At 46.6% G+C, this 71494-nt stretch overlaps 2 long non-coding RNA genes and 1 pseudogene across 2 annotated transcripts, besides 2 other annotated features; all 3 read left to right on the top strand.

Moving 5' to 3' along the window:
• Window positions 21014-21063: an enhancer, noted in NCBI's record as "active region_10377". NCBI's record gives its function as "activates an Ori minimal core promoter by ATAC-STARR-seq in GM12878 lymphoblastoid cells {active_cell/tissue: GM12878}" and the evidence as "EXISTENCE:reporter gene assay evidence [ECO:0000049][PMID:35858748]".
• On the top strand, window positions 27689-54578 carry LOC105371078 (uncharacterized). Its single transcript, XR_001752077.1, has 3 exons — window positions 27689-28018; window positions 52741-52923; window positions 54342-54578. It is a non-coding gene; the product is annotated as an uncharacterized LOC105371078 (long non-coding RNA).
• Window positions 53313-54360: an enhancer, noted in NCBI's record as "VISTA enhancer hs1242". NCBI's record gives its function as "enhancer in: neural tube[4/12] | hindbrain (rhombencephalon)[4/12]" and the evidence as "EXISTENCE:transgenic organism evidence [ECO:0001131][PMID:17130149]".
• Window positions 58259-58557, top strand: RN7SL493P (RNA, 7SL, cytoplasmic 493, pseudogene; annotated as a pseudogene).
• LOC107984900 (uncharacterized) lies at window positions 63172-65827 on the top strand. The gene is made up of 3 exons (XR_001752076.3): window positions 63172-63243; window positions 63877-63959; window positions 64154-65827. It is a non-coding gene; the product is annotated as an uncharacterized LOC107984900 (long non-coding RNA).
• Window positions 65828-71494: the final 5667 nt, after the last annotated feature.

Genomic DNA, 71494 nt, shown 5'->3' with positions numbered 1-71494 from the left:
CTGGCTCCTTTGTAGAGATCTCTGACATAATCATCTCCATTTCTGATTTGTTTTCATAGCAGCCACGCTCATATGTGCCAGGAATTGTGCGAGACACAATAAAGTGTAGAGCTCTCCCCACCCCCATTCCCACCTCCAACCCTCTCCAGGTTTCTCGGGTCTCCACCTGCAGAGCCAGTCATAGGAAATCTTTTCTAAGGCAACTCGAGGAGTAGAAAAGGAGGCGACACATTCAGCATAATGAAGCCCGGGTGTTGGGAGGTGCCCACATCTGGCCTCCTGAAAGGTCTCACTGTTGTTCAGATGCTTTCCCAGGAAATGGGATGGAGGCTTCTTTTCTTCACGGTCCGAGGGGTCCCAACTCCCCTCCACATCTATCCGGGTAGCCAGATGCCATGAAAGCAGTGAAAACTGGCCTAAGGCTGAGAACATATGGTCACAGGTAGGTCTGGGGAGCAGAGCGGGCAGAGGAAAGACTGCTGGATACACTGAGGTGGGTCATCCAGGACCAAGAAGCCAGGCCAGAGAGAGGGAGCCTCTGGGTCTAGATCTCAAGGTGAGTGAATGACAGAGGCTGGATTTGAATCCATTCACTGAGAGCGCAGAAAAAGGCAGAGAAGGGACTCTCGTCACCTTCCCTTGTCTGATTTGCACAGCACAACTGGGTCCTCTAGAAAAAAGTAGCTACTTTGCATTCTTTGAGACTTGAAAACACATTTTTTTTTTTTTTTTTTTTGTGATGGAGTCTCGCTCCAAAAGCAAGTACAAGTATTCCTCCCTATCTAACTTTATTTGCATAGCAGGTGTTTGGATAGAATGGGATACCAATTATCTGAAGTAAGACCAGCCTGAGTTCAAACTCTGGCCCTCCTACTTCTAGCTGGGTGATATCAGACAATGTATTCAACTTACCTGAGCCTTAGTTTCTTTATCTATAAAATGGGAATAAAACCTACCTCAATAAGATATTACAGTGAGAAAATGCATTTGAAGGGCCTGGGAAGTTTTCAGTAAATGTTAACTATGCTTACTGGGCTATAAGCTACTTAATATGACTACATGGGGCCAGCCTTAGAGTTCAAGCTGCAGTATAAGCTGCTGTCTGTTAGGAGACAGTTCTCCACGGGCCTCTTTTATGAAAAAGTACTGGCTTCCTTTTCAGAAGAGTTCTGAACTTTTTCTTTTATGAGAGAGGGTCTCACTCTGGCACCCAGGCCGAGTGCAGTGGTGTGATCACAGCTCACTGCAGTGTCAACCTCCTGGGCTCAAGCAATCCTCCCAATTCAGCCTTCTGAATAGCTAGGACTACGGGTGTGTGCCACCACACCTGGGTAACTGATAAATTTTTTGTAGAGATGGGGGTCTTGCTATGTTGCCCAGGCTGGTCTTGAACTCCTAGACTCAGTAATTCTCCCACTTTGGCCTCCCAGATTGCTGGGATTATAGGGATGAGTCCCTGCATCTGGCCAAGCTCTGAACTTTTCAAGGATGTTTGTGTAATGAATAACTTTGAAAAACAGAGACAGGGCCAGGCACAGTGGCTCACACCTGTAATCCCAACACTTTGGGAGGCTGAGGTGGGCAGATCATGAGGTCAGGAGATCGAGACCATCCTGACTAACACGGTGAAACCCCGTCTCTACTAAAAGTACAAAAAAGTAGCTGGGCGTGGTGGCGGGTGACTGTAGTCCCAGCTACTTGGGAGGCTGAGGCACTAGAATGGCATGAACCTGGGAGGTGGAGCTTGCAGTGAGCCGAGATCACGCCACTGCACTCCAGCCTGGGTGACAGAGCGAGACTCCATCTCAAAAAAAAAAAAAGAAAAAAAAGAAAGAAAAAGAAAAACAGAGACAGTATCTTCCTCCAGAGCAAAGTGTAGGCTTGCTTACTGCCTATTATAAAAGACTCAGGATCCCTAAGCCCAGGGTTCCTCTCCTATATTGCAACCTAGCATGTGTACAGCAATCACTGGACCCTTTTGGTGTTAGTCTTTGGAAACTGGGGCTTGGGGAACTGGCACAAAAAGTGCTGGCTACTGCTATTGCTGTGAGTAACAAACTGTCTTTTGTCTCTGACCCAGGAGGCTCATGTCTTTTTACCGACATCCATAGTCTACCCAGTAGGGCAGGCTAATTTGTTAACATGCAAGTAGGGCAAAATCTGAGATCCCTCACAGTCCTTGATGCTGTGTGAAAGGCAATGGAAGGGCACCGTGGATCAATAAGGCTGAGAGGCGAGACAAAGAGGGCAAAAATCTTCTTTATTGAGCTCTGGGGCGAGGTTCATTTGTCCGCAGGGGGAGGGCCAGGGAAGTTACGCTGTGCCAAAGGTGCAGCGTGACTTATATGGATGCTGGGTGAGGAGTGGGTGGGGTAGGGGTGGGGTCGGTTGAGTTTCGCGCTTCTGAGTGTGACACGCCCTAGTGGGCATGCGAGTTGGTCCGGGTGGCGGGAACAGGAAAGGTGAACCCAGAAATGCTGAGTCAGGGTATCGGAGGTGGCTGTTGGGATGGCGGGAATAAACGGCGGGAATAAGCGAAAATGCCAAGTCAGGGTGGCCAAGATGGCCGCTGGGATGGTGGGAACCGGCGAATCCGGGAATGCTGAGTCAGGGTAGCCAAGATGGTTACCGATGGCCATCTTGGAGCCTTCACCAGAGTCCAATCACTGTGATCATACTAGACAGAAGAAGAGGGGGAAGTAGGAGGGCAAATCTTCCTCTTCCTGTAATCTTTAGTCAATGCTATATTTCTCTTTCTAGAAGGCCCTGCTTTCTCTCCAGGGCCTGCAATTGTTCTGGAACAATTGGTGAGAGGGAGAATGAGAGATGTAGGACAATACATCAGGTTTTACCTTTGCATAGAAAAATGTTTCCTGGCTGGACAAGGTGGCTCATGCCTGTAATCCCAGCACTTTGGGAGGCCAAGGCGGGCAGATCACCTGAGGTCAGGAGTTCAAGACCAGCCTGGGTAACATGGCAAAACACTATCTCTATTAAAAATACAGCAATTAGCTGGGTATTGTGGCACACGCCTGTAATCCCAGCTATTTAGGAGGCTGAGGCAGGAGAACTGCTTGAACCCAGGAGGTGGATGTTGCAGTGAGCCGAGATTGCACCATTGCACTCCAGCCTGGGCAACAGAGTGAGCCTCCATCTCAAAAAAAAAAAAAAAAAGTTTCCCAAATGCCAGCCATTTGAGTACCACCTTGATTTTTATTTTTACCATATCTACCTATAATCTACATAATTACTTTCATAATGTTATTTTTAATGGACTTGCCCTTTTATTTATGTAGACAATTCTGAAATCTTTTTTGAGATAGGATCTCACTGTCTCAGGCTGGTCTCAAATTCCTGGGCTCAAGCGATCTTCCCACCTTAACCTCTTGAGTAGCTGAGATTACAGGCAAACGCCACTGCCTCCGGCCTAGATAATTCTTTTAGAAAGAAATCTCATATCACTGATAAATGGAAAACTTGCGATTACTCTGTAATTGGAAGACAACTTTGCAAACAAATGCCATGGAAATAAAAATGGTGCTACCAAATAATTGCCAGATATGGTTATCTGAAGACCTTGGTCCTATTCCTATTGTTACAAAGGGGCATTACCCAGGATTTGAGAAGTTTTGTAGATGGAATACCACCAACTTTCTCTTTGATGTAATGAGCAGCATTGGAAGATAAACGAAAAACTAGGACCTTCTTAATTATAAGGGGTCAGGGAAAACTTCCTCTTCACCCTCTGAAGGTTCATTGAAAATCAACTGATGAAAGGCAGATGAGGCTGGGCACGGTGGCTCACACCTGTAATCCCAGCACTTTGGGAGGCTGAGGCAGGCGGTTCATGAGGTCAGGAGATCGAGACCATCCTGGCTAACACGGTAAAACCCCGTCTCTACTAAAAATACAAAAAATTAGCTGGGTATGGTGGCGGGTGCCTGTAGTCCCAGCTACTCGGGAGGCTGAGGCAGGAGAATGGCATGAACCCAGGAGGCGAATCTTGCAGTGAGCTGAGATCGTGCCACTGCACTCGAGCCTGGGCAATAGGGTAAGCCTCCATCTCAAAAAAATAAAAAGGCAGATGAATAGGAGAAAAGGTGTATACATTTATTAATGTGCACAGGAGAGAATCACAGAGCAATGACCCTGCCATGCAGTGAGGTACAGGTGGTTATATACACTTCTTAGGGCAAAGGGAGATGGAGATGAGTGGATGATTTTAGGGGATAGTGGTAGTAAATGCATTCAAGGGGCTTGCAGAACATGCAATGGCCTGGGACAAAGTGTACTGGGCCTGCAGATCAGATGATGGGCTTGTGACAAAATTCTGTCCAGGAATGTTGATACACTTTATATACTTCAGTCTTTCTTCCTGTGATAAGAGTTCAGTTCATTAAAGCTCAGGGAGGGGACCAGAGGTCATTGTATCTTCTTTGGCAGGTCTGGACTTTAGGTAACTAAAGGAACTTCACTGAACGGCTTCATCCTGTGCTTTGGGAGGCACAGAGAAATGAGAGACAGGAAGTGGGAGGGAGGAAGTCAGAGGGCCCTCACAGCTGCTTCTTCTGTTCACCATGTCAGAGTGCCACATTTTGGGGTATCAGTTTTGTTTTGTGTTTTTTTTTTTTGAGATAGAGTTTCACTCTTGTTACCCAGGCTGGAGTGCAATGGCTCAGTGCAACCTCTGCCTCCTGGGTTCAAGCGATTCTCCTGCCACAGCCTCCCAAGTAGCTGGGCTTACAGGCATGTGCCACCACGCCCGGCTAATTTTGTATTTTTAGTAGAGATGGAGTTTTTTTTCCATGTCGGTCAGGCTGGTCTCCAACTCCCGATCTCAGGTGATCTGGCTGCCTTGGCCTCCCAAACTGCTGGGATTACAAGCATGAGCAACCACGCCTGGCCTGGTTTCCTTTTTTTGAGATGGAGTCTCGCTCTGTCTCCCAGGCTGGAGTGCAGTGATGCGATCTCAGCTCACTAGGTTCAAGCGATTCTCCCACCTCAGCCTCCCGAGTAGCTGGGATTACAGGCGCCTGCCACAACACCCGGCTAATTTTTGTATTTTTAGTAGAGCCAGGGTTTCACCATGTTGGCCAGGCTGGTCTCAAACTCTTGACCTCAAGTCATCTACCCGCCTCAGCCTCCCAAAATGCTAGGATTACAGGTGTGAGCCACCGCACCTGGCCTCACCCGGCTAATTTTAAATTTTTTTTAGAGATGGGATCTCTTTATGTTGCCCAGGCTGGTCTTGAACCCCAGCCTTAAGTGATCCTCCCACCTCAGCCTCGCCTTTCTTTGGAATTGTTCTAAGGGTAGCTGCAACCAGGCCCAGAGTACAAACCAACTCATCCAACCTTTACCCTTCAAGTCTTCAAAACTGCGTGCTGTAATATCCAGCAACTGAATTTGGCCAGAAAGCAATCCCCTGTTTGTTTATCCTGTGCAAAATGCTCTAATTGCTGGGAACTGAAAGACTACTAGCCTGAAAATAGAATGTTAATGACTGGAGGAGACACCACAGCAGAATAAACAACCCAGCAGACTGGAGGCCGCTTTCAGGCTGGGGAAAACAGTGATTTCCTCAGTGTTTGATTGAGTGCCCTTTGAGTCCTTTGGAGAGAGCAGCAGGGGCAGGTCCATAGTCTTTTAAGGATCAGGCAACCTACAGACTTCTGTTTTTTTGTTTGTTTGTTTGTTTGTTTGTTTGTTTGTTTGTTTTGAGACAGAATCTTGCTCTGTTGCCCAAGCTGGAGTACAGTGGGGCGATTTCATAGAGATGGGGGTTTCACCATGTTGGCCAGGCTGGTCTCGAACTCTTGACCTCAGGTGATCCACCTGCCTCGGCCTCCCAAAGTGCTGCCATTATGGGGATGAGCCACTGCGCCCAGTCACCTACTACTGGCTTCTTACATTGCGTGGTAAATATTTACAGAGCAACCACAGTGTGTGAGATGCTGTTGCTGGGGTAGAAATAATGGCTGGGCTGAAAGGAACCCTCCCTAGGTGACTTTCTCCTTCACCCGGAGGTTAAAAGTCCAGGATGTTTTCACAGCATGCTCTTATTCTGCTGTGTAACTAGTTCCTTATCCATTCCCCAAAGTTATCTGCACATTAAAACATTTCTTTTTAATTTTTTAATTTTTAATTTTTTTGTAGAGATGAAGTCTCTACAAGCAATCATCCTGTCTCAGTCTTCCAAAGTACTGGGATTAAAGATGTGAGCCACCGTGCCTGGCATATCTGCACATTTTTTTTTTTTTGAGGACAGCATTCGTACACCCTTGTATCATAACACCTTGTCAGATACATGGCAGATGCTCCATAAATCTTTCTTAGAGGCCAGGTGCGGTGGCTCACGCCTGTAATCCCAGTACTTTAGGAAGCTGAGATGGGTGGATCACTTGACGCTAGGAGTTCAAGACCAGCCTGGCCAACATGGTGAAACCCTATCTCTACTAAAAATACAAAAAGGCCAAGCGCGGTGGCTCATGCCTGCCATCCCAGCACTTTGGGAGGCTGAAGTGGGTGGATCACGAGGTCAGGAGTTCGAGACCAGCCTGGCCAACATCGTGAAACCCCATCTCTACTAAAAATACAAAAATTGGCCTGGCATGGTGGCATGTGCCTGTAGTCCCAGCTACTCTGGAGGCTGAGGCAGGAGAATCGCTTGAACCCAGGAGGCGGAGGTTGTGGTGAGCTGAGATTGTGCCTCTGCACTCCAGCCCGGGCAACAGTGAGACTCCATCCCCCCAAAAATAAAAAATAAATAAATAAAATTAGCCAGCTGCAGTGGCACGTACCTGTCATCCCAACCACTTAGGAGGCTGAGGTAGGAGAATTGCTTGACTCCACAGGGCGGAGGTTGCAGTGAGCCAAGATTGCACTACTGCACTCCAGCCTGGGTGACAGAGTGAGACTCTGTCTCAAAAAAAAAAAAAAAGTCTTTACTAGAGGAATGCCCGGAATTCTACCACTATTCGTTTATTCCATTTGGTTAAACATTGCATTCTTTCAAGAGGCCTCTTAAAATACAAACCACCTCAGTGACAGAACTATATTCAGGTCCTGGGTACTTAGATATTTAATTTTGTTAGTTTATTTAAAATAGGTGATTTATTTTCATGGTGCAAAGCTGTAAATGGATTTAGATAACCCAGCATCCTGATAATATTAGGTATCTATAAAAAAGGAGCCTGAAAGTAGAGAGAGACAAAACAGGGAAAGAGTTGGCTGGAGTACAAATGTATGTGCCTTTGTTATTTTGGTGTCTTTTGTTTTTTCTCCTACTCTCTGTCTCTGTCTATGTTATAGCATGTGGTTAAGTAAGTAAAAAACCAACAACACGTTTACTATCTTACCAAAAGTCATTGGTCTCACTACATGATTAGACATGGTAGGACACCTTTGTATTAGTCATATGTTTCTAAGTTGCAAGTAGCACAAATCCAATATTAAAAAGACACATAGGCCAGGCATGGCAGCTCATGCCTGTAGTCCCAGCTCTTTGGGAGGCCAAAACAGGAGGATAACTTGAGCCCAAAACAGGAGGATAACTTGAACCCAGAAGTTTGAGACCAGCCTGGGCAACATAGTGAGACCCGGTCTCTACCAAAAGAAAAAAAAATTTGCCAGGCACAGTGGCTCATGCCTGTAAGCCCAGCACTTTGGGAGGCAGAGGCAGATGGATCACTTGAGGTCGGGAGTTCAAGACCTGTTGGGAGCAAGCCCCCCAAAATCTGGCCATAAACTGGCCCCAAAACTGGCCATAAACAAAATCTGTGCAGCACTGTAACATGTTCATAAAGGCCCTAACGCCCAAGCTGGAAGGTTGTGGGTTTATGGAAATGAGGGCAAGGAACACCTGGCCTGCCCAGGGCAGAAAACTGCTTAAAGGCATTCTTAAGCCACAAGCAATAGCATCAGTGAGCTGTGTCTTAAGGGCGTGTTCCTGCTGCAGTTAACTAGCCCAACCTATTCCTTTAATTCAGCCCATCCCTTCGTTTCCGATAAGGGATACTTTTAGTTAATTTAGTATCTATAGAAACAATGCTAATGACTGGTTTGCTGTTAATAAATATGTGGGTAAATCTCTGCTCCGGGCTCTCAGCTCTGAAGGCTGTGAGACCCCTGATTTCCCACTTCACACCTCTATATTTCTGTGTATGTGTCTTTAATCCCTCTGGCACTGCTGGGTTAGGGTCTCCCCGACCAAGCTGGTCTCAGCAAAGACCAGCCTGGCCAACATGGTGAAACTGCATCTCTACTAAAAATACAAAAAATTAGCCAGGCAAGGTGGTGCATGCCTGTATTGCTAGCTAATTGGGAGGCTGAGACAGGAGAATCACTTGAACCTGGGAGGTGGAGGTTGCAGTGAGCTGAGACAGAGCCATTGCACTCCAGCCTGGGTGACAGAGGGAGACTCTAGCTCAAAAACAGAAAGAAAAAAAAATTATTTGGGCATGGTGGTTCATGCCTGTGGTCCCAGCCACTTGGGAGGCTGAGGTGGGAGAATTGCTTGAGCCTGGGAGGTAGGGGCTGCAGTGAGCTGTGATTGAGCCACTACACTCCAGCATGGGTACAGGCCCAATACACCTCCTCAATAAATAAATAAAAAAAAAAAGGCCTACATAAAAATAGCACTGACTGGCCGGGCGCAGTGGCTCATGCCTGTAATCCCAACACTTTGGGAGGCCGGGGCAGGTGGATCACGAGGTCAGGAGTTCAAGACCAGCCTGACAAACATGGTGAAACCCCATCTCTACTAAAAATACAAAAATTAGCAGGGCATGGTGGCGTGCATCTGTAATCCCAGCTACTCAGGAGGCTGAGGCAGGAGAATCACTTGAACCTGGGAGGTGGAGGTTGCAGTGAGCCGAGATCATGCCACTGTACTCCAGCCTGGGAGACAAAGCAAGACTCCATCTCAAAAAAATAAATAAATAAATAAAAAAGACTAGCACTGACTAACCTAACCAAAAAAAACTTTTTTTGAGATGGAGTCTCGCTCTGTCACCCAGGCTGGAGCACGGTAGCATGATTTCGGCTCACTGCAACCTCCGCCTCCTGGGTTCAAGTGATTATCATGCCTCAGCCTCCCAAGTACCTGGGATTACAGGCATGTGCCACCACGCCTGGCTAATTTTTGTATTTTTAGTAGAGACAGGGTTTCACCACATTGGCCAGACTGGTCTTGAACTCCTGACCTCAGGTGATCTGTTCACCTCAGCCTCCCAAAGTGCTGGGATTACAGGCGTGAGCCACTGCACCTGGCTTCTAACCAAAATGTTTATGAAGCTTCAGGCAAGGCTGGATCTCGGTGCTTAGGAAATGTAAAAATGTACTATCAGCCTTAGTCTTCGTGTTCCAGGCTGGGAAACCTAGAAAAACATATGTATTTCCCAATAATTTCATGAATAATTTCAAACCTGGGACTAATGTGAATTATTTCTGGTTGGCCAAGACTGGATCTTATGTTCATTCTTAGAGACAGAGCAAGGGGAAATCAGGATGCTGTTAGCAGAAGAAGGATGTGTTCTGGAAAGGCAAAACTACATCCTTCCATGACATCTTAACACTCATAAAACTCATCCAAGGCCTGGGTGAAAGCCTAACCATCCATTTGACTTTCAGTGTACTTTCTGAGCACTCATAGGTCAGACATGACTCAAAATTGCTGACACATCATTAGGAAAACTAAATTACAAATTCATAGTAGAGACAAGTATTGATTAAATAAGTTGATTAATTACCAGTAAGCCCAACTTCTCTTCAAATCAGAGCGTGGAAAGGAGGGTAGGGATATCCTGGTTGGATTCACTCCCAAACCATCATTCTACGGATGCCATTTTTACTGTAGATGTGTTGGTGTTTCTCACCTCCCTACTTTGTTTTCAGTCATTGCATCCCACTTTCCCTCTAGGGATCATACCCATAGTACACAGCCTTTTTGGCAGTTTCCTTGGCCATGTGTGGACATATGACTCACCCCAAGAGAAAATATTTTTTCTTTTTTTTTTTTTTTGAGACGGAGTTTCACTCTGATGCCCAGGCTGGAGTGCAGTGGCGCAATCTTGGCTCACTTGAACCTCCGCCACCCAGGTTAAAGCAATTCCCCAGGAGAAGATATTCTGACCCTTGTTAAAGAACAGTGCAAAAGTCTTTGTCCAAGAAACCACTGCAATGGGGTTTTGCAGTAGGAGAACGAGATTGGGATCACTTTCAAATACAACAAGGAAAAATGGGGGTTTATAGCCAAAGGGCAGGGTTGTGGTGGGAAGGATTAGTGGATGGAAAAGTACTATTAATTAGAGGATAGAGGAATTCTTGCTAAAAATGACCTAACAGGATTCTTGCTAAAGCCAAGCTAGGGTGGTCAGACATCACCTGGGGGTTGTGGGGAAGAAGACTTTGATTAAGTATTTGAGGATTGTCAGCTATAGCATGTGGGGATTCTGGCTAAATCAACATGACAGAAAATTTGCTAAAACTGGGAGATGCAAAGACAAACAAGGAAGTCCAAAGGTCAAGGCCAAGTTAGGAAGAGGGTTCAGAGGAGCCTGAGTAAAGTTTGGTCAAGGAGAGAATCTTTGTCAACAGCTCAGGGCAATACATTCTGAGGATGGTAATATAAAGTTTGAAATAAAAATAGGGCTGTAGAGCTGCTCTGATTTCTACTGTTTCGAGCCCAACTTCACAGCCTTTTTTTTTTTTTTTTTTTTTTTTTGAGACAGGATCTTGCGCTGTTACCTAGGCTGGAGTGCAGTGGTGTGATCACAGCTCACTGCAACCTCAACCTCCAAGGCTCAAGCCATCCTCCTACCTCAGCCCCTACCTCCCGCCTCTGTGCTGGGTAGCTGGGACTACAGGTATGTGCCACCATGCCCGGCTAACTTTTTTAATTTTTAGTAGAGACAATGTCTCACTATGTTGCCAAGATTGGGCTTGAACTCTGGGCTCAAGTGATCCTCCCGCCTTGACCTCCCAGGGTGCTGGGATTACAGGCATGAGCCACTGTGCCTAGCCACAGCCATTTTTTTTTGATTCTTCAAGTTACCTGATATCCTTGCCATTCATCCCTTTTCTTCACATGTTTGCTGGAACAAATTTCTGTTACTTGCACTCAAAGAACCTAACTAGTGTGATGCTGGCTTGCAATGTGATCTGAGCATGTTTTGTTAACTCTGTGTGTTGGCGTGTTGCTTTCTTACTCTATAAAATGAAACTATTAATTTCTACTTGAAGGGTTGGTGTAAGGATTCAAAACAAAATGGCTTAGTGCAATGACAGTATGTTTTCTATTAGTGAAAAATGTTTAAATTGGGGATCTGAGGGTGGGCTTCAGGTGTCAGTGAATCTACCAGAATTTATAGGCTGAATTATATTTATACGTGGGCATGTGCACGTATATGCATATGCAATTATTTAATTTTTTTTTTTTTTGAGAAGAAGCGCCATTAGAGTGTCCAAATGGTCCTTCATCCCACATTAGCTTAATCCTCCTAGCTCTGGGTGATTTGTCACCCAGACTCTTGTTTTTTTTTTATGAGACGGAGTTTTGCTCTCGTTGCCCAAACTGGAGTGCAGTGGCGCGATCTTGGCTCACTGCAACCTCTGCCTCCCTAGTTCAGGCAATTCTCCTGCCTCAGCCTCCCGAGTAGCTGGGATTACAGGGGTGCACCACCATGCCTAGCTTATTTTTTGTATTTGTAGTAGAAATGGGGTTTTAGCACATTTGCCAGGTTGATGTCGAACTCCTGACCTCACATGATCCACCCACCTCGGCCTCCCAAAGTGCTGGGATTACAGGCGTGAGCCACCGTGCCCGGCCGAGACTCTGTCTTAAAATAAATAAATAAATAAATAAATAGGAGAGCTGGCTGTTATCTCTGAAAGGCTTTCAAACTCCTGACCTCAAGTGATCCACCCGTGTTGGCCTCACAAAGTGCTGGGATTACAAGCATGAGCCACCATACCTGGCCTTCTTTCTTTCTTTTTTAAAAATATTGCTACGAGTTCTCGCTGTGTGGCCCAGGCTGGTCTCAAACTCCCGGCCTCAAGCGATCCTCCCCCTCAGTCTCCCAAAGTGCTGGGATTATAGGCATGAGCTACTGTGCCTAGACAGAAATGCCTTCATTTCTGACCTACAGTCCTGGGTATTGTATATCCCAGAAAAGGAAATTGGCATGCCTGAGAGAGCAAATGCCAGGGCTCCTGACCCCTACTCTGGTGTTCTTGCATCTATAGCACACAGAACTCTTCCACTTGGCCCTAAAGTCTTTCTTCCTTTTTTTTGAGACAGGGTCTCACTCTGTCACCCAGGTTGGAGTGCAGTGGTGTGATCCTTGCCCACTGTAACCTCTGCCTCCTGGATTCAAGGGATTCTCATGCCTCAGCCTCCCAAGTAGCTGGGACTACAGGCATGCGCCACCACACCTGGCTCTTTTTTTTTTTTTTTTTTTTTTTTTTAGACGGAGTCTTGCTCTGTTGCCCAGGCTGGAGTGCACTGGCACAATCTCCGCTCAGTGCAACCTCTGCCTCCCGGGTTCAAGCAATTCTCATGCCTCAGACTCTTGAGCAGCTGGAATTACAGGCACGCCCCATGACACCCAGCTAATTTTTGTATTTTTAGTACAGACGAGGTTTTACCATGTTGCCCAGGCTGGTCTCGAACTCCTGGCCTCAAGCGATCCACTCGCCTTGGTGTCCCAAAGTGCTGGGATTACAGGCCCGAGCCACTGCGCCCGGCCTATGTTTTGTATTTGTCGTAGAGACAGAGTTTACCATATTGGCCAGGCTGGTCTGGGACTCCTGACCTCAAATGATCCATCCTCCTCAGCTTCCCAAAGTGCTGGGATTACAGACATCAGCCACTGTGCCCAGCCTTCTTTTTTTTTTTTCTGAGACAGGGTCTTGTTGTCCAGGCTGGAGTGCAGTGGCACAATCACAGCCCACTGCAGCCTTGAACTCCTGGGCCCAAGCCATCTTCCCACCTCAGCCTCCCAAGTAGCTGGGACCACAGACATGCACCACTGAGCTGGGATAATTTTTTTTATTTTTATAGACATGGGGTCTTCAGCCTGTTGCCCAGGCTGAAGCTTCCACTCTTGTTGACAGTCTGGTTTCTCCAAAGTTGTTGCCAGGCATGATGAGATGGGTGATCAGCAGGTGCCTACAGATAAATCATTGGGAAGGCAGAGGTAGAGAAATGGCTGATAGACAGTTGATGCATTCTTCCAACCCCCTCCTAGCAAACGGCGTCCTAGTTTGGGGGGACTTGACTGATTGCTCTACCCCAGACTACGTAATTACCATTGCTACAGAAATGAGTGCTTTTATTTTCCACTGATCGTGGTGGTAAGGATGATACAGAGCCTAGCTTGGTGTCTGGTAGGTGTGAAGGCGGCACACTCATGCTCTGTGTGTATGATTGAAAGTGAAAATGTCTCTGAAGGGAGGATAGTTTGACAATATGAATCAGAATTTTAAGGATGAATACCTATTTTATTTTACTTTCAAATATTCAATTAATTTCAGAAAGATTTCTTTTACTTTCAAAATTTCAAGTAGTTCTCATTTGGGGGAAAATTTTTTAAAGAAAACTGTGTTGACACAAAGAATTGACATGTCAAATTAGATTTGTGAATCATGCATCTAATCTAACACTAAACCTAACCAATGATTAAAAATTACAAGCAAGGCTGGGCATTGTGGTTTATTCCTGTAACCCCAGAAGTTTGAGAGGCCGAGGTAGGAGAATCACTTGAGATCAGGAGTTCAAGACCACCCTGGGCAGCAGAGTGAGACCCCATCTCTGCAAATAATTAAAAAATTAGCTACGTGTGGCAGCATGCACATGTAGTCTCAGCTACTTGGGAGGCTAAGGCAGGAAGATCACTTGTGCCCAGGAGTTCAAGGCTGCAGTGAACCATGATCACACCAAAAAAATTAGCTGGGTGTGGTGGTGCACACCTGTAATCCCAGCTAGTTAGTAGGCTAAGGCACAAGAATTGCTTTAACCCGGGAGAGAGAGGTTGCAGTGAGCTGAGATTGCGCCACTGCACTTCAGCCTGGGTGATGAAATGAGACACTGTCTCAAACAAAATAAAGAGTTTTTTTATCCACTCACACATACTCTGAGCTCTTCAAACCATAGAGGTCAGGCTGTGTTAGGTTTTTGTCAACCTAAAATGATCAAAGGCTCAGGATCTAGTTGAAAGAGTTTATTCAAGTGCAAAGTGTGAGGGCACCATCGGGGACACAGACACCAAAGAACAGGGCTCCGTGTTCCAGGTGAAAAGTGAAAGATCTCTTACCCAGGCAAACACGAAAGTGCTGAACAGTTTAATGCAGAAAGATAAGGTAGGGTCTCTATCAGCTACACAGGGCCCATGCTCAAAAAGGCCCCTCACTTGGTTTAGTGTTCTGAGTTCACGATCTTGAGATTCTTTTTCTTTCTGTATTAAATAGAAACGAGATGTTGCTGTGGCTGTGTTGCTCAGGCTGGTCTTGGATTCCTGGGCTCAAGCGATCCTCCCGTCTCCACCTTCCAAAGTGCTGGGATTACAGGCATGGGCCACTGCACCCGGACCATCTTGAAATTCTTTTTTGTTTGTTTGTTTGTTTGTTTTGAGACAGGGTCTTGCTGTCACACAGGCTGGAGTGCAGTGGTGCAACCTTGGCTCACTGCAACCTCCACCTCCTGGGTTCAAGCAATTCCTGTGCCTCAGCATCGTGAGTAGATGGAATTGCAGGTACGCGTCACCACGCCTGGCTAAATTTTGTATTTTTGGTAGAGATGGGGTTTCACCATGTTGGCCAGGCTGGTCTTGAACTCCTGAGCCCAAGTGACCCGCTCGCTTCAGCCTCCCAAAGTGCTGGGATTACAGGTGTGAGCCACTGCACCTGGCCCATGTTGAAATTCTTAATAATTTTTGAACAAGAGGCCTCTTATTGTCCAGGCTGGAGTGCAATGGTGCAATCTTGGCTCACTGCAACCTCCGCCTCCTGGGTTCAAGTGATTCTCCTGCCTCAGTCTCCCAAGTAGCTGGAATTAGAGGCACCTGCCACCATGCCTGGCTAATTTTTGTATTTTTAGTAGAGATGGGGTTTGCCATGTTGGCCCAGCTGGTCTCCAACTCCTGACCTCAAGTGATCTGCCCACCTCAGCTTCCCAAAGTGCTGGGATTATAGGCATGAGCCACCGCGCCCGGACCCCTGCTTCATTTTCTTCATGCCATTTATCACTGTCTGAGAATCCTATTAGCTGCTATATTTGTTTCCTGAAGCTGCCGTAACACGGTACCAGGCACTGGGAGGTTTAAACAACAGAAATTTATTCCGTCACAGTTCTGGAGGCCAGAAGTCTGAGATCGAAGTTAGGAATGACTGCACTCTCCCGTGAGGCTCTAGGGGAGAATGTCTCCTTGCCTCTCCCAGCTTCTGGTGGCCCCAGCACTCCTCGGGGTTCCTCCATTTGTAGATGGGTCAGTCCCATCTGGGCCTCCGCCTGCACATGGGCTTCTCCTCCCATGTCTGTCTGTGTCCAAATTACCCTCACATATGTATATGGTTTTTTTTCATATTTATTTATTTATTTTTTCAGACAGGGTCTTGTTCTTTTGCCCAGGCTGGAGTGCAGGGGTGCTATCATGGCTCACTGCAGCCTCAACCTCACAGGCTCAAGCTATCCTCCCACCTCAGCCTCCCAAGTAGCTGGGACCACAGGTACATGCCACCACACCCAGCTAATTTTTTAATTTTTTGTAGAGACAGGGTTTTACCATGTTGCCCAGGCTGGCCTCGAACTGTTGGGCTCAAGTGGTCCTCCCACCTCAGCCTCCCAAAGTGCTGAGATTACAGGCATGAGCCACCGCACCCGGCCTCCTCCTTTTATAAAGGGATTCATCAGTCAGTGAATTTAAGGCCCACCGAATCCCGTATAACCTCATCTTACCTTGATTATATCTATAAAGACTTTATTTTCCAATAAGGTCACTGGGGGTTAGGACTTGAGCATATCTTTTTGGGGGACACAATTCTACCCATTCCAAATGTTAATTCGTTTATTTAATTTATCTTTTAAAAATCTTTTTTCCTGCCCCACTAGGATATAAGCTCCATGGAGGCCAACTTGGTCCTTTTTCCCTGGTCTAGCTCCAGTGTCAAGGGCAGTGTTTGAGACAAAAAAGTTGTTCAAAACCAGTTCATTGTGCCAGGCACAGTGGTTCACGCCTGTAATCCCAACACTTTGGGAGGCTGAGGCGGGTGGATCACGAGGTCAGGAGCTTGAGACCAGCCTGACCAACATGGTGAAACCCCATGTCTTCTAAAAATACAAAAATTAGCCTGGCGTGGTGGCGCACACCTGTAGTCCCAGCTACTCAGGAGGCTGAGGCAGGAGAATTGCTTGAACCCAGGAGGCAGAGGTTGCAGTAAGCTGAGATTGCGCCACTGCACTCTAGCCTGGGCGACGGAGCGAGACTCCGTGTCAGAAAAGAAAAAAACAAAAAAAGAATTTTAAACTCTGACTCAAATATCGAGATGAACGTTCTGGCATCGACACATGTCCAGCACTACTCTCACCTCCACAGTTTGGGACGAGTGCCCTAGAAAACAGCAGTGACCTTGTAAAAACCCTGGAAGAAAAGCTTCACCTAGGGAGTGTCACAAAGTTTCAGCCAGAACAAAAAATAGCTTGTAGCAGTCAATGCATTATTATTAGCCTTTCATGAGCAAGCATTGGTCACAGAGATTTTGTGTTTGAAAATGGCAAAATGTGCCTGTATCCAAAAGAAATGAAACCTGCAGAGAGGTTTTATGTCTGCACTTGATCAGTATTAATATGGAAAAAATAATAAACTTCTTTTTACATGTCACATTCTGGTTGACTGCAGGGATCCCAGAAACATTGCTATTAACACAATTCTTACAAGTGTTGGCCTCTCCACTGAGCCCCACCCATAGTGAAGTGCCATTATCTGCTCTTTTCTTCTCCTGAGATTCTTCACATTACGGCTCAAAGCGCTGATCTGCCAATCTCATCAACAGGCTGGATGCAGTTCAGAACAGAGGAAGTAGCTATTTAATTGGTCACAGTTCTCAACTAGCACCACTCAAGTTTAATAACATTTATACTATCTCCAGTTCTTTTTTTAAAATTAAAATGAATTTTTTTTTGAGACAGAGTCTTGCTGTGTTGTTCAGGCTGGAATGCAGTGGCACGATCTCAGCTCACTACAGCATCTGTCTCCTGGGCTCAAGCCGTCCTCCCATCTCAGCCTCCCAAATAGCTGGGACTACAGGCATGCACCACCATACCAAGGTAATTTTTGTATTTTTGGTAGAGACAGGGTTTCGGCATGTTGCCCATGCTGGTCTTGAACTCCTGAGATCAAGCAGTCCTCCTGCTTTGGCCTCCCGAAGTACTGGGATTACAAGAATGAGCCATGGCCTCCGGCCTCCAGTTCTTGTGAGGACATTGGAATATAACTGTTTTTTTGTTTGTTTTTCCTTCTGGGGCTTGGGGGATTTCTCTGGTGAAACCACCTTGAAATACAGAAGGCAGCAGAACCTGGAGATTTTGAAAACAGACGTGGTTCAGAACCCTCTTCATGTCCTTTACTAGGTGTGTGACCTTGGGCAAGACACTGAACCACTATGAACCTCAGTCTCCTCATTTGTAAAATGAGAACTAATATTTGCTTGTCAGTTTAAGCTAGGGATTAAATGAGATATTATAAGTGAAGTTCCTAGTCTAGTGTTTGTAAAGGGATCAAGCCATTTTTTATTTTTGATTTAGGGGTGGGCCTGGAGGAAGTGAGGGTGAGGATATTACTGCTTTGAATGTTGTTTGGAATCGATTCATTAGAATTATGCAAGTTGAGCTGGCATTGCAGTTTACTCTTTGTTTTAAACCTCTTCAGCAAATACAAGGAGCATGAAAAAAGGCAGTAAGAGGTATATTTGGAATAATACGGAATTGCAAAATGGTAGCTATTTCTTGCCTTTCATGTCGTTTAGTGTCCCAGGGTCTGGGACTTAAGTGCCTCAGGAAGGACTCTAATGTGTCTTGGGTGTAGATACTTTCTCCCTCCATACCTCCTATACTTCTACCAGATAATTCACTTTATGTTTTTACTTTTTATTTATTTATTTTTGAGACTGAGTCTCACTCTGTCGCCCAGGCTGGAGTGCAGTGGTGCGATCTCGGCTCACAGCAACTTCCACCTTTTTGGTTCAAGCAATTTTCCTACCTGAGCCTCTCAAGTAGCCAGGACTACAGGTGCATGCCACCATGCCTGGCTAATTTTTGTATTAACTACAGGCATGAGCCACCATGACTGGCCTCGTGATAATTAACTTTAGTATTAAAGTTATAAATGGATAACCAAAGTGCATATTAAAACTTCTTAAAAGTAGCATTGGTGATTACTGCAAATTATTGACGCTGTGGAGTGTAGCGTTAATGTGATACCCTACCTTGTTTTAGCCTGATTGACTGTCACTTAGCTGAGAGAGCCAGACAGACTCCGTTTTCGTTTCTTCACTTGCAGCCCCTTATCCTCCTCCCTTAAGGACATAACTGGTACAAGCTGACTCCAAGCACATCCAGGCATCCAGGAATGCACTTACTGATAAGATACTGAGGCAAGCTGTACCAGCAGCTCCTGGGAACTCGCTCGGTTGATGGTACCCAAAGCCCCTGCATTTATCTCTTTGTGATAGTTTAAGCCCCTGCACCTGGAACTGTTTATTTTTCTGTAACTGTTTCTGTAACCATTTATCTTTTAACTTTTTGCCTGTTCTGCTTCTGTGAAATTGCTTCAGCTAGGCTCCCCCTCCCCTTTTTAAACCAAGATATAAAAGGAAATCTAGCCCCTTCTTCGAGGCCGACAGAGTTTTTGAGCTCTAGCCGTCTCTCGGTCGCCGGCAGTAAAGGACTCCTGAATTAGTCTCAGAGTGTGGCGTTTCTCTATAACTCACTCGGTTACGACATTAAGACTATGATCCAATGCCAGCTCCCACCCTTACTGGCTGTGTGTCAAGGGTCCAGTCACTCTACCTCTCTGAGCTGCAATGTGCTCATCTGTAAGACAGGAATCATAATAAGATCCACCCCCTAATTAGATGAGTTTGCATGTGAGAAGTACCTAGAAGAGTATCTGACATGGAATGGGCACGTTGCAAATGTAAGCCCTCATTTTGGCTAAGGCTTTTCCCATTGCTATCGAAAAGTCTTTTGTGCCTCTTGAGTATGTTTTTCCACGATCACTTATTTTGCTTACTGTTCATCTGGATGGAAATTTTAGACGCAAACAAGGGGGGCAGTAGTCTAAACACATCCCTCAAAAATCAGAAACTGGAACTGAGTTTGCAATAGGCAATTTTCTTGACTTTTGCCATAAGCACCATCGGATAGAATCGTTACGGAATAGAATCATGACTTGAGAGAAATTTAATCTTTTGGGGTGTGGGAGCTACAACCTTAGACATTTCTTTGGATGTGAGGAGTGAGATTGATACCACGGTCAGGTCCCTGAGCCCAAGCTAAGCCATCGTATCCCCTGTGACCTGCACGTATATATCCAGATGGCCTGAAGCAACTGAAGAGCCACAAAAGAAGTGAAAATAGCCTTAACTGATGACATTCCACCATTGTGATTTGTTCCTGCCCCACCCTAACTGATACACATATTCTCCCCCGCCCTTAAGAAGGTACTTTGTAATATTCTCCCCGCCCTTAAGAATATACTTTGTACGCCTATCCTAAACCTAAAGAACTAGTTATAATCCCACCAGCCTTTGCTGACTCCATTTTGGACTCAGCCCACCTGCACCCAGGTGAAATAAACAGCCTTGTTGCTCACACAAAGCCTGTTTGATGGACTCTCTTCACACGGACGCGTGTGACAGTCACCTCTATGGAGGATGTTTGCTTCACCGCTTTACTGCACACAAAATGGCACCAGAGATTGCTATATTTCTTTTTAAAAAATAGAGTCTACTTGGTCAAGAATGCTTTTGCTTTTTCATCTCTTAGGGCTCATTTTGGAGCTGAATTAAATGTTTTAAATGAGGTCAGGCATGGTGGCTCACGCCTGCAATCCTAGCACTTTGGGAGGCTGAGGAGGGCAGATCACTTGAGGTCAGGAGTTCAAGACCAGCCTGGCCAACATGGTGAAACCTTGTCTCTACTAAAAATACAAAAATTAGCCAGGCGTGTTGGCATATGCCTGTAATCCCAGCTACCGGGAAGGCTGAGGCAAGAGAATTGCTTGAACCTGGGAGGCAGGGGTTGCAGTGGGCCAAGATCGAGCCACTGCACTCCACCCTGGGCAACAGAGCAAGACTCTGATTTAAAAAAAAAATGTTTTAAATTAATGAAGCCCCCGTGAAACTCAGATCCCAGAAATGTGTCCTGTCATCGTCCTTGCCTTCTGAGTCACTCACTTTTGCTTTACCATTCTGGGAAAGGGCTACATTTTCCAAAGTATATTTGTATATTTTTAAAATTTTTTTATTTTTTATTTTTGTCTCTTTACTTTTTTTCTAAAGCACATCTGTAGGGCTCTAGTCCTAGGGATCTGTGTAGTGCAGTGGTCCATAGAGCTTGGAAAACACTGGGTGAAACTCAGCTAAGCTGACTTCTGTAATTAACAAGTTTACTCATGTAAATATTCAGTTAATTTATTCATTTATTGTAGGGTCCAGTCCTACGGGGCTTATTGGGTGTTCTCCCCGTGTGTGGAGACGAGAGATGATAAGAAATAAAGACACCAGACAAAGAAGTAAAGAGAAAAACAGCTGGGCCTGGGGGACCACTACCACCAAGACGCAGAGACCAGTAGTGGCTCCAAATGGCTGGGCGGGCTGATATTTATTCTATATAAGACAAGGGGCAGGGTAAGGAGGGTGAGTTGTCCGAGTGATTGATAAGGTCAAGCAAGTCACATGATCATGGGACAGGGGGCCCTTCCCTTTTAGGTAGCTGAAGCAGAGAGAGAAGGCAGCATACATCTGCATTTTCTTCTATGCACTTATCAGAAAGATCAAAGACTTTAAGACTTTCACTGTTTCTTCTACTGCTATCTTCTAAGAACTTCAAAGAGGAACCAGGAGTACAGGAGGAACATGAAAGTGGACAGGGAGCATGACCACTGAAGCACAGCACCACAGGGAGGGGTTTAGGCCTCCAGATGACTGTGGGCAGGCCTGGATAATATCCAACCTCCCACAAGAAGGTGGTGGAGCAGAGTGTTCCCTGAGTCCTCCAAGTAAAGCGAGACTCCCTTTCATGGTCTGCTAAGTCACGGGTGCTTTCCCAGGCACTGGCATTACCGCTTGACCAAGGAGCCCTCAAGCGGCCCTTATGCAGGCGTGACAGAGGGCTCACCTCTTGCCTTCTTGGTCACTTCTCACAATGTCTCTTCAGCACCTGACCCTATCCCCGCTGGTTATTCCTTTGTTATATCAGTAATTAAACAAACAGTAATATTAAAGGCTAATGATTAATAATGGTTATACTAATGATTGATAATGTCCATGATCATCTCTATATCTAATTTCTATTATAACTATTCTAATTGTAACTATTTTCTTCATTATACTGAAACAGTTTGTGCCTTCAGTCTCTTGCCTCGGCACCTGGGTAATCCTCTGCCCACAATTTATCACGTTCTTATTGAGTGTTCCTCAGCATTATGCTAGGAAGGGGGATACTGTAGTGAGTTAGACTTCACTCCTCATTTCCCAGAGCTTCAAATCGAGTAATGATGACTGCAGGCCTTCTTGGAGTCTTAATTAACTGAGTATACCTAATTTGCTCAAAAAGGAATTGGGTGTCCTGCATTTTCTGGCCTGAAAACCTTTTTAAATAAAACTACTTTTTGAGTTCATTATTCCTTGGAACACATCTTCGGGGAATTCTTGAGTTAGGCTGTAGTTGCTAACACTGAGGTTACCATAACCATTACTATCCCTTGTGTCCTCAGAGGCCTGGTGTTCATTGAGTGTTTACCTTGTGGCCTTCGCATTTGTCATTGTATTTATTATTTATTTTTATATTTTGAGATGGAATCTTGCTCTGTCACCCAGGCTGGACTGTAGTAGCACGATTTCGGCTCACTGCAACATCCATCTCCTGGGTTCAAGCAATTCTTGTGCCTCAGCCTCCTGAGTAGCTAGGATTACAGGGACCCGCCACCATGCCCAGCTAATTTTTAAATTTTTAGTAGAGACAGGGTTTCAACACGTTGGCCAGGCTGGTCTCAAACTCCTGACCTCAGGTGATCCTCCCGCCTCAGCCTCTCAAAGTGCTGGGATTACAGGCATGAGCCACCGGGCCCAGCCTTGTATTTATTTTTATTATTTATTAATTTATTATTTCTATTTTTAGAGACAAGGGCTTCCTCTGTTGCCCGGGCTAGAGTGCAGTGAATGATCATAGCTCACTGTAACCTTGAGCTCCTGGCTCAGGCGATCCTCCCGCCTCAGTCTCCTGTGTAGCTGGGATTACAGGTGCACCACCACACTTGGCTAATTTTTTTTGTTGTTGTTTTCTGTAGAGATAGGGTCTTGCTATGTAGCTCAGGCTGGTCTAAAACTCCTGGGCTCACACAGTCCTCCTGCCTCAGCCTCCCAAAGGGCTGGGATTACAGGCGTGCATCACTGTGCCTGGCTGGATCACTGTGTTTCATTCTTACACTGATGCTGATGTCAATACTTTTTAAAAATCCCTTCTTGATACATGAGAAAATGGAGGCATAGAGGAGTGACGTAGTCTGCCCAAGATCACCTACTTGGGAAGTGGCAGAGCCCAGATTTGGATCCTGCTAGAGCCTGCAGAACCCCTTTAACCCAATGGTTTGCCACTGAGGGTGATTTTGCTCCCACGGGTCAGCTGGCAATGTCAGGAGACATTTTTGCTTGTCACTAGTTGAGATGGAGGTGCATTGGCATCTTGTGAGTAGAAACCAAGGACGCTGCTAAACACCCTAACATGCACAGAACAACCTCCCACAACACAGAATTACCAGCCCCAAATGTCAACAGTTCCAAGGTTGAGAAACCCTGCTTCAGCTAATCATTACACGGGTTTTAGTTCTATGAGTACCCCACAATTCATTAGGGAGACAGGACAAAGGCATACATGAATTCTAGTACAAGGAAGAGGCATGCTACAGAAAGGGTATAAATCATCCTTATGGCCCTCATTAGACCTTTTAATTTCCTTATAAGCCCTTTATTGCCACGGCTAATCCTTGCTAACCCTGCTCAGGGCTGTTTTCAGCAGAGGAAAGTTACCGAGCCCGTCCCCGCCCCCCGCCCCGCTTGACGTCTGGCGCCTCCTGGTGGCCTCAGGAGAAACTCCATCTTCCTCAGATACCCCACAAAGTCCTTCCCCTTCACCTGCCCCAACTCCAACCTCAGCCGCATCTCCCTGGGGCCCCTCGGCATCCTGATATAGTCACTGCCTCCCGTTGGTGGTCACCTACTGGCCGCAGCCCGGGACCTCTCACAGGAGCTGCCCTCTCTGCCTGTGAGTTTCTCCATTCTTTTTTTTTTTTCCCAGCTTTTGCACTGGGTACACTTTTTTTTTTTAAACTCTCCACTATGTTAATGAGGACCATTTTTCTTCTGCTTTGCAAACCCTGCTCACCCCTTCAGACGATGCTTAAAGACCCTCTCCTCCTGGACATCTTTCTGATTCTCCCAGAAAAAGTGAATGGCAGGGTCTTTTGTGCTTTCAGGCCTGGGATTTATGGTTAGGTTATAACTTACTAATTTATGTCTCTTTGTTCGTCCATCTGTGTGTCTGTCCCTCCACCTGTGGCTTCTAAGCCTGACTACAAAATGTCCTGGAGGGATTGCTAAAAACAAAGAAAGAAACAAGCAAGCAAACGATCTCCATCACTACAGGCATTTGCGTATATTTTTACATTCCCAGGGGGTTCTGAAGTACCCTAACATCTGAAAACAGCTCTGTATTGTTGCTCTTCCTTGTTCAGATCTGGCTGAAATGTCACCTCCTAAAAGAAGTGTTCCCTGACCTTTTGTAGTATTAATGACAAGGTTGGAAGAGGTGGCTCGAGGATTTATCACTGGAGGCTTTGAATGCCAGGTTAGGCAAGACAACGGGACATGGCTCTGTGGGCTTCTTAGGGTTTTTACCAGAGGGAGGGAGGTGATTCCTGGTGAGTGTTGGCAGTGTTAGTCCAGCAGGTTGGTGCAAGATGGGTGCAGGAGAGGTGAGGGCTAGATGTGGGGAGTTCCTACTAAGAGTTCTTGTAGCAACTTGGGAATGAGGAAACCGGGGCTTGGGCTGGCTTGAAGGCTGTGAGCATGGAGCTTCGGGGAGAGGAGAGAAGGGGACAATGTCAACACGTCTTAGACAGGTCCAGGCACTGATTAGCTATGGGGATGGCTGTGATGAATGAGTCAGACATGGCACTCAGAGTTCTAGCCTTGGCACCAGAAGGCTGGTGCTACTGCCAGAGGTAGAAAAGGCAGGGGAGAGCTCCTCTCCTGAGGGTAGATGATGGATCAACACTGGGACCCACTGAGTTTGAGATCCTAAGAGGATCATCTAAGAGTGGACTGAGAGGAAGGTCAAAAGAGGGGAAACTAGAGAGGAATCCCTGGAAACACACGATGCCTCATTTCCTGAGTTCAAGAAATAGCTCTTCCGGCATCTCCTACGTGCAGGCCCCCACGCCAAGTGTGCGGGTGAAGTGATGGATTAAACGGGTGTGATTCTTGCCCTCATGGAACTTCCCCTGTAGTGAGGGAGAGAGAGGAAAGAAATGTACCAAATATTTTCCAAAATTAATAATGGCTGGGCGCAGTGGCTCACACCTGTAATCCCAGCACTTTGGAAGGCGGAGGTGGGAGGATTACTTGAGGCCAGGAGTTTGAGACCAGCCTGGGCAACATAGACCTCGCTAACAATAAAAAATATTGGCCGGGCGTGGTGGCTCATGCCTGTAATCCTAGCACTTTGGGAGGGTGAGGCAGGCGGATTGCCTGAGCTCAGGAGTTCAAGACCAACCTGGGCAACATGGTGAAACCCCACCTCTACTAAAATACAAAAAATTAGCCGGGCTTGGCGGCGTGCGCCTGTAGTCCCAGCTACTTGGGAGGCTGAGGCAGGAGAATTGCTTGAACCCGGGAGGCGGAGGTTGCAGTGAGCTGAGATTGCATTGCTGTACTCTAGCCTGGGTGACAGAGCGAGACTCCGTCTCAAAAAAAAAAAAAAAAAAAAAGCCAGGCATGGTGGTCTGTGTCTGCAGGCTAAGGTGGGAGGATTGCTTGAATCCAGGAGGCAGAGGTTGCAGTGAGCCGAGATTGTGCCACTGCACTCCAGCCTGGGTAAGCGAGACTCTGTGTCAAAAATAAATAAATAAAATAAAATGTTAGCCAGGTGTGGTGTCATGCACCTGTAGTCATGAGTCTCCTGAGGTGGGAAAATCCCTTGAGCCCAGGGGTTCGAGGCTGCAGTGAGCCATGATTGTGCCACTGCACTCGAGCCTGGGTGACATAGCGAGATCCTATTTCTTTTTTGAGACAGAGTCTCAGTCTGTCACCTAGGCTGCAGTGCAGTGGCACGATCTTGGCTCACTGCAACCTCTGCCTCCTGGGTTTGAGAGATTCTCCTGCCCTAGCCTTCCGAGTAGCTGGGATCACAGGCACCTGCCATCATGCCTGGCTAATTTTTGTATTTTTAGTACAGATGGGGTTTCACCATGTTGGCCAGTCTGGTCTCAAACTCCTGACTTCAAGTGATCCTCCTACTTTGACCTCCCAAAGTGCTGGGATTACAGGAGTGAGCTGGGATTACAGGAGTGAGCCACCACACCTGGCAAGACCCTGTCTTAAAACAATAATAATAATAATAATAATAATAATTGCTCTGAAAGAAACCAAGATAAAGAAAAAAAATGTATCTTAAGTTCCGTTCCCTAGAGGCAGTCTGAGATGGCAACTGTTGTGCCAGTGATTTTTTGAGGGGCTGCTCTCAGTGAAAGGAAAGTCAGAGAAGCCAGGTAGTTAATCCTTTAGAGAAGGTTTCAGGTATGAGCCCTAAGTAGCTGATACCTACAGCAGTTGGGGGTGGGTCCACTGGCCTGGTGACAAGGATCTGAGTGGGACATTGACAGTATCTCCTCCCTTGTGGTAAGGGAAGGCCTGAGGAGGTGGCATTGAAGCTGAGACCTGAAGGATGGGAAGGAGAGAAAACCTGAGGCACGTGGTTGATGGACAGAAGGCAGTGCTCTGCATTCCAAGTGGAGGGGGTGGCACCGCACTAGTCCTGATGTGGAAGCAAGCTTGATGTATTCGATATTAAATTTTAAATGAAATTATTTAGGTATTAGACATTACATTTTAAAGGAAATTATTTAATTTAGGTATTAGACATTAAATTTTAAATGAAATTATTTAATTTAGTACATTAAATAATTTACTCTTTATATTTTAATTATTTAAAATGAAATTTAATATTAAAGAAAGCCAGGGTGGCTGGGATTTCTGAACCAAGGGAAGCGTAACCCAACATGAGATCAGAGCATCGCCAGGGACTTGTAAACATCGTGCAGAGCCTGGATTTTATGCTAAGGGCAACGAGAAACCTTTGAAGAGGTTTTAGGCGAGCAGCTGCCGAGATCTAATTTATGTTTCAAGATCATTCTGGCTGCTGTGCAGAAAATAGAGTAGGGTGAGGCAGTCATGCAAACCACAGTGCTAAACACTTCACAGGCATTCACGCAAATCCCACGGTGATCCTCGTTTTCCAAGGGGTAACTGAGACCCAGCGAGGGTAAGCTATCTGCCCAAAGACACACAGCTAACAAGGCAGCAGAACTAGGATTAAAAAAAAAAAAAATTCATTTTTAGAGACAGGATCTCACTCTGTCACCCAGGCTGAAGTGCAGTGGTGGGACCATAGCTCACTGCAGCCTTGAATTCCTGGGCTCAAACCATCCTTCCACCTCAGCCTCCTGAGAAGCCAGGACTACAGGCGAGGCCACCATGCCGTGCTAATTTCATTTACATTTTTTCATAGACACAGGGGTCTCGCTATGTTCCCAGGCTCGTATCAAACTCCTGGGCTCAAGTGATCCTCCTGCCTCAGCCTCCCAAGTAGTTAGGACCACGGCTGTCACCATGCCCGGCTAATTTCATTTTAATGTTTTGTAGAGATGGGGTCTCGCAGAGATAGTTAGGGTTAGGGTTAGGTTAGGGTTAGGGTCTCGCAGCAAGACCCATCTCAACGAAAAATTTAAATGAAATTAGCAGGGCCAATTGGCCTCCTGGATTGCTTAAGCCCAGGATTTTTTGTATTTAAAAGAAATTTAATTTAATGAAATTTAAAGGCAAACAATTTAAAGGTTGGTGTCGAACTCTTGGGCTCAAGCAATCCTGCCTCAACTTCCTAAAGTGCTGAGATTATAGGCTGAGCCACTGCACCTGGCCAGGAGCTGGGAACGGATTGCAGGCCACCGAAGCTGCAGTCTGAGCCCCCACTGTAGGAGCTCACCGCCTCCTTCAGGGTCCGCCTGCTCCCCTTCAAGGCCAGCAACGTTCTGCACAGGGCAAGAGCTCCATAAATGCTCTTTGGGCGGAAAGGTGTGGGAGTGAGAGAATCTGGACAGGAAGGGCCCACAATGGAGTGGGGAAGGCACCGAGGGGAGCAGGCAGGGTCCGAGGAGGAGGGAGTTAGCGGAGGGAGTGCTGGTGGGGTGGTGGTCATGAAAATCAGACGTTCCCAAGCGACACACCCGGACCAGACCGTAGAGAAGATGCTGGACTTGGTGCGTGGGAATCATCAGCGACCCCGGCTAGGGCAGCTTCGGGCAGCGTAGGGAGGAAGCCAGATTGCAACGGATTAAGGAGTGAGGGGGTGGCGAGATTTGCTGTCCTGATTCAGCCGCCGCGGCGGCAGCCCGGGCTGGCTCTCCTCCCACAGGTGCGGGCTCCACATGCGACGGGAACACGTGTGCCCACTCGTGCCACAGGCATGCAGGTGGGTGGAGGGGGCGGCTGGGGAGGACTGAGGCCCGGGAGTGCGGACAGCCGGGGTGCACAGCCTGAAACGGAGAGCAGAGGGCTGTGGGCTGCCGCGGGACCACGCGCACAAGACCCCACGCGTGGGCTCCGCCTGGGGGGAGTGAAACAGAGCGGAAGGGGTTTGCTTGGGTGCTGGGATGCTTCTCTGTGGAGGTGGCAGAGAGAAGGAGGGAGTGAAATGAGAGAGAAAATGGTGAGCTGGGCAAAGAGGCCAGCCCCGTGTGGTTTTTGGAAAGGACATAGTAGGCCTGGCATGGTGGTGCACGCCTGTGATCCCAGTGCTTTGGGAGGCGTAAGCGGGAGGATCGCTTGAGCTCTGGAGTTCGAGGCCAGCCTGGGCAACATTGTGAGACCTTGTCTCTACTAAAAATTAAAAAAAAAAAAAAAAATGAAAAGCTTGCAGTAGAAGTAGTAATGAACAACAGCTGCCATTTATTGAGGGCCTGCTCTGTGCCCAGCGCTGTGCAAAGTAGGCTTAATCGTCCTGAGACTCTCACTCTGATGAAGAACATGTTAATGGTATCATCATCATGTTGTGGATGAGGACACCGAGCCTCAGGTTAAGTGACTTGCCCAAGGAGTGCTAGAATGGAACTTGGGCTGGACAGACCCAAAGCTCCTGCCCCTAACCCCTTTTTGGTGCTTCTGTCTACACCTTCCTGGAAGGGGGTGACACGTGGGGTTTTGAGTTAGTCAGACCTGTGTACCAGCCACTGCCCTGTGACTTTGGGTCATTTCCACCCCAGAGGGTTCAGTTTCCTTTTTTGCAAAGCAGGGATACGGAGAAACTTTGGGAAGGCTGAGGTGAGAAGCATCTAGATAAGGGCAATTCATTCGTTCATCCGTTCATTTGTTCGTTTAGCCACAGGTGTATTGAGCACCTGCTGTGTGCCTGATGCTATGCTATGGGAATCGATAGTCATGAGCTAGATGGGGTCTGTGATTTCATGGAGCTTAAATCCAGGGGAGAGATATGGATAATAAATGAGTAAATAAATTTACTAGGTAATTCTGGATCATAGTAGATGTTACAAAGGAGAAAATGCAGTGTAATGAGAGAGAGCGAGCATGATGGCTGAGGGCCTCTGCAAACTTATCCGCACAGCAAATGGCAGTAGCCAGTATGATGCTCCAATTTCTGCTCCAAACAGAAGGTTCCAGAAACCTTAGCCAAAAGATGCCTGGAATCACTGGGGAACCCAATCAAAAGGTGGATACCTGCGTATTTGGAATAAGACTCCCTGCCTTTCTGTTGGTTGTGTTATCCTTGGTGTGAAGAAACAGAGGCTCAAAGAGGTTAAGCAACCTGCCTGAAGTCACAGAGCTAATAAATGACGGGACCGGGATTTGAACCTGAACAACTGGATTCAGGAACCTGTACACTTCATCAGTAGGCTGCTGGAGAGTGCAGACACTTTTTGTTAAAATGCAAACACCAACCCTGGGAAGAGTAACACACAGGCTCTTTGTTGCTGTTACATGGAATTTCCGTGTATGAGGGCCCTTAGAGATCATTTAGAGGAGCGAAGATCAGAGAGGTGATGTCCCTGCCCAAGGGCACACAGCCAGGCAGCCACAGAGCTGGGTTAGGAGCCTGAGGACAGATGTCTCTAGAGGGTATGGCACTGTCTGTCTCCAGCCCGAAGCTCGTTTCAGGTGGTGCTTGTCAGCTGATCACCCTGGCTCCATCAGCCATGCTGGCACTGCACAGCAGCCGGTCTTTATGGGCACGGACATTTTAATGTCCTTTATTCAGGCAAAACTCATTCCAGAATTTGAGTAACTTTGCATCTGGGGACATGTTTCACCGAGCCCCGAGTGGCTGAGTTGGCTCATGCTGGGTGACAATGACTCACTTTTATTGCCCCGTTGCTTTTGAGCCTGTGCCCGCCACAGATAACCTTGCAGGAGGCTGCAGCTGCCCTGGAGGTAGCAGCTCTCCAATGCTCCCCCTCGCCTAGTTAGCAGCGAAGGTGCTGTGCAGGCTTCCCCTCCTGCCCTTCTCAGCTTCCCCCCTACCCACCTCTCTCTTCTGGTTTCTGCAATCTATCCCCTTGGGGAAGGAAACCTGCCACCATTTGGGCCCAGGATGAGTAATTGGTACTTAGAAGGAAAATAAAGATGCCAAACAGGTCTACACGTTTGTCTGAGTGGCTCTGGTGTTCTTTCAGACCCTGATTCCACATGGCCCGGAGCACCCTGACTTGCTTTCTCAAGCCCCATTTTCCACATTCCTTCCTGGGTTGGAGATGGCCGGGACCGAGAGAGACAAAGCGGACCCCTTAGCATTGAGGCACGAGATGATGAAGCTAAGCCGACAGAAGAAAAGCTGACCCCACAGAAGGTGATGATGTAGCCCAGATATTTAAAGGCAGCTTTGATTTCAGCTGTCCTCTGGGCATCTCATGTGTCACAGCCTCATTTGTTGGGATCCTGGTTCAGACAGTGCAGTTATTACCTACAGTCATTTATTCATTCAACAAACAAGTAATGAGCACCCCAGCTCATTGTTGGAGATGCTGCAGTGGGCAGGACATGCAGGGGGCAGCTGGCATGGAATCTATGGTCCGTGGAGGGAGATAATCCTTGGATGATGATACCAATTGTTACTGAATTACAGTTGGGACAAGTGCTATGCAGAAGGGTGGGGTGTATGTAATCCCCGTCTCCCCCTCCTCCCCGTTGGGAGTCTTCAGGGAGTGCGCCTCCATCCCCACTCTTTTCTGGGCATCTCGTTGACCCTACTTCCTTTTTCTGAATTGGAGTCTCCCTCTGTCACCCAGGCTGGAGTGCAATGGCGTGATCTTGGCTCACTACAGCCTCCACCTCCTGGGCTCGATCGATTCTCCCATCTCAGCCTCTCGAGTAGCTGGGATTACAGGCATGTGCTACCACACCCAGCTAATTTTTGTATTTTTAGTAAAGACGGGGTTTCACTCTGTTGGCCAGCTGGTCTCGAACCCCTGACCTCAGGTGATCCACCTGCCTTGGCCTCCCAAAGTGCTGGGATTACAGGCGTGAGCCACCGCGGCTGGTCGACCTTACTTTCTTTAGACATGTAACAGAGACAAATGGAAATAAGACCACAGAGTGACTTAACCACAGAGCCACTCCCCAGCAGCTCTTATGCCTGGTAAGTAATCACATTTTTCTCCTGCAAGATTGTGTAACTCAGCCAGGTGCGGTGGCTCAGGCCTGTAATCCCAGCACTTTGGGAGTCTGAGGTGGGAGGGTCACCTGAGGTCAGGAGCTCGAGACCAGCCTGGCCTACATGGTGAAACCCCATCTCTACTAAAAATACAAAAATTAGCTGGGTGTGGTGGTGTGCGCCTGTAATCCCAGGTACTTGGGAGGCTGAGGCAGGAGAGTTGCTTGAACCCAGGAGGCAGAGGTTGTAGAGAGCCGAGATTGAGCCACTGCACTCCAGCCTGGGCGACAGAGTGAAACTCCATCTCAAAAACAAACAAACAAACAAACAAACAAACAAAAAAAACAACTGTGTAACTCTACTGGGGATGTGCTTGGTCCTCAAAGTAAAGTGTGAGATGGCTTGAGCTGGAAGTTTCTCTGTCCTTGTTGTAAACTGGTGACTGATGGCATTGGAGTTACCTGTGTTTCTGTCTATCAATCAATCAAATATCTATCTGTCATCTACCTATCTATCTATCCATCCTTCCATCCACCCATTCATCCCTATTTTATCTTTCTACCTCTCCCCTGCCACACACTTAAAAAAAAAATCAAACATTGGGCACATTGGCTCATGCCTGAAATCCCAACACTTTAGGAGGATGAGGCAGGAGAATCACTTGAGGCCAGGAGTTTGAACCAGCCTGAGCAACATAGCGAGGCCCCCATCTCTACGAAAAATTAAAAAAATAGCCAGGCATGGTGGCATGCATCTATAATCCCACCTACTTGGGAGGCTGGAGTGGGAGGATTGCTTGAGGCCAGGAGTTTGAGACCAACCTGGCCAACATGGCCCTGTGTCTACTAGAAAATACAAAAATTAGCTGGGCATGGCTGTGCATGCCTGTGATCCCAGCTACTTGTGTGGCTGAGGCAGAAGAATTGCTTGAACCCGGGAGGCGGAGGTTGCAGTAAGCTGAGATCACGCCAACGCACTCCAGCCTGGGTGACAGAGTGAGACTCTGTCTCAAAGAAAAAAAAAATGCTCTTGATGATAAGATGCACCAATAATTTAAACATGGCCTTTGGTGGTTATGAAAAAGGAAGGGGCTTATCATGGTGGCTCATGCCGGTAATCCTAGCACTTTGGGAGGCTGAGGTGGGAGGATTGCTTGAGCTCAGGAATTTGAAACCAGACTGGGCGATATAGTGAGAACCTGTCTCTACAAAAAATTTAAAAATTAGCTGGATATGGTGGTATGCACCTGTGGTCCCAGCTACTCGGGAACCTGACATGGGAATAATCACACCACTGCACTGCAGCCTGGGTGACAGGGTGAGACCATGTTTCTTAAAATAAAAAAAAAAAAAGAAAGGAAGTCAGATTATATGAAATGTATATACCTGAGGTAGGAAATTTCAGAAACAGGAAAATATGGTAAACTTTGATTTGGAGGTAAGGGGCTGAAATATATGCCTAGACCTGCAAAAATGCAACATGATTAGCAGCAGTATCCCCAAAAGTACAGTAGCTGGGACCTTGTGAAAGCAGGTGTATTGGTTTCCTAGGGCTATGGTAACAAGGTGTGATGAGCTTGGAGGCTTAAAACAACAGAAATGTATGGTCTCACAGTTCTGGAGGCCAGAAGATCAAGGTGTTTGCAGGGCCATGCCTCCTCTGAATCCTCCCTTGCCTCTTTCTAGCTTCCAGTGGTTTCTGCAGCAATCTTTGGTGTTCTTTGGCTTGCAGCTGCAGAACTCCAGTCTCAGCCTCAGGACGTTCTCCCTGTGTGTCTCCTCCTTCAAGTGGCTGCCCCTTATAATAACACTAGTCATACCAGATTAGGGATGCAACTTACGCCACTATGACCTCATATTAACTAATTATATTTGCAGTGACCATAGTTTCCAAATAAGGTCACATTCAGAGGTATTGGGGGTTAGGACTTCCATATATCTTTTTTAGAAAAATTAGATTAAATTAAAAATAAATAGCCAGGCATGGTGATGTGTGTCTATAGTTCTAGCTACTCAGGAGGCTGAGGTGGGAGGGTCTTGCTCTGTTGCCCAGGCTGTTCTTGAACTCCTGGCCTCCAGTGATCCTCCTGCCTTGGCCTCCCTAAGTTCTGGGATTATAGTCATGAGCCACCACATCCCACATGCCTTTCGAATGGAGGTGGGGCAGCGTACACAATTCAGTGCTCATAACAGAAGCTATCTGTTGTCTTCTGTTGTTCCTGTTTATATTTATATCTGTTTCTCTGTCTCTCCTTTCGCATTGCTTCTTTTTTCACATCTCCTCTTTTTGTTTTTTGAGACAGAGTCTAGCTCTGTCACACAGGCTGGAGTGCAGTGGTACAATCTTGCCTCACTGCAACCTCCACCTCCCGGGTTCAAGTGATTCTCCTACCTCAGCCTCCCGAGTAGCTGGGACTACAGGCACCCACCACCACGCCCAGCTAATTTTTCGTATTTTTAGTAGAGACAGGGTTTTACCATATTGGCCAGGCTGGTCTCAAACTCCTGACCTCAGGTGATCCACCCGCCTCGGCCTCCCAAAGTGCTGAGATTACGGGCGTGAGCCACTGTGGCTGGCCTACATCTCCTCTTGCATGAATGTAACACAGACCCAAAATATCTTTTTATTCGCTATTTTGTGAAGTACAGTTTTATCTTAGGCTAAGAAGCCCATTGCGTTATTTTCCTTTTGTTGCTGTGACAAATTAGCACAAACTTAGTGGCTTAAAACAGCACAAGTTCATTGGCCCACAGTTCTGGAGGCTGGAACTCCAAAGTGAGTCTGAAAGGTGTTAGGCAGCTGTGGTGTCCTGTCTTAAAAAAAAAAAAAAAAAGGAGAGAGGCTGATAATTCTGATTCCAAATAACTGAGTGACTTAGAGCAATTTTTATTTAATTTCTGGGAACTTCAGCTCATCTACGAAAGTGAATGGTAGAGATATGTTTTATATTCTTCATAGATATTTTCACCTCATCCTCTCTCTCTCTCTCTCTCTCTCTCTCCATTTCCATCTCCATCCATCCATCTGTCTATTATCATTTTTTTTTTTTTTGGGATGGTGTTTTGCTCTTGTCGCTCAGGCTGTAGTGCAATGGTGTGATCTCGGCTCACTGCAACCTTCACCTTCCGGGTTCAAGCAATTCTCCTGCCTCAGCTTCCTGAGTAGCTGGGACTACAGGCATGTGCCACCACACCCAGCTAATTTTTGTATTTTTAGTAGAGACGGGGTTTCACCATGTTGGCCAGGTTGGTCTCGAACTCCTGACCTCAGGTGATCCGCCCACTTCGGCCTCCCAAATTGCTGGGATTACAGGTGTGAGCCAATGCACCTGGCCCAATCCATCTATTATTGAGAGGTACAGGTGAACAAATTGTTTGGCAGGGAGCTGAGTATAGTGGAAGAATTCAGATGTCAGAGGGGCCTGGTTTTGAATCATGATTCTGCTATTTTATCTTGTGTGACCTTGGGGGGAAGTTACTGAACCTATCTGAGCCTCACTTTACTCATCCATAAAAATGGAGACACTAATAGTACCAGAAGAATTGAATGGAATTTTATGTATATGAAGCACAGAGCCAAGACAGAGTAGCTGCTTTAAAAATGATAGCAACTAGCATTGCTATTATTAAAAGCACTGGACAAGATAAAGTCCATTGCAGATACTTTTTTCCCTTTCAGAGACCTGTTCTCAGGCAGAGCAATGTGGTTTCCTTCCTACTATCCTAAACTCCTTCTCTCCATCAGTTCCCTATTCCTCAGCGCTTGTTCTGTTCCGGAAACTTGGCAGATAGTGTGTGCAGTTATTTTCAGAGGAATGAGTGGGTAAAATCGGCAGCATTTCCCCCGGAGTGTCTGTGCCCAGGGAGCATGAGTTTATGGTGCATCTGCTTTGTGTATAAAAGCCTTGTCCTCCCCCAGCACCACCCCCTTGCCTCAGAGGCAGAGCAAGCAGGGACCTGGCTACCGCCTGCACTCCTCGTTTCCTGCCGGTCAGTGGAGTCTTTGCCGACCAGCCGCATGGTTGGCGGGGTGGTAAACAGCAACAATGGCTTTCCTTCCAGGTGTCTGGCTGGGCAGGGGAAAGTGGTCACTGCTGGAGGGCCAGCAGCTTTGGAGGGACTTGAGAGCAGAGTTCAGAGGATCCTTCACCAGTCTGCAGCCCAGCCTGAGATGATGATGAAAATGATAATGACGGCTGGGCATGTTGGCTCGTGCCTGTAATCCCAGCACTTTGGGAGGCTGAGGCAGGAGGCTCGCTTGAGCCCAAGAGTTCGAGACCAGCCTGGGCAACATAGTGAGACCCTGTCTCTACAAAAAAGAAACAAAATTAGCCAGGTGCGGTGGCGGACATCTGTGGTCCCAGCTACATGGGAGGCTGAGGTGGGAGGATCACTTGAGCCTGGGAGGTCAAAGCTGCAGTGACCCATGATAGTGCCACTGCATTTCAGCCTGGGTGACAGACAGAGTGAGACCTTGTCTCAAAAAATAAAATAAATAAAATAAGAAAGAGATAATGACAACAGTGATAGCTAATAGAATAGTAGCATCTCCTTCTCTCACTGTCCTAGCTCAGGATGCCTGCGTAGGAACCCCTTTACCCCCCTATATAGGGGTGGGCATCTTCCTCACTGCCCTACTTGGTGTTCAGAGGTTGTCTTGGGTCTTATGGTTGTCTGGGGTGGGAGGCGTGTTGTTGTTGAGGGAGGTTATGTGCTCTTGGAGCATCCGTACAATGGTGGGAATGCAGACCTTGACCATGGGGTAGAGCCTCTTCCCTCAATTGAGAAGGAGTGGTTTTCACCAGGAGAGCCTTTGGTGTAGCAGAGACCCGGGGCATGCCAGGAGTTCCTGTCTGCGCTCTCTTGACCTCTCACCTGGCATTTCCTGGGCATTGGTCTCATTTGAGATCTACACTCGGCTCAAGGCGTCTGGTGTTGAATTTCCTCTGTCTCCTCTCCAGCCTCTCCTTTCCACCCTAGTTTTTTCTCCCTCTACACCCCAGTCTTGCTAATGTCTTGTCTCTCGTAGTAGCCTTTATGGCAGATCAAGAGGATCCTCACTGACCATTAACAACAGAGCTAACTAACATATTGTTAGCAATAGAAAGTTCTTTCCTCTTTTCTTTTTCTCTCTCTTTTTTTTTTTCTCGAAATGGAGTTTCGCTCTTGTTGCCCAGGCTGGAGTGCAATGGTGCAATCTCAGCTCACCACAACCTCCGCCTCCTGGGTTCAAGCGATCCTCCTACCTCAGCCTCCCGAATAGCTGGGATTATAGGCATGTGCCATCATGCCCGGCTAATTTTTGGTGTTTTTAGTGGAGATGGGGTTTCTCCATGTTGGTCAGGCTGGTCTCAAACTCCCGACTTCAGGTGACCCACCCACCTCGGCCTCCCAAAGTGATGGGATTCCAGGCATGAGCCACTGCGCCCGGCCAGTTCTTTCCTCTTTTCTTAAGGGCAGGGAGGATTCTATCTTCAGAAAACACAGAACATCTAACTTCTACTTCCTGAACTTTAGAGCTGAGTTTTTAACTAAAAAAAAAAAAATCAGGTTGAATCATTACTTTAACCTGTTTTTTAAAATTTTATTATTATTATTATTCTTAGTCAGGGTCTCATTCTGTCACAGGGGTGTGAACATGGCTCACTGCAGCCTCGACCTCCCAGGCTCAGGTGATCCTCCCACCTCAGCCTTCCAGGTGGCTGGGACTACAGGCAGGCACCACCACGCTTGGCTAATTTTTGTATTTTTTGTAGAGACGAGACCTCGCTGTATTTCCCAGGCTGGTCTCGAACTTTTGGGCTCAAGCGATCCTCCTGCCTCAGCCTCCCAAAGTGCTGGGATTACAGGTGTCAGCCACTGAGCCTGACCTAACCTGTATTTGAATCTACTTCTTCATTTTGCAGGAGAAAAAACTGAAAGCTCAGAAGGGGAAGGAACTTCCCCAAGTTGGCATGTGGTTACTAAACAGTCACATCAAAACTTGAACAGTGGCCACTGGCGCTGAAGCCTGTTGGTTTAGCCACTGGACTATCCCACCTCTTCTGTGATTTTGGGAAAATCCCCCTCTTGGAGCCTGCGTTTGCCCTACTATTCTACGAAGATAAACACTTCTCTTGCAGGATGGCAGTCATAGTGATAGTTGTAGTAATAACGGATGATGGTGGTGGCCAGTGCTTACGTATTCCTATTTATCCCCTATGAAACGTCTTTTATGTCTTGATGCGCAGGCCTCTGAATGGGCACACTGATGACAGGGATTGGAGAGGACGCATGGAATGCAATTATAACAGTGTGTGACACACAGTGGGCTACAAGTGCTGGGTCTTATTATTATTACTGTTATTAGTAGGGACATGAAGTGATTGATGGTGGTCTTGGGGGTCTGAGAGGCCTCATGAAAGCCCTGCCCTCATCAGCAGCAGCTCCCATGTTTTGGAAACTTTTCTAGCATGTTCTCTCCACTTTGGCATTGCATTCTCTTGGCACCTTCCAAAAGATAGGCAGTCCTAGAGAGTTAGGAGAGAGAAATTATTTTTCTCTTTAAAGAATTCTGTTCTTCCTTTGGCTTTCCTCCCGTGTTGGGTAACAGAGTCTCTGAGGGCAGCATGAATCCGGGGTGGGTCCAGTGGATGACTGGTTTCTGCAGTGAAGGACCCTGGTGCTTCTCAATGGAGGAACCAGGGGGAATGGCTCCCCAGGGAGAGAGGAAACAGCCTGTGTGGCCCAGCCGCCTGCTGCAGGTCATGTTCTTGCCTCTGGCTCCTAGCAGTGAGGCCCTGAGCAACACATGTCTTCCCCTGGGAACTGCTGCAGCTTCCCAAAGCATCGGCTGCCTTCTGTAAGGGAGAAATCTGGCATTGGGAAGGCAGCATCTCACTGGTTTCTGAGTGCCAGCTGGCTCCCTGGGACCAGCTACAAAACTGAGTTCTTGTTTCCTTAGGATCAGGTGGGAGGGAATCTGGGCCTCCAGCACCAAGGCAATGGGAATAATAATAGTTATGTGGATGATGACAACAATAACAGCAGCAGCTACCATTTAGTGAGTGTCAGACAATCTGTCGTGGGCTTTGTGTTCATTGTCAGATTTTACCTGTAACAGCCCTACAAGGTGGATGTCATCCCCCCATTTTACAGATAGGGAGACAGAAGCTTAGAGAGCTTCAGGACACTGTGCCCAAGATCACACAGTGCTATGGTTTGGCTGGGTCCCTACCCAAATCTCACCCTGAATTGTAATAATCCCCACGTGTCAAGGGCGAGGCCAGGTGGAGATAATTGAATTATGAGGGCAGTTTCCCCCATACCGTTCTCATGGTATTGAATAAGTCTCATGAGAGGTTTATAAAACTGACGGTTTTATAAATGGGAGTTCCCCGGCACACTCTCTCTTGCCCGCTGCCGTGGAAGAGGTCCCTTTGTTCTTCCCTCCTCTTCTGCCATGATTGTGAGGCCTCCCCAGCCACATGGAAGTGTGAGTCCATCAAAACCCCTTTCCTTTATAAATTACCCAGTCTCAGTATGTCTTTATTAGCAGTATAAAAACAGACTAATATCCATGGCCACTGAGAAACCAAGCGAGGGTTCCAACCCCAGGTCTATTGATGACAGAACCAGGGTTCTCACTGCTACACCACGTGGCTTTAAAGGGTGTGTTGGTCCCAATAGATGGTAGCCATTGAGAGCACGCCACCTGTGTGTGAATCAAGTCTCTGCCACTCTTCTTTTTTTTTTTTTGGAGACAGGGTCTCGCTCTGTTGTGCTGAGTCATCATGGCTCACTGCAGCCTCCACCTCCCTGGCTCAAGTGATCCTCCCACCTCAGCCTACTGGGTAGCGGAACTACTGGTGTATACCACCATACTCAGCTAATTTTTGTATCTTTTGTAAAAATAGGGTTTCATCATGTTGCTCAGGCTGGTCTCAAACTCCTGACCTCAAGCGTTCTTCCCTCCTCAGCTTCCCAAGATGCTGTGATTACAGTCATGAGCCACTGCACCTGGCCTGTCTGGTACTTTCTTGCTGTATGACCTTGGGCAGTTTGCATACCTGAGCTTTAGCATCCTCTTTTGGAAAACAGGGCAATGGTGGTAATAATAGTGCCTCACTCATAACATCAGTATGGAGATTAAATGAGATAACACAATGCTCAATGCCTTGGAATGCAACAGAGTTTCTCAGCCTTGACATTGACATTTTGGGTGACATAATGCCTTATCGTGGGGGCTGTCCTGGCCAGTGTGGGATGTTTAGCAGCAATCTGGCCTCTGGCTGCTAGATGACAGTAGCAGCCTGCCCCCTTCCCCCCAGTGTGATACACAAAAATGTGATAAACGTCCACAGGGCGTATGTGTGGGGGGATTGCCTCCCTTTGAGAATCAATGACACATAGTAAGTACCCAATCCAGGTTAGGCATTTTAGGATTATTATTCTGACAGGACCTTAAGCTGCCTCAAAACTGGTCTGATGATGGAAGTACTTTGCGGAAGTCTTTAACCATGCTCAAAGCTAGGAGGGCAGCCTCTTAAGGGAATCTGGAGTCGTTCCCTGGCTACGATTGTCTGAAGGGAAAACCATCCCAGACACAGACCTATACTTCCTCCTTGGTGATAATAAGCAGTTTTGTTCCCAGTTCCTTTAGCAGGGACCACTTAAAAGTGCCTGGGGCTTCTGCAGCACCATGACAAGTCATGAGGTCTTTTTAAAAACTAGTTCGAGTTTCCTATCATTTTATTAATCCAGGCAGCAATAACTGAGCACCTCTTGTATGCCAGATCTCGCAATATAAAGATCAACAGAGGCTGGGCGCGGTGGCTCACACCTGTAATCCCAGCACATTGGGAGGCCGAGGCAGGCGGATTACCTGAGGTCAGGAGTTTGAGACCAGCCTGGCCAACATGGCAAAACCCCGTCTCTACTAAAAATACAAAAATTATCCAGGCAAGGTGGTATGTGCCTGTAGTCCCAGCTTGGGAGGCTGAGGCAGGAGGATTGCTTGAACCTGGGAGGCAGAGGTTGTAGTGAGCCAAGACCATGCCATTGCACTCCAGCCTGGGTGACAGAGCAAGACTCTGTCTCAAAAAAAAAAAAAAAAAAAAAGATCAATATGATCAATAGCTAACACTTAGCAGGCCTTTAAAGGGTGCCGGGCTCTGTTCTAAGTTTCTAGCTGTGTCATCTCGGTTCAGCCTCTGTGATAGTTTTACATGTCGACTTGAGTGGATCAGGAGTGTCCAGATATGTGGTAGAACATTATTTCTGACTGAGAGTGTTTCCGGAAGAGATTAGCATTTGAATCAGTAGCCTGAGTGAAGAAGATCCGCCTTCCCCAGTGTGAGTGGGCAGCATCCGATCTGTTGAGAGCTCAAATAGAACCAAAGGTGGAGGGAGGAGGAATTTGCCCCTTCTCATTCCCATCTTCTCCTGCCTCCGGCTGGCATTCACTCTGCTCCTCTGGTTCTCAGGTCGTCCAGTTTGGACTGAATTACAGCACAGGCTTTTCTGAGCCTCCAGCCTGCGGATGGCCGGGAGTGGGACTTATCAGCCTCTGAATTACACGAGCCAATTTCTTCTAGTGCATCTCCTTTTTTACTTTTTTTTTTTTTTTTTTTTGAGGTGGAGTCTCGCTCTGCCGCCCAGGCTGGAGTGCAGTGGCGCGATCTCAGCTCACTGCAACGTCCATCTCCCGGATTCAAGCGATTGTCCTGCTTCTGCCTCTGGAATAGCTGGTGCCCACCACCATACCCGGTGAATTTTTGTATTTTTAGTAGAGATGGGGTTTCACCATGTTGGCCAGGCTGGTCTCAAACTCCTGACCTCAAGTGATCTGCCCACTTCGGGCTTCCAAAGTCCTGGGATTACAGGCATGAGCCACCTCGCCCAGCCCCCTTTTTTACATTTAACCTATGGTTCTCTTTCTCTGGAGAACCCTTATTAATATAGTCACAAAACATCCCGATTTTCTTTTTCTCTTTAGAGACAGGGTCTCACTCTGTCATCCAGGCTAGAGTGCAGTGATGTGAGCGCAGTTCACTGCAACCTTAAATTCCTGGGCCACAAGCAATCCTCTCACATGAGCCTCCTGAGTAGCTGGGACTAAAAGTGCACATCACCATGCCTGGCAATTTTAAAGTATTTTGTAGAGACAGGGTCTCACTATGTTGCCCAGGCTGGTCTCAAACTCCTGGCCTTAAGTGATCCTCTCTCCTCGGCCTCCGAAAGTGCTGGGATTACAGGCGTCAGCCACTGCACCTGGCCAAAACGCCTACATAATATTATCCCCGTTTTACAAATGAGAAAAATGAGGTACAGAAAAGGTAAAGCACTTTGTCTATGAGTACACAGACAGCAAGTGGAGGAACAGAAGTTCACACCCGGGTGGGTCTGGCTCCGGGGCCACTTTAATGATCTGAATTGGACAAGATGTTCTGCTCTTAGGGAGCCCATAGCCTGGAAGAGAAGCCAGAGGATGGTAGCAGAGGGGTGAGGATAAACGTAAGCCAGGTGAACTGTGGGGCCCGAGAGTGGAGGAGAAGCATCTGCGTCAGTGTCGTCAGGGAAAGCATCTTTCAGAGGGCAGGCTGGGAACTCAGCTTTAAAAGTGCAGGTGACAGGTGGGACAGTAGCATTCTGGCTGCAGGGACCAGATATCCAAAGGTCCCAAAGTTGGCTGGCTACGGTGGTGCACGCCCATAATCCCAGCTACTAGGAAGGCTGAGGTTGGAGGATCACTTGAGCCCAAGGGTTCGAGGCGCAGTGAGCTGTGTTCATGCCACTGCACTCTAGCCTGGGCGACAGAGCAATACCTCATCAATTAAAAAAACAAACCTCCCAAAGTCCAGAGCCATAGAGCACCACAATATACGTGTGGTGATCCACAAATGACTGCAGCCAAGAGTGTGAGGCAAGAATTGGGAGATGAAAACCAAGAGGTGCTTCAAGACCGGATCACAAAGGCTACAAAGCATAGGAACTAGAACATCAAAGAAACCCATTGCTTTGCGAAAAAATATCCAGGATGGATTGCGTTGGCAGGACCTGGTTAAAGTAGACGAATAGCAGGTATGCGTTTATTAAGTTGAAAGAGCGAAAAAAGCAAATGCCCTTAGAATTGTTGACCAAAAAACTCAGCACAGATAGAGTTGTCGTGAGCTCCAGGAGACCTGGGCATGAGTGATCTGGCTCGCTGTGTCAGGATTGCTGGATTGCACAGCTCCAGGGAGCACCATCCAGTTTGGGTCAGTGGCACTCTGTGGACCCATGCTGTCCACTACCCCTTTTTGCAAAGACAGACCTGTTCTGTTTGTGCTGTTCGTTACAATAGCCACTGGCCACACGTGGGAATTAAGTACTTGAAATGTAGCTAGTGTGACTGAGGAACAGAATTTTAAAATTTCATTTATTTTTAACTAATTAAAGTTTAAAGATAAATAGCTGCCTGTGCCTAGTGGCTACCATTTGGACAGCACAGCCCTGGAGTCTTGCAGTGCCCTGTCAGTGTGGCTGCGCACTGTGGCATTGACCTATATGCTCCTTGGGCAAATCGCTTGCCTTCCAGAACACTGTTATTTTTCTATGTGTCTTTGAGACTCTGCTACAGTGAAACATGAAACAGAACAAATTAGCAGGCATCTCAGAGATAATTAATGGTTTGAATGATGTGAAAAAGACAAAACCAACCAACCAACAAACCAAACAATAAACAACTCAAATGACCAGTCAGTGAGAAAGTTGGCTTGATATCCATGGAACAAAAAGTCTTGGCTGGGCTGGGTGCAATGGCTCACACCTGTAATCCCAGTACTTTTGTAGGCTGAGGTGAACGGATCACCTAAGGTCAGGAGTACAAGACCAGCCTGTCCAACATGGTGAAACCCCGTCTCTACTAAAAATTACAAAAATTAGCCAGGAATGGTGGTGAGCGCCTGTAATCCCAGCTACTTGGGAGGCTGAGCAGGGAGAATCTGGGAGGCAGAGGTTGCAGTAAGCCAAGATCGCGCCATTGCACTCCAGCCTGGGCAACAGAGTGAGACTCCATCTCAAAAAAAAAAAAAAAAAAAAAAAAGGTCTTGGGTGGGTGGTTTTGAAGGTGGAGTTGGAGGAATCTGTCTCTAACTGAATAAGAGGCCTATGAAGTCATGATTTCCAACTCACTACATGCAAGCGTCTTTCCACTAGGATAGTGACCTCTGGCAAATTGAGTGCATGGCTCAGTTTTTCATTCTTCTCTGTATCCATGATCTTTGACTTGTCCCCTTGCAGCTTCTGCCATTGGAGAGGCAGGATTGCCCCTTAATTTTGGGTTTGATCATGAGATTCACTTTTGCCTATGGGACGGCAGCAGGTTTGATGCCACCAAAAGCTTGAAAAGCACTTGCATGATGGGGCTTGCTGTCTTGTGCCTCTCTCATCACCATGAGAAGAACTTGGATGGGCACCTGCCCACTGGTCCCAGAAGAGGATGGGAAGCAAGTGGAACAAGACACTACACCACCCAGCCCAACTCACCTAGTCCCAGCCTAGCCAGAGATATGCCAGTGAGAGCTCAGCCTAGATTAGCCAGCTCCAGTCAATTACAGACACATGAGCTTTTTCTTTCATCAACTGAGATTTTGTAGTTGTTATGTAGCAGAGGTTAACTGGTACATGGCTGTTAATTTGATTTGAAATGTCATCGTTCTCCTGGAGAATTGAAACTGCGGTATGTAATGGTTTGTATTACCTTGTGTCTGCCCTTTCACACTCTGGTTTCTCTTGATGACATTTACAGGTTAAATATTTCTTTTTGGGCTTTTAAGGCCATTACATACTCATTTTAGAAAGTGATATGGAAAAACAAGAAAATTTAAAAATTATGTATAATATCGACCCCCAGACATAATCACTGTTAACATTTTGCTGCATATTTTTTCTGATATAAACCAAGATAGATACATACCTGTACATGCATATACAAACATTCACACATCTATAAATGGGATCATATTTTATAGAAAGCTGCATTCTGCATTATTTTACTTAGCTCAACATTACAGACATCAGCATTTCCCTACGTCCTTAAATTTCTCCAGGAACGTGATTCTTAGCAGCTTCATATTAATATTCTATGGTATGGCTGTATCATATTTTATTTAAGCATTTCCTACTTTTGGACATTTAAATTCTTTGCAATTTTTCACCATTACAAATGATGCTACAATGTTCATCTTTGTACATGAATCTCAGTGTGCTTCTGTGATTGTTCCCTTAAGCTGTGTTCCTAGAAGTGAAATTCCTTGGTGAAAGGGTTCAAACAATTTTAATAAGGTATTGCCAAAAAAAAACCAAGGCAATTTATCACCCTGCCAGCAGAGTAAGAAAGAGTCTGGTATTTATAATTTTAAAAGGCACATTGGGGACACTTTAAAGTGGATAGATTGGGACTGGGGTCTCTAAGTTTGTGGTTTACACAGGACCATCAACTTGGAACCATGTGAACTCCTTTAAATGTGACATTGAGGGGTGACCCTGAAATGAATCGTAGGACCCCAGCGTTCTTTTTTTTTTTTTTCCTCGAGACAAAGTCTTGCTCTTTTGCCCAGGCTGGAGTGCAGTGGCATGATTTTGGCTCACTGCAACCTCCTCCTCCCGGGTTCAAGAGATTATCCTGCCTCAGCTTCCTGAGTAGCTGGGATTACAGGTGTGAACCAACATGCCTGGCAAATTTTTGTATTTTTAGTAGAAATGGGGTTTCACCATGTTGGCCAGCCTGGTCTTGAACTCCTGACCTCGTGATTTGCCCGCCTCAGCCTCCCAAAGTGCTGGGATTATAGACATCAGCCACCGTGCCCAGTCAACCCCAATGTTCTTGACCTGCCCAGTCACTTCTAGCTGTGTGATTTCTGGCTAAAGCTTGAGTAGTGCTGTTTAGAGAAGGTAGACACAATCTGATTTTTAAAGTTAAGGAGTATGGCCCGGGAGATCTCTATGGACAGTTCCTGCCTCTGTTAAACATCCCAGTCACCTCAGAGCAAACTCTAGATCCATTCCTTTGTAACCTTGAGACTTTACCAATCCCCATATTTTCTCTGAGCACAGGGTTCGTTATCAGTAAAATGGGAGCAAAGCTATGATTTAAACTGGCAAATTATCTAGCAAACCCAGTCATTTCCGAACGGGTTTTTTGACTCTTGCATATCCCAGATGGAATTTTCATGGGGCTGTGAAAAACAATGATGTAGGCTACTATGAATGGAGAGACGTTTGTCTGTAAAGTCTTGTTCTGTACTATGACACAGGTTTGACTTTTCCTAAGAGCTAAACACCCTTTTAAAGAGAAGTGTGGAATTTTGCTTCTGATAATGGCCAAGTAGGTGCCTATTGGGGTGACCTTCCCTCAGATAACAAATATAATCCCTGAACAAAAAAATAAAAAAAACTCAGTTACCTAAAGGATGGGTGGTGGTGGCTAAAACTCCAACAGAAAACCTGCACTCCATCTGGCTGAACAGCCAGAGGACATAGTTGCAGACATCTGTTCTCATGGGAAAGGGAACTGGAGATGGCAAGGTTTAACTCTGTGTATAAAGTCTGCCCCAATCTCTGGGTGACCTCTGAAGTATCTGTGCACCAGGCAAACCGTAAGCAGCCCAGATAAAGCTAAAAGAGATGGTCTGAGAACTAAGCTGCTGCCCCACTGGTAGAGTTGCAGTTTGAGTCCAACCAAGTTAATTGCCTCCAAAAACAAATTAAAAAATCAACACTCTTGGGAGAAATAGCACAGAATCTGGAGTCTCTACAATGTAATATTCACAATATCTAGGATACAATCTACTCTAAATGCAAACAAATGGGAAATTTTGGCCCATTCTTGAGCAAAAAGACAATGAATGGAAGCTGACTCCAAGGTGACCCAGACGTTTTTTTTTGTTTTTTTTTTTTGTTTTTTTTTTTGAGATAGAGTTTCGCTCTTTTGCCCAGGCTGGAGTGCAGTGGTGTGATCTTGGCTCACTGCAACCTCCACCTCCTGGGTTCAAGCGATTCTCCTCCCTCAGCCTCCTGAGTAGCTGGAATTATAGGCACCTGCCACCATGCCTAGCTAATTTTTAAGTTTTTAGTAGAGATGGGGTTTTGCCACATTGGCTAGGCTTGTCTCCAACTCCTGACCTCAGGTGATCCACCTGCCTCAGCCTCCCAAAATGCTGGAATTAGAGGCATGAGCCACTACACCTTGCCTAGGCAAGAATTTTTAAAGCAGCTATTCTAACAATGTTCAGTGATGTAAAGGCAACTCTGCTCACAATAAATGAAAAGATAAGAAATTTCAGCCTCAAATAGAACAATAAGAAAGAAACAATGGGAACTTCTAGGTCTAGAACATACGATGTCTAAAATGAAACATTCACTGGAGGGGGTTGATTGCAGAATAAAGATGACAAAGGAATGAATCATGAATTTGAAGATGTCAATAGTATTTTTTGAAATATTCATTGATGTACTTTCTCCTTATTTTCCTTTTTTTTCTCCATGCTCCCTTTAGTCCCAATCTAAGCATTTGGCTGGGCTCATTGCATGAGGGAGGAGATGGGACTATACAAAAAAAAACAAAAAACAGAATAAAGTCTGCAAGTGCATGTCTTTAGTGTCCCAAAGTCTAAGTCCTTAGAAGAATTAAAAAGATTCGGAATTCCATAATGTTTAGAATTAGAATTACAGTTTGAGAAGAGTGAGGCTTTTCCCTAGATTGAGGGGAAAGGAGAGAAAGGAGGGAAAAGGGAGTTGAGCAGAAACATCAGTGCCTCCTGGAGAAAGACCATGCTATGCAGAGCTCTGGAGGGTCTTGCACTGCCACATAGATGCTGCAGGCAGGAGTGACACGGATCACTCTGCTCACAGCTCACTGAACAGAACTAGTCACATGGCCCCACTTAACTGCACAGGGCCCAGGGAATGGTATCCCATCATGAGCCTAGAAAACTGAAAATATTGGTAAGCAGTGCTGGTGATTACCGTGGTATGTATCTTTGGGACTCAAATCTTCTCCCACTGGAATGATCACAAATGCCTCCTGTATGGACTGAATGTGTACCCTGCTAATTCATATCTTGATGCTCCAACTCACAGTGTGATGGGAGATAGGGCCTTTGGGAGTTAATTAGGGTTGGATGAGGTCATGAGGGTGGGGCCCCTATGATGAGATTAGTGCCCTTGTAAGAACAGACATGTGAAAGCTTACTCCCTCTCTGCCATGTGAGGTCCCAGTGAGAAGGTGGTTATCTATAAACCAGGAAGCAGGCCCTCACTGGAAACCAACCATGCTGCACCTTGATCTTGGACTTCCAGCCTCCAGAACTGCAAGAAAACAGGTTTATGTTGTTTAAGCTGCCCAGGCTATGGTATTTTGTCAGGGCAGCCCGAGCTGACTAATAAACCTCTCCCAGGGTCTTCCTGCCCAGAGTCTCCTGAATTTTAAGCATCCTTCATCCAATCATCCTTCTCCAGAAAGCCATTATCATGGGAACAAACTAGGTAGTCTCAAGCAAGACAGCTTCACCTAACTCATTTGGTTTTCTTTTTGGATCTCTTTTGGGGTGAGCATGCTTCCTGGTCTGCTGGTCCAGACCCACAGTGGTCCTGAACTCTTTTTTTTTTTTTTTTTTTTTTTTTTTTTTGTGACAGGTTCTTGCTCTGTCACCCAGGCTGGAGTGCAGTGGCACAATCTCGGCTCACTACAAGCTCTGCCTCCCAGGTTCACACCATTCTCCTGCCTCAGCCTCCCCAGTAGCTGGGACTGCAGGTGCCCACCACCACACCTGGCTAATTTTTGTTGTATTTTTAGTAGAGACACGGTTTCACCATGTTAGCCAGGATGGTCTCAATCTCCTGACCTCGTGATCCGCCCGCCTCGGCCTCCCAAAGTGCTGGGATTACAGGCGTGAGCCACCGCGCCCAGCCAGTCCTCAACTCATCATAGGAAACAATTGTTCACTCTTTCTTTATCTTTTGCCTTCTTGGCATGTGGGAGGTTTCTTCCCTTGGGCAGCTACAGAGATTATTCTTCTCTTATCTCAGGAAACCCTGGAAAAAGCAAACCTACTCCTTCCTTCATCACTCAAGGAATGCAGGTGCAGAGGAGAGTTGTGGGGACCTGTCAAGTTGGCAGGGAAAACAGGGATAATGGAAAGCTGCATCCAAGTGTCCCATCTCCTTGCCTCTCCTACTCATCTCATGCCTTTTCTGTCCATGCACATTGTTCTCTTAGCATACCAAACAATTTGTGACTTTCCAAGGGCACCAGTATTTTCTGCCTTGAACTCTGCTGGGAGACAGGGCCTTTGGGAGTCAATTTGAGTTAGATGAGGTCATGAGGGTGGGGCCCCCATGATGAGATTAGTGCCCTTATAAGGAGAGACATGTGGCCAGGTGAGGTGTCTCATGCCTGTAATCCCAGCACTTTGGGAGACCATGGCAGGCGGATCACTTGAGGTCAGGAGTTTGAGACCAGTCTGATCAACATGTTGAAACCCTGTCTCTACTAAAAATATAAAATTAGCCAGGCGTGGTGGCACAATCCTATAATCCCAGCTACTTGGGAGGCTGACTCAGGAGAATCACTTGAACCTGGGAGGTGGAGGTTGTGGTGAGCCAAGATCGGGCCGTTGCACTCCAGCCTGGGCAACAAGAGCGAAACTGTCAAAAAAAAAAAAAAAAAAAAACATTGAGAGCTTGCTCCCTCTCTGCCGTGTGAGGTCCCCCTGGTGAGAAAGTGGTTATCTATAAACCAGGAAGGGGGCCCTTGTCAGAACCCAGCCATGCTGCACCTTGATCTTGGACTGCCAGTCTCCAGAACTGTGCAAAAATGCATTGTTTGGAAGGCGGAGGCAGGTGGATCACTTGAGGTCAGGAGTTTGAGACCAGCCTGGCCAACATGGCGAAACCCTGTCTCTACTAAAAATATGAAAATTAGCTGGGTGTGGTGGCGCATGCCTGTAATCCTAGCTACTGAGGAGGCTGAGGCATGCCCTTCTCCTCTGTCTTCTGTTTCTTCCATGAATAAATCTGTCCACAGATTTATTCACCAACAAATATTTACTGAGCCCCTACTGAGTGTTAGGCACCCACACTAGGCGCAGAGGATACAGTGGTGAAGAGGACAGACATAGTCCCTGCCCTCATGGAGCTTACAGGCTAGTGGGGGAAACCCAAAGAGTGGGTGCTAAGAATGACTAACATAGGATGCTTACAGAGAGATCAGCAAGGAGAATATTATTTGAATGACAGTGGGTCTGGGAATGCTTGACCTGAGTAAGTGGCATTTAAGCTGAAAACTGAAGTGTGGGCAGAAATGAGCCAGGTGAAGAATGAAGTGTTTTACAGAGAGAGAGAGAGAGAGAGAGAGAGAGGAAACATCATCTACAAAATCAGAGCATCCAGAGTCATAAGGAGCCTAGAGCTGTTGAGAAACAGTAAAGGCACCCTAAACAAGAGGAAGGCCACCCTGTCAAGGCTCAGCTCAAATATCCTCTCTTCTGTGGAACCTTCTCTGCCACCTCTGGGCTCTCACAGCCTTTGGTACACCCTTGCCTGATGCATACTTATGTCAACATCACTTGTTTGTGTCATCCAAATACCTGTTGGAGATCCCTTGTCTCTCAGGGGCTCATCGGGTCACTCTAGAAATGTTTGTTGAGTACCAACTATATGCCAGATTCTGTAGACACTTTGGTAAGTAGAATAAGGCTCCCACCTTCATGGGGCTTATGTTCTTGAAGCAGGGAGACAAAAAACACCTGAATGCATGAATCAACAGTTCAAGTTCAGGGGATGATAAGTGTTATGAAGAAACTGATGCAGGATCGTGTGATATAAATTGAGGCAGGGACTCGGTGTAGTGGCTCATGCCTATAATCCCAGCATTTTGGGAGGCTGAGGCAGGCAGATCACTTGAGGCCAGGAGTTTGAGACCAGCCTGGCCAACATGGCGAAACCCTATCTCTACTGAAAATAGAAAAGTTAGCCAAGCATGGTGGCACACGCCTGTAACCCCAGCTACTCGGGAGGCTGAGGCATGAGTATTGCTTGAACATGGGAGGTGGAGGTTGCAGTGAGCTGAGATCATGCCACTGTCCTCCTGCCTAGGTGACAGAGCAAGACTCTGTCTCAAAAATAAATAAATAAATAAATCGAGGCAGGTGCTAAAATTCACAGTGGTAAGGAAAGACTCGAGTGAGGAGATGATATTTGAGCTGCATAATGAGAAGGACCCCACCCTGTGAATATTGTGGTGGGGGTGAGAGAGTGGTCTAAGCAGAGCAAACAGCCAGTGCAAAGGCCCTGGGGTCAGAAAAAGATGGGTGTGTTCAGAAGATCAGAAAGACAGATCTTACAGAGTCCATGAAGGTGGGGTAAGAACTCTGGATTTTGTTCTAAATGCAATGGGAAGCTATTGGAGGATTTTATTTTATTTTATTTTATTTATTTATTTTGAGACAGAGTTTTGCTCTTGTCACCCAGGCTGGAGTGCAATGGCGCGATCTCGGCTCACTGCCTCCACCTCCCTGGTTGAAGCGATTCTCTTGCCTTAGCCTTCCAACTAGCTGAGATTACAGGTGTGCACCACCATGCCTGGCTAATTTTGTATTTTTTATAGAGACGGGGTTTCACCGTGTTGGCCAGGCTGGTCTCAAACTCCTGACCTCAGGTGATCCACCCTCCTTGGCCTCCCAAAGTGCTGGGATTACGGGCGTGAGCCACCACGCCTGGCTTTGAAGCTATTGGAGGATTTTAGAGGCACAAAATGACCTGGCCTCAAGAACTGAATACATTTAGGTGTCAAGACCTAGTTGCATTTTAAAGGCTCACTCTGGCTGCTGGTGGGGAGTCCGTAGTGTGGGAGGGGGCAGGCATAGAAGCAGGACACCATGTAGGAGGCTGCTGTAGTCTTCCTGGTGGGCGTGGGTGGCAGCTTGCAAACTGGCCTCAAATGCCCCTGATTCTCTATGGCTTGACATAGTCCAAATCCCTCCTTAAGATTTCTCAAGAGGACAGTTCCTAACCGTGTCTTCCATCTCCAGCCCCTGTGCCTGCATGCTGTTCACCACCTCACTGAAGATGAGAGGTTTCACATCACACCACACATGTCGTGGCCTCCCCTCCAGGTCCTGGCACTCCCCTTCCTGTTCTGCTCTGGGGAACAAACAAAGCCCTCTCATTTTCACACACAGAGCAGTTTCCTCCTTTTTCCTTGAAGTCTTGGCACCAGCAGCATTCATGCCCTTAGGGAATCAATTTTGTCCTCACTGAACTTGTTAAAACATCCTTCCAAACAAATACAGCACTTTCCCCAAAAGGACTGTATTTGTTTATCTGGCAAATGAAGCATTATCTGATTTGTGGCACATCAGCCTCTCCAGATAGCTGGAGAGCTCCCCGAGGGCAGGGCTGTGTATGGATAATAACAATGTCTGTGCCCCAGGTCAAGTTTTTCCAGAATCAGGCCCTGAGATGACGGTTCATCGGCAAGTGATTTATTAGGAAAGTGCTTCCAAGAGAAACTGACAAAAAGATCAGAATGGGCAGTAGCCAAGCAAGGGTGAGATTTCAGATCAAGTTCAGCCTCAGCCTGATTCTGCAGGATGCTCTGGGAGGGGGGTGGGTACCTGACACCTTAGAGTTTGTGCCACCTTGAGTCCAGGAGAAGCTGGGCTTTCCATCCCGCCTCTATGAGTCAGTGGTTAAAGACTACCCTGGCAGTGATGTAAATTCCCAGATATGAGTGGCGGAGCTTCCATAGCCCAAAGTCAGTCTTCAGAGAAAGGCAGCAGGTGTACAGAGTTGGGCACAAAGAACTCGCCAGAATAGTGCAGAGCCCACCTTATCCTCTCCAGTAAATATCCCCAGTTCCCAGAACGACTGATGCAAGGTGTGTGCTCAATGGTGTTTGTTGAATGAATCGGTGAATTTAGTGTCCAAGGCTACATACGGCCTATTATGGATTACAGTGAGTGTGAAGAGACTAGAAAGTCAGAAAACTCTTCCTGTAGAAAGCTCTTCTAAGCTTCAGGATCAGGATGCAGACAAGCAGGGCTTGGATTCCCAGGGATGATAGCTTACTGTTTCTGGGACAATACCCCTGGGACAAGACCCTGGTGGGGTCCCAGAGGTCATTGTGATGGTTAGCCATGTCCTATTCTCTGAGCATGTCCCAGTAGCAATCATGATGTTTGTGCAGTGTTTTGACATTGACAAGTTGCTTTTACATTTAATTTTCCCATGGGGCCCTTAAAACATGTTCATGTTTTTGGAGATGAGAAAACTGGGGCTCAGGGGAATGAACTCATTAAGTTTCATCTAGTGGAGGAGTAAGAATTGGGACTTGAATTTGTCCCTAAAAGTGGTTGATATTGACTAGGTTCCTAAGGATGCTTAAGATGATTATTTAATGCAGTTGCTCTTTGCTTCTTTGAGAGAGAGACTGCAAACCGTGGGCCCACATGCCAATTCCAGTTATCAGATGTGTTCTTGGTAGCACAGTAATATTTTTTCATTTCACAGATGTTTCACCATTGAATGATTTCATACGACTATCTGGATTTCTGGCTTCTCTTGAAAACTGAACATCTGGTTTCACCTTCCCTCCTGGCTGGGATTGTGGCTGCCATCCCATTTTAGATGGGTCACCCTTTCTCCGGTTTTCAACATTCCCCATCACTGCGTATAGCTGTACTGTTCAATAAGGTAACCACTAGCCATATGGGGCTATTGAGTCTTGAAATGTGGCTAGTCCAAATTGAGGTGGCTATTAGGGATAAGGGAATCTGGGAGGTATTTTTCTCCTTCTATTAGAAAATTCTTATGAGGTTCACATTGGATTTCTGTTGGACCCTAGTGGCTCATAGTCTTCACATCAAGCCAGCTTCTTGCATTTCTGCTCCCTGCCTGACCCTGTAGGCATAGGAGTTTGGAACCTCTGATGAATGGGAAGGAAGTGTGACCTGCAGTCAGGACGCCAAAGTTCAACTGCTGGCTCTGACACTTACTGTGTGACTTTGGGAGAGTTACCTCCCTCTCTGTGCTTGGTCTCTTCAATTGTACAATGAAGACTTTGGACTGAATTTCTAATTTTCTGCAATGGAAATACAATGGAAGACTTTGGACTTAATTTCCAACTTTCTACAATGGAAAGAAACTTCGCCTCCCACACACCTCTGAATTTACCCTCTTGTGGTGGAGCTCTGCTGCTGTCAGCTTTGATCTGAGCCTCCCCAGCTGGGCACCCCCTCCTCTTGCCCTGATTCTTTACACTCCAGCTGCTTCTATATCTCTGGGGAGCCCTGTCTCCATCAGGGGCCTCCCTCCTCATTCCACAGGGGGCTGCATGCTGGATCGTTCTGCTTGGCTTGCTGTTTACAAAACGAGAGGTTGACCATGTTTCCCTTTGCTTTTTCATTAATATCTGCAATTTGCCCTCATTTAATTCACATATTTTAGCTATTAGTTTCCTCACCTTCCGCAATTATTTTCATGCACCCTTGGGCTTGTAAACCATTGTTCCAAGTGGTGTGTTGCCTATTTTAAGAACTTAATTTGTTTATAATGTGCACATCAGCTGCATGATTTGTTTCTTGCTGGTAATTAACTTTTAAGCTGATGCCATTCCCCCGCCAAAAGTGAAACTCAAGGTAAAGTTGGTAAGATTAATCATGCTGGCTGCATCCAAATCTTCCGACATCTTCATCAGACTCAGCAAGTTTGGGGAAAATGATATTTTTTTCTTCTACTTCCATCTGTTACCCTGCCGATCTTGGAGCCAATCCATCCATTAGTGGGCTTGAGTGTTGGAGTTGGAATCTGAGACTTTTCAGTTTCTGTACCAAGACGAGCAAACTTTTCCTCCAAACCCTCACCCTGCAACTTGAACCCATCTCTTCCTTCCTGGGAGGGTCCCTGGATACTGATGAATCATGAAATGGTTGTATAATACCTCCCAGATTCCCTTAGCGCTATTGTGGAGTTAGTTGCTGGTTTCCACAGTCTTTTGCAATCAGACAGATCAGCAATGTCTTGGATTGATAATCTCCATTGGTGAGGTGGGGATGTTTGGGTTGTAAATAGCTAACTTTATTAATCTTTCTATTTAATGATTCTGTCTGTAGGTCATGGGTGAAATTGAAATTCCAGACCGCCCTTCTTCGTGGCAAACCTTTAGAAATTAGATTGTACTAGGTCAGTGCTTCTGAAACCTGAATGTGAACCCCTGGGTGAGATTATGATTCAGTTGGTCTAAGGTGGGACCCACAAATCTGCATTTTGACACGTGCCAAGAAGAGGCCAGTGCTGCTAGTCCGGGACCATACTCTGAAAGGTAGGCATTAGCCAGCCAGCTTCGTAAAGACTGGAATGATATCAGTCTTGTTTCTTTTTTTTTTTTTTCTTTTTGAGACAGAGTCTCATTCTGTCACCCAGGCTGGAGTGCAGTGGTGAGATCTCGGCTCAGTTCACTGCAACCTCCGCCTCCTGGGTCCAAGTGATTATCCTGCCTCAGCCTCCTGAGTAGCTGGGATTACAGGCATGCACCACCATGCGCGGCTAATTTTTTTTTTTTTTTTTTAATTTTTAGTAGAGATGGGATTTCTGCATGTTGGTCGGGCTAGTCTCGAACTCCTGACCCCGTGATCCTCCCACCTCGCTCTCCCAAAGTGCTGGGACCACAGGCATGAGCCACCGCACTAGGCCTTAGTCTTGTTTCTTATTGGCATGTGGACACCGGCAACTATTTGGAGACTGAATGAGTGAATGACTGAATGAGCTGCACTCAGGAATGTAGATAACGCTCTCCCAGATCGATCTTATTAGAGTGAGATGCCTTCCTTCTTATTCTCACGCTAGCAAAAAAAAAAAAAAAAAAAAAAAAAAAAAAGTAGTAATTTTATATTTTTCCAAATTTAGGAAGGGCTAAATGTCATACGCTGATTTATCTCCTCCATAGATATGATATTTATGTGTGTGTGCACACACATATGTTTGGCTTTTGGAAGTGAATTTATAGTAACAGAATGCTCTTCACCATGGATCTCTTTCTAACTATAGCCTGCCGCCTTCATCCGAAAGGGCCCGCTTCCAGAGAGCCCTGCAAATGGAGAAATCCTTGTTCCTGTTTTTAAAATTCTTCAGAGAGCTGCCTGGTTTTCCCTCTAAGGCCCTGTTTTTTTCCAGTGTTGTTTCCAGATTTCTGATCTCATCAATGGAGGAGCTTCAAATAAGTGCTGACTTCCTGTAACACTTCTCTTGAACACCTTGAAGCTTCTATCATTCTTCAGCTACCATGAATGGGTTGTCAATTTTTCATGAGGCCAAGATGGTAAATGCACACACAAACACACACATGTGCGTGCACACACCCACACGCGCACACACACACACACACACACACAGAGTATTTTTGAGACTAGAAGGTCAGTACATATGACCGGGATACTCATTTAAAGAGATAGAGGGGCAGAATATTTTAAATTGGATCCTTTCCCTAATATAGCTGTTTTCACATTTACACGGAATTTCGTGTTCTGTTACTGCAGGAGGTCCTCCAGACTGTTTCAGCTTCAGGGTCCTCCCAAACCTCTTCCTCCAAGACAGGCTGTGAATTTTCCTGGGTGTCCCCACCAAGTCCCCTGGACTACTGTGGATTTCTGGAGTTTCCTGCCCAGCCCCACCTGTGGGTTGTGGGAGGAAGCTGAAAGGAGAAAATGAGAGCTCCGAGGGTGTCATTTGCCCAAGGCTTTGTGGATAAGAAGTGGTGGAGGCCTGGCGCGGTGGCTCACGCCTGTAATCCCAGCACTTCGGAAGGCTGAGGCGGGCGGATCACAGGGTCAGGAGATCGAGACCATCCTGGCTCATACGGTGAAACCCCGTTTCTACTAAAAATACAAAAAATTAGCCAGTTGCGGTGGCGGGCGCCTGTAGTCCCAGCTACTCCGGAGGCTGAGGCAGGAGGATGGCATGAACCCGGGAGGCGGAGCTTGCAGTGAGATGAGATCGCGCCACCGCACTCCAGCCTGGGTGAAAGAGCAAGACTCTGTCTCAAAAAAAAAAAAAAAAAAGAAGTGGTGGAGACACCCCGCGAACTCTGACCGAGGGCTGACAGTCTTAACTATTATGCTCCACTGTTGTGCACCTCAAACTGAAAGTGCCCAGGAGTCTCCTGGGACCTTGTACAAATGCAGATTCTGATTCGTTAGGTCTGAGGTGGAGCCTGAGATTCTGCAGTTCCAACAAGCTCCCAGGCGATGCCGATGCTGTCCACCTGTCACCCACACTCTGAGAACTATTCATCTAGAGGGTCACGCCCCTGACTGCATTGAAATCACTGAGGATCTTTTAAAAACTGCCACCTTGGCTGCACCTCCAGAAATCTGATTGAATTGCAGCAGCCTGGGCATCATGAAGTTTGTTTTAAAAAAAATTCTTTTCTTTTTCTTTTTTCTTTCTTTCTTTTTCATTTTTTTTTTTTTTTTTTTTTTTTGAGACAGAGTCTCGCTCTGTTGCTCAGGCTGGAGTGCAGTGGCATGATCTTGGTTCACCGCAACTTCTACTTCCCGGGTTCAAGCAATTCTCCTGCCTCAGCCTCCCGAGTAGCTGGGATTACAGGTGCACGCCACCACGCCCAGCTAATTTTTGTATTTTTAATAGAGACGGGGTTTTGCCATGTTGGTCAGGTTGGTCTTGAACTCCTGACCTCAGGTGATCTACCCGCCTTGGCGTCCCAAAGTATGGGATTACAGACGTGAGCCACCATGTCCAGGCAAAAAAATTTTCATTTTAAAAATAGAGATGGGGTCTTGCTATGTTGCCCAGGCTGGTCTTGAACTCCTGGGCTTAAGTGATGCTCCCATCTTGACCTCCCAAAGTGCTCGAATCACAGGCATGAGTCACTGTGCTTGGCCTGATCATGAGTTTGAAAAATTCCCTGGGTGGATCCAGGTGCTAGCTGGGCTGAGAACCACTGTTCTAGGGCTCTTGTTGAGACCTCATCTGTTTCAGGACCCCCTGAGATTCCTGCCCATCTGTTCTCCTGCAGAATAGTCCAACCTCCACCTCTGGCATAGGGGAGACCAGACTGGGATGGACTTGGGGTCTCCCTTGACCCTCTGTCCTGTCCTGAGCTAGTTTGTTGGACCAGAGATGCTCTGGGTACCGCACCAGTTGGAGTAGGCAGGTGCAAGGCTACATCTGGCAGGGTACAGCACAAGGAGAGGAACAAGGTCTCCTCTGGGGGTCCAGGAGACACTTCCAAGCTGCTCTTTGCTGAAATGTTCAGCTGCTAAGCTGAAAATAACTTCGGCATTGCTGAGGAGGCTACCTGGGATTCCCCTCCTGCCAGGAGGAGGGGAAGTAGGGGCCCTGGAATCCCAGGGAAGCTGATACCACCAGTCTGGGCTGTGTCACCAAGTCCCGGAGTACTGAGTGTCTGCCACCAGCTGTGCAAGAAAAGGGGTAGAGGACAGACCTAGTGACTCTCAGCCCCTTCACGATCCACAGTGATGAAGCTTGTCTAGCCCAGCTGTGCTTCAGTGATGTAGGGCTTTACTGGAGATGCTTCAGAGGGTGCATTATTTTCCTCCAGCTGTTGTAACAAAGGACCACAAACTGAGTGGGTAAAAACAACACAGATTTATTATCTTCCAGTTCTGGGGATCAGGAGTCCGGCACAGGTCTTAGTGGGCTGAAACCAAGGAATTCTTTTCTGGAGACTTTGAAGGAGAATCCATTTTCTTGTCCTCTTCAGCTTTTACAGGCTGCCTGTATCCTTGGCTCGGGGCCCCTTCTTCCATCTGCAATTCTAGCAACAGTGGTGTGAGGTTTTCTCACATTACATCACTCTTCTGCCTCCCGCTTCCACTTTTTTTTTTCTGTTAACTTCTCATTCCATAAATATTTGTTAGACATCTACGTGGCGTCAGGCACTGTTGTAGGCACTTTGGATCCAGCATGAGTGAAACAGACAAAATCCCAACTTTTATGGAGTATTTTCCAGGGAAGAGGACAATAGAAACAAGCCATATGTCGATATGTTGCCGGGCACCATGGCATGTGCCTGTGGTCACAGCTACTGGGGATACTGAGGCCGGAGGACTGCTAGAGCCCAGGAGTTCTGAGCTGCAATGCACTGTGTCTATTGGGTGTCCGCACTAAGTTCGGCATCAGTATGGTGACCTCCTGGGAGCAGGGGACCACCAGGTTGCCTAAGGAGAGGTGAACTGGTCCAGGTTGGAAATGGAGCAGGTCAAAACTCCCATGCTGATCAGCAGTGGGATCACGCCTGTGAATAGCCACTGCACTCCAGCCTGGGCAACACAGTGAGACACTGCCTCTAAAAAACTAAAAAACAAAACTTAAGTGTACATATTATAAAATATATTAGAAGATGAGTTCTATGGAGGAGAAAATGTAGGGAAAGTGGATAGGGAATACTAAGCCACTCTCTTCCACTTTTAACAACCTCTTCTGATTAGATTAAGCCCACCCAGATAATCTTATTTTAAGGTTAGCTGATTAACAGCCTTAATTTCCTCTGAAGACATAATTCCCCTTTGCCAGGTAACGGAACATGTTCACAAGGTTGTGGGATCAGGACACGATGTCTCTGATGGAGTTGTAATTCTGCCCAATTCACGGATTTCGGGGTGAATCTGAGTCTGAGACTCCGGTTGTCCCATCCTTTCTGAACCCTGACTTTAATCAGAGCAGTTTTGTTAAGTATCTGTTTCCATGCAATATTTCCTTTGTAGAAAGTATTGCAAAGCTAACAAAAGCTTTTCAACCAATGGTCTAGTCCCTTTTCCTGGACCAGCAGCAAGAGAACCTGGCAGCTTGCTAGAAATGTCCAATCTCTGCCTGAGCCAGGGTCTACATCTTAGCACAGACCAGGATGATCTGTGCCTACAGTGAAGTTTGAGAAGGACCTGGGAGGAGAGGGGGTAGTTTCCTGCCACCATGGCTGTTCGTTGAAACCACAGAGAGCTTTGAAAATATATTGAAGCCTGGGTCCTACCGAAGATTCATTGGCCTGGGGGTGCCAGCTGGGTGCTGGAGTTTTTTAGATCTCCTGGATGATTTTAATGTGCAGTAGAGTTTGAGAACAGCTCGTCTGGTCTATCCTCCCAGAAGAGGAAACTTCACAGGGAGTGAAAATGACTTGGCCAGGGTCACACAGAGGGTTGCTGGCCATCCTGGGAGAGGATTCAGGTCTCTTGACTTTCTGGATTGAGGACTTTTGCTCCTACCAAGAAAATAAAAACAATAGCAACAACAACAATTTGGGTGGAGAGACAGGAGAGAGGAAGAGGCTTTTCCCCTGTCTTTATTCTTCCTTAAAGTTTGAATTGTTTTTAATGTCAAGCATGTTGTAATTTTAACACATAAAAAATATTAAGGACTGGTTGATATGGTTTGGCTCTGTGTCCCTGCTCAAATCTCATGTCAAATTGTAATCCCCAGCGTTGGAGGAGGGGCTTGGTGGGAGGTGACTGGATCATGGGGGTAGATTTCCTCCTTGCTGTTCTCAGGATAGTGAGTGAGTTCTCATAAGATCTGCTTATTTAAAAGTGTGTGGCACCTACCCCCTTCTCTCTTCCTTCTTCTCTGGCCGTGTAAGCCATGCCTCCTTCCTCTTCACCTTCTGCTATGATTGTAAGTTTCCTGAGGCCTCCCCAGCCATACTTCTTGTATAGCCTGCAGAACTGTGAGCCAATCAAACCTCTTTTCCTTATAAATTACCCAGTCTAAGGTAGTTCTTTATAGCAATGTGAGAATGGACTCATACACTGGTTAAAAAATAAATAATAAAGAAAACCCAGGATTCTAATAATAGTGACTATTTTATTGAGGCCCTTTCATGTGCTAGGAACTCTGTACACACTTGTTCATGCTATCCTCACTGTGTCTCTCCAAGGTGAGAAATTATTGTTCCATTTTGCGCTTTTTTGGGGAGGATCTCCAGGATTCTATGGTTTAGGCACTGGAATCTTGCTGAACGCAGAAAACTTGGATGACCTGTGGTTAGCACTTGGCTTGGCCCCTGTTAGGAGGTGGGCAGTGTGTGTGTGTGCAGCAGCCCTAAAGATCTTATCATAATTTCCTGTTTTCACTTATGGCTTGCTCTGTGGATCGCTGAACTTTGACCAGGAGCAGAGAACCAGAAACAAGGTGATATGTGCCCCTGCTTACCTTCCCCTGATCTCGCATCTCCTTCCTTCCCTTTTCTTCCCCTTTCTTTCCCTTTCCTTTCCTTCCCCTTGCATTTCCTTCCCCTTCCCTCCCGTTCCCTTTCTCCCCTTTTCCCTCTGATCTGGGTGGAGACAACCCACCTGCCTTTCCCTTTTTCATTTTGTTTCCTGAATCATTATACAAAAAGATACCTGCACCCATATGTTTAACCACAGCACTATTCAGAACAGCAAAGATATGGAATCAACCTGAGAGGCCATCAATGGAGGACAGGATAAATAAAATGTAGTATATATACCTATATAAATACACACGCAATGGAATACTATTCAGCCGTAAACATGAATGAAAATTTTTTTGTAGCAACACGGATGGAACTGGAGGCCATGATCATAAATGAAACATCTCAGACACAGAAAGACAAATGCTTGTATGTTCTCACTTGTAAGCAGGGGCTAAATAATATGTACACATGGAAGCAGAGTGTGGGGTGATGGACGGTGGAGACTTGGAGGTGTGGAGGAGGTCAGGTGCGCAGGCAATAGGTGGTTGCCTGGTGGGTATAATGCGTGTGGCTCCAGTGATGGACGTACTGAAGGCCCTGACTTTAGCACAGTGCAACACATCAGTGTAGCAAAAAATAAATTTGGTTCTGACATAGTCTTGCAGCCTAACTATGCACTATAGAGGAAATGATTAAAAATGTAATTATTATTTTCATTTTTCAACAAGCCCAATGGATAATGTTTGCCTACTTTATTAGATTAGATGTAAAGGCGATAAAAAAAATAATAAATAGTTAATAGCATTTTTTGAAGCTTACTCCTTCCAGGCTCTCTCCTTGACCTGTTTAAACTCATTTAAATCTCACAAGTCTATGAGGCATAGCCTCACAGCCCCATTTTGCAGATTGGAAAATCGAGGCACAGAGATGAAATGAGCTGGTGCTTGGAAATGGCCCAGTCTGTGGCTGCCAGACATCTGGGAAGTGTGCGTTCATGGGTTTCCTCTTACTCTCTCTGACAGCTGTCTAATCAAATCCCAGTGCTTGCTGTGAGGACGCCCTGCAAGCCTTCCTTGGCTGAGGGTCCTTAACAAGGGAGATGTCGCCCCGTCGCTTCACCTCAGTTTCCCCTGCTCGGCTCTGCCTTTCTCTCCGAGGTGCTGGGAGGATTCTGTAAATAGTTCCCTCGAGGTGCTGGAAGCACTGGGTGGAGAAACTCACTATAAATACCCGGCACTTATAATTAGCCTTCATGGCGGCACAGTTCTGCATGTGGGGGAGGCGAACACCTGCAGGGGCAGAAAGTCAAAATGCAGGGGCCCAGGTCTCTCCAGAACTGCTTCTTGGCACCACCTGAGCCAGAGAAGACCCATGCTGAGTGAAGAATCCCAGATAAGAACACAGTGGCCCCCCGCCCCCGATCTTGCTGCAGCTGCAGACAAGAGCATTAAGGGCTGGTAGGAGCTCCTGGCTCCATTACTCCCTGTGAGACCTGCAAATTAGTGCAGTCCTCTGAGCCTCAGTTTCCACATCTGTAAGCTGGTGTAGTATACGATAAAAGACATCTGGTGGCTATAAGATTAATGGTAGCCATAAAACCCATCCGAGCATCTTGCGGGGCTGACACTACCTGTCACTTAGTATGATGCAGCCTGGCCCCGGGATTTCCAGGAGACAAAGTTAAATCGGCACAGATATAACTTTCATAAATCTTAAAATAAAGCTTATCCTCACAAGAATAGCTTAAACTCCTTTTATGTAAGAAACACCTGGTAAGGGACCTGGACTGAATATGGATAGAAGGAAGGGGGAAGGATCCCTCAAACTTTGATAATGGTCTCTGGATGGACACCCTCCCGGTCAGTCCGTCATCTGACCCCTGGCTGTGTCTGGCCATGCCACCAGCCTCCTGCTCCCACTGTCTGTCTCATAAGAAGATGCCAGAATAAGCTCCTTAAGCATCAGACTTATGTGCTAAGACTCATCTTTGGCATGGATCAAATGGAAGGAGAGAAGTTACCCCTGGGGAAACTTGTCAACTAGGACCACCTGAAACCCCTGATCATGACGGTTGGAGATAATCACTCCTACTGTGAATAATTAAAGATACTGTGTATAAAGCTCCCAGTATTGGTGCATGGAGTAGGTACTTGACACATTCAAGGTTCTTGTTCCCTTTGTGTGCACAACAGGGCAGACAGCATCTAAGGTGCAATCAGATGGCCCTCTCCCACTTAAAGACTGTCTTAGGCTCCCCATTGGTGGCAGAGGCACCCCATGCCTATGTCTTGCCCCCATGCTCCTCCTCTGTGTTGATATTAACTTCTTCTTCCTCTTTTTTTTTTTTTTTTTTTTTTGAGATGGAGATGGAGTTTCACTCTTGCCACCCAGGCTGGAGTGCAATGGCATGATTTCGGCTCATTGCAACCTCTGCGTTCCAGGTTCAAGCGATTCTCCTGCCTCAGCCTCCTGAGTAGCTGGGATTACAGGCATGTGCCACCATACCAGGCTAATTTTTGTATTTTTAGTAGAGACAGGATTTCACCATGTTGGCCAGGCTTGTCTCGAACTCCTAACCTCAGGTGATCCACCCATTTTAGTCTCCCAAAGTGCTGGGATTACAGGCATGAGCCACTGCGCCCGGCCGCTGATAGTAACTTCTCACTCCACCTCAAGAGTGTGCCTTGAGTCTTTCTGCTTTCTGCCTTCAGGTCTTCTTGGATGCTGTTGAAACCTGCTTAGTCTGTGCAAAAGTCTAGCCCAGAAGTACTGAGTTAACAGCCCGGGAGGCGATCATCAAGATAAATGTGCCACTATCCCTCCTTCAGGTAGAAAATTCCAGGAGGCTTCCTGCATGCTTTTCGCGAGGTCCTTGCAGCACAGAGCTTCTGTTGTTCTCAGTGGTGACCTTGATGATGGACATGTATATTGGTTTGTCTCCTAAATCTTTTCCTTTCCTTGTTCCTGCTTCCAGAAATCAACTTCCAAATCAACCACCTGCACCCAAATCCTGTCTCAGGCTCTGCTTTTGGAGAAGTCAACCCATGAGATCATCACATCTGGAATAAGTTCCAAATTCCTTGCTGTGGCTGCAGGGCCCTGCACAACGCTCTTCTGCCATTCCAACCTCACATCTGCTACCACTCTTGCCCACACCTGCCACATCCAGCCACACCGGCCTCCAGTCACTTTTCTTTAACTTGCCAAGCAATCCCTCCTCAGGGCCTTTGCACATGCTGTTCCCTCCCCCTTCCCCTTCTTCTATGTTAATCAGTCCTTCCTACAGCTCTCAACTTAAATACCAGTCCCTTAGAGAGTGTCGCTTCCTCCTCGCCTCTGATCTCTTGCGGGTTCCAACACCATTTATTCTCTCTCACAACAAATTGTTTCCTTTTCCTTGTACTATTTGAAGTTGTGTATTCATCTGAATGTTTATTTGTTAATTACCTGACTCCTTTTAGACTGTAAACACCATGTGAATAGAGATGACTTCTGTCTACTTCCATGAGCTCTAGAGCATCCACAAGCTCCTTACACATGAGACGTGAGTATTCATTGAATGAAGGTGGGATTCAGGTTGGTCAGTTTCTCCTGCATCCCAAGCTTACTCTACTCTGTTAGGCTATGGGATATTGGCAGAGGACTTTAAGGGAGGTGGGGCATGGGGGAGGGTTAAGAAGTAAGGGAGGCAAGAAAAGCCAGTCTCCATCCTCACCTTCCTTGCTCCCACTTCTCCAGGATCAGAGCATCAGTGGCAACTGAATGAGACATGCCAGTTTGGGCTCAGGCTCCAAGAGGACACATCCAAGTACATCTCCACGACCAGGAGGTTCATGCGCTTGGTCCTCTGTGCGTTAAGGGAGCTTGGGCATTTATCCATGACTTTGCACACCTGGTACCCAAGCTGTGATTTCAGGATTCTAGGTCTTCATCTGGAGCAAAGCTGGAGTGTGACTCCAGGGGCCCAGGAAGGCCAATCTTCATCCTAAGCCTCTGTAAGAATAGGGCCAACTTGAAGCTAGTATGTGTAACTCCGTGCATTTTCTCCAGAGACGCTGGAACCATAGGCTTGGCCAAAAAAAGATGGGATGTACTAATCAGTGATTTATAACATGCTGTCAGAAGTCCAAAGCTGCCTGGAGGTGCCCTGTACCAACTTGCTACATAGTTTATTGGAAAAACATAGATGGATGGTTGGCACCTGGTTTCAGTTATTATGCCTGGTTACTTAGACTGGTTTGGGCTATGTGACCAGAGGGAAATAAGATGAACATATGCCTTGGCTTCCCTGAGGCCCAGTTCTTCCCCATGCACTAGGGGGTTCACGATGCAGAGGCCGAACCAGTCCCGTGCGACTGAGGGGGGCCTTAGCAACTGCTCGTGGATGCTGTGGATCTTCCTGAAGTTGCTCCGAGTTTTCTTACTCTTATTGTTCTGTATCCTTTGCCTGTAATAAAACCATTCAGGGCCAGGTGCGATGGTTCACGCCTGTAATCCCAGCACTTCGGGAGCCCAAAGCAGAAGGATTGCTTCAGCCCAGGAGTTCAGAACCAGCCTGGGCAACATGGCGAGACTCTGTCTCTCTTTGAAATATAAAAAAAAAAAAATTGAAAAGAAAAACCTTTCAGACCTTTTACTTTGTTGGAGTCTTGTGAGTCCTTTTGATGATCTGACCCAGCATGATTGCTGCAACCTCTCTTGATGCTCGGCTCTAGTTCCTGGCAGTTTCCTCTTGACATCCAGACTGTAGAATCTTCAGGGCTCATGGGCTCTGGCCCCTGCTTCTTAAGGAGGAGAAGGTGGAGCCATGGGGACCTAACCCACATCTCATGGAGGTGACGGCAGGGCAGTGGAGCCTCAGCCTGAAGATGAATTGCCTATAATCACTGAGCAAGTTAGACGGGAAGAAAATAAATATGACTTATAAACCCATTACCCAGAGACAACAATGGCCCGCATTGTAATACACCATCTTTTAGCCTGTTTTCTCTACATATATATTTACATATAATTGAGATGTATTGAACACACCATTTGATATCCTACTCTTTACCTCAACTTTGCATTATAAGCATTAGCTGACGATTTTTATAAAGACTCCATTTCTTCATTTGTAAAATGAGAATAATAGTAATAGTGATGATGATGATAATACCAGTACCTATATTATGGGTTATTGTGGGGATTAGATGAGAAAATGTGTGGAAAAGGTTTTAGCCCGCTGTGTGGAATATACTAAGAGCTTAGCAAAAAATATTATAATATAATACTTTAAAATCATAAATGGTTGCAGAGTAGTCTATTGAGCGAATATGTCGTTATTCATATAACTATTCCTTTATTGAACTTACAGGTAATGTTTGAGAATCTTGGTATCTTAACTATTTTTTCTTTTTTTGAGATGGAGTTTCACTCTTGTTGCCCAGGGCTGGAGTGCAATGGTGTGATCTTGGCTCCCTGCAACCTCCGCCTCCCAGGTTCAAGTGATTCTCCTGTCTCAGCCTCCTGAGTAGCTGGGATTACAGGTGCCTGCCACCACACCTGGCTAATTTTTGTATTTTCAGTAGAAACAGGGTTTCACCATGTTGGCCAGCCTGCTCTCGAACTCCTGACCTCAAGTGATCTGCCCACCTTGGCCTCCCAAAGTGCCCAGATTACAGGCATGAGCCACCGCACCCGGCCTTGATATCTTAACTTTTAACTCAGTGTTTTTTTCTATAGCGCACCATATTACCTTCTAGAAATGCAAAATGTCAACACAGAAGTCACCAGACTCCATGTGGTTATTGATAATGATCACAACTGCAATAAAAATAAGGGGTGTCCTGAGCTACTTGACCCTCAGGTGACCAGGAGACTGTCTTGGCCTGTGAACATCTCGGAGCTGAGTGGGGCACGAGCTCACAGACGCACTGTGACAATAGGATATGATGTGTCTATCATGCAGATGTCAGCACCAGAGAGTGGACAGAGCAGGAGAGGCAGGATCAAGTCGGCCTGGAGGAGAGGCCAGCAAGGGCATCCTGGACCAGGTAGAGAGGTGGTGCTGCCAGGTTTATGTCCTAGTTTGAATTCTTCTGATATTGGAGCCTGGGACAAGGACATGGGTGCAGGTGTTTTATTTGGGAGGGGACCCCAGTAGGCAGGAGTGAGGGAGCAAGTAGTGTAAATCTCCGAAGGTGAAGAAGCCAATAAAAGGCATGTTATTGAGCTGTGGGAAACTGGGTCTCAGTGCTTCTGGGGACCTGGAGAAGCCACCAGAATAAACTTCAGAATTGTTCCTCTGCGTGTCGAGGGAGCTTGGGCATTTATCCATCAATGGTTGAAGGTTGTCCAGGGCGTAACTCTGCAATTCTAGGCTGCCTTGTGCGTGGAGACCCAAGGGAGTGAGATTCTGTAGTTCTGGAAAAAGCCCCAAAAGAGAAATGTAGAGGGACTTGGAAGGCTGTGGAGGAACTGTGTCAGGCGCACGGGGACCAGACACACAGCTGCAGCTGAAGCTGTTGGGTCAAGGGAAGCAAGAGTGGACGAGAGATTTGCTTCAGAAACGAGGATGACACAGTGCTATGGTGCCCTTGTCCTGCGATTTCACATCTTCCACTGTGGTCAGAAGTTTTCCCTTATTCTACAGTGAATTTTGCTTGCTGCATTTTCTTCCTGCTTCTCTTCTTGCTAGCCCTAAAAGGAGGTGCAGAGCAGCTGGCCACGGTCAGAGGGAAATGCTACAAGAGCCACACTTCTTGGCAGCCCGACCCTGCCAGGCTCCTTGCAGGCTAAACCAATGCTTTTTCTTTCCTCATTCTCATCATGTCTTTTTTCATTTCTTTTCTTTTCTTTTCTTTTTTTTTTTTTTTTTGACAGAGTCTTGCTCTGTTGCCCAGGCTGGAGTGCAGTGGTGCAATCTCAGCTCACTGCAACCTCTGCCACCTGGGTTCAAGTGATTCTCATGCCTCAACCATCTGAGTAGCTGGGATTACAGGCATGCACCACCACATCCAGCTAATTTCTGTATATATTTTTAGTAGAGTTGGGGTTTCACCATGTTGGCCAGGCTGGTCTCGAACTCCTGACCTCAAGAGATCTACCCACCTCGGCCTCCCAAAGTGCTGAGATTACAGGTGAGAGCCACAGCCTCATCACGTCTTAATCCACTTACACAGGTTGTGAGCCCAGGCCATCGCTAGATTATTGCTCTATCAATCAGGTGACCCAAATGCTATTGTCTCCCCTTGAATGATAGCTATGACTGGCATTAACTGTTTCCTGTAAGCCAAGTCCTGTGCTAAGTGCTTACCTTGTTTCACTTAATTCTAACAATTGCCCTTCATGGTAGGTTCTACAAACACTCCCATTGTGTGGATAAGGAGACTGAGGCTCAGGGTATGCCACCTTCTAGCATGACACGGAACTGGGCTCCAGTATTTACCACATCACTACTTCCCCTCTTTGAGCAAGTGTGCATTCATCTCTTTGTAATGTGACTTGTACATAGAAACTCAAGGGGCCACCTCAGGTGTCTTCTTCTGTTTCTTTTTTTTTTTTTTTTTGAGACAATGTCTGGCTCTGTCACCCAGGCTGGAGTGCAGTGGTACAATCACGGCTCACTATAGCCTCGAGCTCCCAGGCTCAGGTGGTTCTCTCATCTCAGCCTCCTGAGTAGCTGGGACTTCAGGTGTGTGCCACCATGCTGGGTGAATTTTTTGTATTTTTTTTTTTTTTTTTTTTTTTGTAGAGATGAGGTCCTGTTATGTTGCCCAGGCTGGAGGTTTTTTCTAATAACTTCACTAGAGGTTGTTTCTTGAGGGCCCTTTACTTACCTGCTTGGTCTTGAGTAGGAGACAACTCTTAGCACTTGTGAAAATGATAAAGTAATAGCAGGAGTTACTGAACCTTGGATAACTACTATATGCTTGTCATTTCTGTATCTGTTCGATGCCCATTGGACAGATGAGGAAACCAGGCTCAGTGAAAAGAAGTGGAGATTTACCCAAGCCACATAGGTGGTAAGTGTGAGAACCAGGTATGGAATTCAGCCTACTTGTTTGCAAAGCCCATGAGCTTCCCCTCTAGCCTTTACAGGGTGCAGTTTATAGAGTGGCCGTAAAGTCCAGTGATGGTGGTGACCATGCATCACAAATGGTTTATTGATATTAACATACATGACCAAATGTATGGTGCCAGCTGTTATGGCCCCCCTGTACGTGCCTGGTGTGGGGAGGGATTGAGAAAAGACTCATGATCACAGGTGACTCTGACATAGCCCTGGGTGGTGAAAATGATGTTAGGGGCAGAGGGAAGTCTGCACCAAAGTGCCAGCCTGGAACTGGGGGAGAAAGAGGGTGGGGCAGACTGAGGGTGATGCAAATTTGTTTTCTTTACGCAAGACATGTGCCTGCCAGTTAGAGAAAATTTGGCTCAAAGGACCTGAGCTCCTCTGTCACTTTAGAGATGGGGAAATGGAGGCCTGGAGAGAAGCAATGAACAGTCCAAGGCCCTGCCTCTTTTCAAGGCTGCGCCCACTGAATATCTGCTCTCAGTGGCACATGCTCACCACTCTGCCTGTGCCCCACCTCTTGGGCAACTCGGAGGATACCAGGGAAATGCGCGGTGACCTGTGCAGCTTCCCTCCTCCACTCCAGTGCCTCAGCCTCCCCCCACCCTGGTTTCTCCAGCTCTCTGACTAAAAGAACCCCTGAGGCACCCCACCCATCTGTCAACCCTCACCCGCCCCCTCTCATTTGGAGCCCTCAGGCCTGTGAGCTGTGGCTCCGAGGAGAAGCAGGGCCGTGGGTGGGGCAAGCAGGATAATTATAATCTTGGAAGGTTTGACTCTCAGGCTGAGAAGCAGGGAGGCAGTTCTTCCTGGCTGGTTTGGGAGCTAGGTCTGAGTCAGAAACCATCTCCCACAGCCCAACCTCCCATGGGTCTGCAGCAGCTGGTCCCCTCTTACCCTGGCACCACATCTTAAGCCAATTCATTCATTCATGCAAGAATTTGTGCATTCATTCATTTACAAAACGCTGATTATGTACTTACTGCATGCCAAACTCTGTGTGGAGCCTGGGGACACAGACAGGGGTGTGGCAGGGGTGATATGGTGTGCTGTGTCAGTCAAGCTCCATCAGTTGCAATCTTGCCTCCACCATTTACCAGCAATACAATTTTTTGTGCATCATTTAAGCATTCTATGCCTTGCTTTCCTTATCTGAGAAATGGGTATTATCTCCCTTATAACATAAAGGGGAGAATACATATAAACAGCTCAGCACAGCCTTTGACATGCTTCAGGCATGTTAACAGTTAACAAAATGTTGCTGTTAGTATTGAAAATTTTTCATTAAAGAGATGAATCCTGTACAGTTTCTGCTCTGGAAAAACTCCTAGTCTTGAGTAGAGATGGCATAGGGGTTTCATCTCACATGTCAGCTCTGGATAGAGGCTGCTTGGAATACTGTATCAAGAAAGACTCTGAGAATCAGTTTAGACCCACTAGGAAAAAGAGAATGATTGATGAGAATTAGGTTCTAGAGAAGGTAGAGGTGGCACATATGCCTAGCATCGAGTATCGTTACTGATTTAGTCCTGGAAAGGAGAAGGGATGGGAGTGGCAAGGGTAGTAAGGAATTTAGAGGAGTACAGAGTCAGTCCTTATGAGGTATTTGGGGCAAATGTTGGAGGAGTCAGGGCTGCCTAAGAGCTGTTCCTATGGGAATTTTTTTTTTTTGAGACGGAATCTCACTCTGTTGCCAGATTGTTGGCACAATCTTGGCTCACTGCAACCTCTGCCTCCCCTGTTAAAGCGATTCTCCTGCCTCAGCCCTCCCAGTAGCTGGGACTACAGGCATGCACCACCATGCCCAGTCAATTTTTGTATTTTTTTTTTTTAAGTAGAGACAGGGTTTCACCATGTTGGCTAGGATGGTCTTGATCTCTTGACCTCGTGATTCACCCTTCTCGGCCTCCCAAAGTGCTGGGATTACAGGTGTGAGCCACCATGCCCGGCCCTATGTGAATATTTCTAAGCATATGCAAGGGAGATGGATGGTCCCTGCTCTACACTGGCAAGAGAGTTTTATTAGAAAATACAGATTTGAATCTTGGCTCTGGCACTACAGGCTGTGTGGCCTTGGGCAAGCAATGGACCTATCCTAGGTCTCAGCTCCCCCTTCCGAATCCCCCCACCATCTCCCTGGATTTTGATGAGGATTAAATGAGATAGCACAAGTTAAGAAATTAGACACGGCAAAGGAAACCACCAATACAGTGAAAAGGCAACCTACCGGATGGGAGAAAACATTTGCAAACCATATGTCTAATAAGGTGTTAATATCCAGAATATGTAAAGAACTCCCACAAGTTAGCAATAACAACAACAGCAAAAAACAAATAACTAGATTAAAAAACAGTCAAAGGATTTAAATAGACATTTCTTCAAAGAAAATATATGAATGGCCAACAAACATAGGAAAAGATGCTCAACATTATAATCATTAGGAAAATGCAAGTCAAAACCACGATGAACTACCACCTCATGCCTGTTGGGGCCATTATCACAAAACAGAAAATAACAAATGTTGGTGAGGATATGGAAAAATTGGAACCCTGGTGCACTGTTGGTGGGATTGTAAAATGGTGCAGCCACTATGAAAAAAGTACAGAGGCTTTTCAAAAGATTAAAAGTAGAATTAATAGGCCAGGCGCGGTGGCTCACGCCTGTAATCCCAGGACTTTGGGAGGCCGAGGCAGGCAGATCATGAGGTCAGGAGTTCAAGACCAGCCTGGCCAACATGGTGAAACCCCGTCTCTACTAAAAATACAAAAATTAGCTGGGCATGGTGGTGTGAACCTGTAGTCCCAGGTACTCGAGAGGCCTAGGCAGGAGAATCACCTGAACTCCGGAGGCGGAGGTTGCAGTGAGCCGAGATCACGCCACTGTACTCCAGCCTGGGCTACAGAGTGAGACTCTGTCTCAAAAAAAAAAAGTAGAATTAATATATGATCCAGCAATACCACTTCTGGGATTACAGATGCTCCTTGAGTCATAATGGGATTATGTCCTGATGAACCCATCATAAATTG

The sequence above is a fragment of the Homo sapiens genome, chromosome 16, assembly GCF_000001405.40.
Source record: "Homo sapiens chromosome 16, GRCh38.p14 Primary Assembly".
NCBI classification, from domain to species: Eukaryota; Metazoa; Chordata; class Mammalia; order Primates; family Hominidae; genus Homo; species Homo sapiens.
Note: the sequence above shows the minus strand (reverse complement) of the source record. Positions and strands in the feature narration are given on the sequence as shown.